Source organism: Scleropages formosus, chromosome 23 (genome assembly GCF_900964775.1).
Source record: "Scleropages formosus chromosome 23, fSclFor1.1, whole genome shotgun sequence".
Classification (NCBI taxonomy): Eukaryota; Metazoa; Chordata; class Actinopteri; order Osteoglossiformes; family Osteoglossidae; genus Scleropages; species Scleropages formosus.
Window position 1 is genome coordinate 234,597 of NC_041828.1, and position 67,714 is coordinate 302,310.

General features: G+C 52.3%; 6 protein-coding genes across 18 annotated transcripts in view; 4 read left to right on the forward strand and 2 right to left on the reverse strand.

The window, feature by feature from the left end:
• The first annotated feature begins 2,053 nt into the window (after positions 1-2,053).
• LOC108931874 (serine/threonine-protein kinase Sgk1-like) lies at positions 2,054-7,794 on the forward strand. Its single transcript, XM_018747933.2, has 13 exons — positions 2,054-2,209; positions 3,213-3,288; positions 4,288-4,363; positions 4,446-4,483; positions 4,563-4,620; positions 4,700-4,783; positions 4,976-5,107; positions 5,206-5,318; positions 5,511-5,634; positions 5,734-5,829; positions 6,071-6,226; positions 6,327-6,416; positions 6,485-7,794. Exons 1-13 carry the CDS (start codon positions 2,140-2,142, stop codon positions 6,650-6,652), a joined length of 1,281 nt encoding a protein of 426 aa, XP_018603449.1. The 5' UTR covers positions 2,054-2,139; the 3' UTR covers positions 6,653-7,794.
• Positions 7,795-8,789: 995 nt separating this feature from the next.
• On the forward strand, positions 8,790-21,099 carry eya3 (EYA transcriptional coactivator and phosphatase 3). 6 transcript variants are annotated; one of them, XM_018747902.2, is made up of 19 exons: positions 8,791-8,911; positions 10,547-10,643; positions 10,899-10,948; positions 11,615-11,703; positions 11,913-11,975; positions 12,984-13,053; positions 13,269-13,393; positions 13,553-13,690; positions 13,885-13,970; positions 14,173-14,350; positions 16,379-16,512; positions 16,662-16,745; positions 16,837-16,926; positions 17,947-18,005; positions 18,129-18,286; positions 18,456-18,570; positions 18,676-18,797; positions 18,900-19,000; positions 19,088-21,099. In XM_018747902.2, the coding sequence occupies exons 2-19, from the start codon at positions 10,611-10,613 to the stop codon at positions 19,166-19,168; spliced, it is 1,776 nt and encodes a 591-aa protein (XP_018603418.1). In that variant the 5' UTR covers positions 8,791-8,911; positions 10,547-10,610; the 3' UTR covers positions 19,169-21,099. The 6 variants fall into 6 exon arrangements, with proteins under 6 accessions (XP_029103949.1, XP_018603418.1, XP_029103947.1 ...); XM_029248116.1 differs by having other exon boundaries at positions 8,790-8,911; positions 18,900-21,099; XM_018747900.2 differs by having other exon boundaries at positions 8,792-8,911; positions 10,547-10,948.
• A 342-nt stretch (positions 21,100-21,441) lies between these two features.
• Positions 21,442-24,769, reverse strand: xkr8.3 (XK related 8, tandem duplicate 3). The gene is made up of 3 exons (XM_029248382.1): positions 23,529-24,769; positions 22,662-22,849; positions 21,442-22,574 (listed from the first exon to the last, which is right to left on the reverse strand). Exons 1-3 carry the CDS (start codon positions 23,909-23,911, stop codon positions 21,805-21,807), a joined length of 1,341 nt encoding a protein of 446 aa, XP_029104215.1. The 5' UTR covers positions 23,912-24,769; the 3' UTR covers positions 21,442-21,804.
• A 2,659-nt stretch (positions 24,770-27,428) lies between these two features.
• On the forward strand, positions 27,429-32,338 carry srsf4 (serine and arginine rich splicing factor 4). Its single transcript, XM_029248325.1, has 6 exons — positions 27,429-27,639; positions 28,852-28,994; positions 30,271-30,374; positions 30,587-30,795; positions 30,890-30,967; positions 31,049-32,338. Exons 1-6 carry the CDS (start codon positions 27,533-27,535, stop codon positions 31,569-31,571), a joined length of 1,164 nt encoding a protein of 387 aa, XP_029104158.1. The 5' UTR covers positions 27,429-27,532; the 3' UTR covers positions 31,572-32,338.
• A 3,913-nt stretch (positions 32,339-36,251) lies between these two features.
• LOC108931788 (uncharacterized) lies at positions 36,252-38,166 on the forward strand. The gene has a single exon (XM_029248479.1). The coding sequence runs from the start codon at positions 36,252-36,254 to the stop codon at positions 37,287-37,289; it is 1,038 nt and encodes a 345-aa protein (XP_029104312.1). The 3' UTR covers positions 37,290-38,166.
• A 4,563-nt stretch (positions 38,167-42,729) lies between these two features.
• Positions 42,730-67,714, reverse strand: part of LOC108931836 (protein 4.1-like) — a 25,447-nt gene continuing 462 nt past the window's right edge. Inside the window, exons 1-24 of one of the 8 annotated variants that reach the window (XM_029248042.1) lie at positions 67,036-67,092; positions 63,939-64,288; positions 63,443-63,664; positions 63,195-63,299; positions 63,028-63,070; positions 62,588-62,660; positions 62,289-62,507; positions 62,064-62,151; positions 61,463-61,615; positions 61,164-61,261; positions 60,885-61,060; positions 59,898-60,005; positions 59,635-59,811; positions 58,940-59,398; positions 58,269-58,504; positions 58,103-58,177; positions 57,972-58,010; positions 55,944-56,006; positions 54,486-54,665; positions 47,765-47,896; positions 47,580-47,681; positions 47,407-47,487; positions 47,002-47,096; positions 42,730-46,292 (exon numbers count right to left, since the gene is read on the reverse strand). In XM_029248042.1, coding sequence (XP_029103875.1) covers positions 46,235-46,292; positions 47,002-47,096; positions 47,407-47,487; positions 47,580-47,681; positions 47,765-47,896; positions 54,486-54,665; positions 55,944-56,006; positions 57,972-58,010; positions 58,103-58,177; positions 58,269-58,504; positions 58,940-59,398; positions 59,635-59,811; positions 59,898-60,005; positions 60,885-61,060; positions 61,164-61,261; positions 61,463-61,615; positions 62,064-62,151; positions 62,289-62,507; positions 62,588-62,660; positions 63,028-63,070; positions 63,195-63,299; positions 63,443-63,664; positions 63,939-64,280 — 3,324 coding nt within the window. In that variant the 5' untranslated portion in view covers positions 64,281-64,288; positions 67,036-67,092 and the 3' untranslated portion in view covers positions 42,730-46,234. Of the gene's footprint in view, positions 47,097-47,406; positions 47,488-47,579; positions 47,682-47,764; positions 47,897-54,485; positions 54,666-55,943; positions 56,007-57,971; positions 58,011-58,102; positions 58,178-58,268; positions 58,505-58,939; positions 59,399-59,634; positions 59,812-59,897; positions 60,006-60,884; positions 61,061-61,163; positions 61,262-61,462; positions 61,616-62,063; positions 62,152-62,288; positions 62,508-62,587; positions 62,661-63,027; positions 63,071-63,194; positions 63,300-63,442; positions 63,665-63,938; positions 64,289-67,035; positions 67,093-67,714 lie in introns of those variants that run through there. The other 7 variants (XM_018747859.2, XM_018747861.2, XM_018747862.2 and 4 more) reach the window with 7 other exon arrangements.

Here is a 67,714-nt window from a genome sequence, read left to right on the forward strand (position 1 = left end):
AAACTTGGCTTTCGCTATCAGCAAGGGTTCCGACTCATCGCTCAACTTTACCGCTAGGCACTACGTTCGTTCCGATGTCCATACCAGCCGAGGTCCTTCGTTCGTCCCTCGAGTCCATTGGCCGCTTCTGCTCCACCTTCCAGTGCCATACGGTGGAGGCAGCTCCTTTTCTTCTGTGGTGGAAGGAGAGCAGCCCGCCGAGGACCAGCTCCTTCACCTTGATTCACCTCCCAACTCAAAGAATGAACACCTGACACTTTGTATTGTACTTGACAGCAATAGTCTCATTTTTGTGCACCACGCTACGTACTGAAAGGATATTGTACGCTATATTTTGACATATATCGAGACATGATGGTGGGACAGGACGTCAGTTCGGTTCCCAGGATGCATTGCGCTGCTGTGTGTGCCATCGAGGTACCAGCGCTGTCCCCCAGCTGCGTATACAGGCGAGGCCAAAAACATGTCAGTATCACTGAGCTCCTCTACGCTGTGGGGCAGGAGTCAGGGGGGTTCGACACGACTGGCAGTCGGTCGTCTGCAGTGACCTTTACATAACGTAGCACACGTCACGTAACTGTCCTTTAGGGCGTCACTTTCGCCTTTCTCTGTGTCGCCACGCGGCGTGGCCCAGTTATGTAAGAGCCACGGCCGAAATGTGGCACGACGACGTCAGCAAACTCTGTGGATTAAACTCCCGGGAGAAAAGGGGGGGGGTGCGGGCGGCCTACCACTGGGGCAAAGCTATGCTGTACTGCTGTGTCACTGCGCTGGAAGTGGGATCCGGACAAACCAGGTACACATGTGAGCCAGGATGAGTAGGTGAATGGCTAAAGACACAGCACAGTGATTGAGTGGTGCCCTAGGACCGGAGGAAGCGCTTATATGTGTGCGATGGCACGTTGGTGCGGCGAGTAGTGCTCACAGAGCCTGAGTGGTGTGAACGACCATGGGTTCGATCCCCGCTTGGTCTGTGCTGAAGTTGCCGTGTTCTCTCCAGGTGCTCTGCTTTCTTTCTACAGTCCAAAAACGTGCAGTTCAGGTGGACCGGTGACTAGAAATGGTCCTTTCTCTGTGTGTGTGTGTGTGTGTGTGAGTGGCTATGCTGCAATGCACTGGTGCCCAGTCCAGCGAGTCCCCCCTCTCAGCATTAGGGGCAGTGATTCTGGGATAGTCTCTGGATCACCGCAAGCCTGCTCAGGACAACGCGGTTATTGAAATTGGATGGATGCAGCAGTGTGTTGAGCCAGAAGTGTGAGAACATCAAAAATTGCAGTGTGTCTTAATGCCGACCATACTGTGTACCGCACGGTACCATGGTAAATACACATCCATGCACAGTGTGGTCGCGTGCTGAACGTGTTCCCATGAACCACATGCTTTCGCAGAGCACGGACTCGAAGCCGAGGCCCGCAGACGGTCCACGTTCAGAAAGCGCACTATGGGAACCACACGTTTGATGCTGCTTCCTCTTCCTCGTTATTTGTTGCCGTGGAACAGACACGGTGAGCGAGCGACAGGTGACAGGTTCAGGAGGACAGATCCACTGTGAGCGCTGCTACTGCCAGTGAGCTCGGACTCGACTCGGTGACCCCCCCCCCCCCCCCCCCCCCCCAGGTTTGAGCACCACAAGGATGGACAGGCAGAGTTCACAGCACCAGGATTCTCCATGACTGAGAGGACTTCCAGCGCCGTGCGTGCATGTGTATATTTCACAGTGTTTGTAGAGAATATGTAAAACAAAGTCTGGCTTCATCATGTGCTCTGCTCTGCACAGGTGTTAAAGAGACCCAAAGAAAAGACCCCAACGACACAGGAGAAAAAGAGTGTAAACTGACTGTGTTCTTTACTGCAAACAGGGTGAAGAGATAATAGTGTTTCATCATCATCGCAGCAGGGCAGTGCACACCCCCTCCCCCGCCCACGTCCCGCGCGCGCTCCTGTGACTTCACCGCGCGGCGGGCGGCTCGACGAGCCCGTTGCCTTGGCAGCGCCTGTGACGTCACGCTCTCGAGGCGAGCGACGTGCGCAGTATAAAAACCGGTAGCGGAGGGGAGGTTCGCACATGTGCGGAGGGTGTTGCGCTCGTGCGGCTCGTCTACGGATTGGTGGATTAAGCGATCGATTGCATTTGTTAGGATGGACATGACTGATGCGAGATGTGATTTTACGTATTCCAGAATGAGGAGTATTATGTCTGTCCTCACCGGTAAGTTATTAATACTAGTGACGCTTTTGTTGTGCGCGTTCTTCCTTTTTGTATGTTGCTCTTCTCGTTTAGAGTTAGACGGCTTCCCTCCGTATCCGATGATCGTACGTTGTATTTGTGTACCCATTGACAAATGTGAAATGTACAGTAATGACTATTGTAAAGGCATCACAGAGAAAGACACGCCGGATAAAACAATGTCGTAGAGCTGTTGAGATCCGCTGGCCGCTCAGCTGTTTGTTTGTTTATTTGTTTGTTGTGCTCGAGCGATGCAGGCTGCAGCAGCAGCTGGTAGCGCAGTGGACAGAGCTGCTTTCTTTGGATCCAAAGCTACTAGAGTGCAGTAGTAGCCTGGGCGAAGTACTAACCCTCAATCGCTGCAGTGAAAGTGCTCAGATGTTTGGATCAGCACAGCGATCCCTGTCGACGTGTGACAGTCTCTTGACAGTCTCGTAACCGTCAGCGCCACACAGCGCTCAGCCTGACCAATGGGAAGTGGCCGCCTACGTGACGTATAGCGTGACGTCACCGCGATGCCCCCCACCCCCCCTCCTTCGTGGAACTCTTTGACGTCGTCTCCGAAAATTTATATAATTAAAGGGCACTTTTGTAAAATGTCGCTTTTATTTGTAAACAGACAGTCAGCAAGATGATTCACCACAGCTGTAATGCCTCACGTGGTCCAGAAGTATTAAAAGTGGGAACTGGCTCATAGTTCAGTCCCCAAAAGTGACATGATGGGATGTATGTGTTAAAATTTAAGCTGACAGGGTGTGCGCGTGTGTGCATGCGTGTGCACAAAAAAAAAAAAACAACAAGAGGAAGAAGAGTGGAGAAACTTTCCAGCTTGCGCTGCCTGTTTGCACCCGTTCCCTTTCAACAGCTTGTGTTGCACTGTATGCAGGTGCTCGGTTTGAATCCCCCAGGCCTCAGAAGGCTAACCCTGCTTACGGTCCAGTGTTGATCACATTGACGTGTCTGCGCATGCGGCTGTTCCTTCCAGCTTTCATCAAGGATCGCAAGATGGGTCTGAATGAGTTGATCCAGCGCCTGGTGTCCTACCCCCAGCTCTACCAGCAGTGAGTATGGTGCCCAGAATCTCTGTCTGTGCGTCCGTGGTTAGAGCTGGTGCCGTCTTTGGACCCAAAGGTTGCAGGTTCAACTCCCACCTCCTCCTGCAGTACCCTTGAGTTAGGCTCTTACTCTACATCGCTCCAGTATTTACTGTGATGTATAAATGGGTAAATTGGTGTAGGTATCTTTGGACAAGAGTCAGATAAGTGTGTGTGGTGTTAAACCACAATAGAAAGGTACATCCTAATCTGAGGGATTAATGGTCAGCAGAGGGTCTGTTATTAGAGCTCTTACTCAGGGATACACACTCATTGATAAAGCCACAGTGACCTCGTGGCTGTGCCCGAGTGTGTTGTCGACACCAGGTTACGCTTCCAATCCCATCAGCGCCGTAATCCCGATTCAATGGGAGGGGCAGGGTCACCACGGTCCACCTGTGGTACCAGCAGGAGCAGCGGGCATCGGCCGGTCAGCGCCCTTGTGACACGGATAACCGCTAATCCCATTAGGGCCACGTCTGTTCTCCGACGTGGACCCAATGTTCTGGTCAAGCTGTCGACAGCTGTCTGATTCCTGGCCACCTTGACCCCGCTGGAGTGGCTCTGAGGCCTCATACACTGGACTCCTAGACACTCACACTCACACTCTGCCTTAGGGTTCATCGTGCAGCCAGGAAAAGCAGTAAGACAACACCAACACAAACAGCGATTTATCACCTGAAACTGTTTCGCTTCAATTTTACCTCTACAGAGCACAGTGCTGAACAATGGATAAAAGCAGGATGGTGACACTGTCAATATAAAAAAGGGTTTGACCACTAATCAGGTGTGGAGGGGTGATGAAAGTGTAACTCGGGGCTTTCTTAGGAATGCTGTACAGGAGCTCCCCACATTTCTGGGGGTAGAAGTGAGAGCTGAGATGTTTAAGTACTGCCACTTAGTGGTGAGTGTCTGCCTGTACCACTGCACCACCATGCCTGAATGAGGTTCTTGCGTTGTCTCCAGGTCAGGTGTCAAACCATTCCTGAAGCTTGATGAGAACCACAATGAAGAACTGGAGGATGGACTCCAGAACAGCTTGGTGAGAATATGTCTTCATCCTGTCTCCTTCACAGTTTGGCCCCTGTGAGCCTGAATGATGTTCCTCTGCCTTCCTCCCACAGCTGTCCCAGTCCAGAAGCTGCCTGTCAGCAGATTCCCAGTGAGTACTCGGCCACCTGTGTGCAGTCTCACTCATTCACGCCCACAGCAGTTAACAGTCCTCTTTCTACGCTCCTCAGAATCAGACCGGCAGACTTTGACTACCTCAAGGTTATTGGCAAAGGCAGCTTTGGCAAGGTGAGCCCCCGGGTATAGCGCCAGTGCTCTTCCCCCAGCCTTGGCTGGTCTCAACAAGGTCTTCCTATTGCTTTCCCAGGTCTTGCTGGCCAGGCACAAGGAAAGTGGCCAGTACTATGCTGTGAAGGTTCTTCAGAAGAAGATGGTCCTGAAGAAAAAGGAGGTCAGTCAGAATGGTGTCAATCTGGCAGTTGCAACACCAACAGCCGCAAACAGGATGCAGTCAGACGATGGAGATCAGAGTTCTGCTGCGAATATGGGCCAGCAGTGATCAGCCGCAGCTGTTGTGGTGTCTCTGGACCAGCGTTTGCCTCGGGGGGGCCTTCGGTGACACCAGTCTCTTCTCTCCATGCAGCAAAGGCACATCATGGCAGAGCGCAGCGTCCTGCTGAAGAATCTGCAGCACCCGTTTCTGGTGGGCCTGCACTACTCCTTCCAGACGACCGACAAGCTCTACTTTGTCCTCGACTATGTCAACGGCGGGGAGGTGAGTATCCTTTCAGCATATCTGAGCTGGGTGGTGATGAGAGCCATGTGTTTGGGTGTGCATGTGTGTTGCTCATGTTTTCCGCTCTCTGTTCCCAGCTCTTTTGCCATCTGCAGCGTGAGCGGGTGTTCTTGGAGCCTCGAGCTCGTTTCTACGCAGCGGAGATAGCCAGTGCACTGGGCTACCTGCATTCCCTGCACATTGTCTACAGGTATGTGGAGGGTAATGATCCCATTGGCTCTGACGTGTGCGTGTGTGTGTCTTCATGGTGATTAAGAGAACTGCTGCTTGCAGGCTGCCAGCTCAAGTCCCTTGGGGGGGGCCCTGCGGTAACCATCAAAGTGTTGGCTGAGCCCGTTGGTTGTACCATGACAATATTATCCTCTGTTCTCGGTTTGTTCAGGGACCTCAAGCCAGAAAACATTCTGCTGGACTCGCAGGGACACATCATGCTCACGGACTTTGGCCTCTGCAAGGAAGGCCTGGAGCCCAATGGCACTACAAGCACCTTCTGTGGAACCCCAGAGGTAAGCGCCACTGCCCCCTCACCATCCTTAACCCCAATTGGCTGGCTTGTGGTGTGCTCCCCACCCTGTCTTTGTGTGATGCTGGGGCTTATTCCTCAGTACCTGGCTCCAGAGGTGCTCCAGAAGCAGGCGTATGACTGTACTGTAGACTGGTGGTGCCTGGGTGCTGTGCTCTACGAGATGCTCTATGGTCTGGTGAGTCTTGTGCACAATGTCCATTTAAATTCATCTGAAAGAACCACAAATGCAGAGAGCTGGACTCCTGTCATTCCATAGTCACAATCTGGAATGCAAGTGTAGCTATTTATTTATTTTATTTTGTGTGTGTGTGTGTGTGTGTGTGTGTGTGTGTGTGTGTGTGTGTGTGTGTGTGTGTGTGTGTGTGTGTGTGTGTGTGTGTGTGTGTGTGTGTGTGTGTGTGTGTGTGTGTGTGTAGCCGCCGTTCTACAGCCGCAACACAGCAGAGATGTACAACAACATCCTACACAAGGTGCTGGTGCTGAAGCCCAATGTGTCAAATGCAGGCCGGGAACTGCTGGAGGGCCTTCTGCAGAAGGATCACACCCAGAGGCTCGGCGCGCAGGGTGACTTTGTGAGTGTGCTATGCACACACACCACTGCACACGTGGATTACTCCAATGTAACAAACAAACTTAGAGGTTAAAGTAAAGAAATTCTGAACTGTTCTACAGATGGAACTAAAGTGCCATGCTTTCTTCTCACCCATCAACTGGGATGACCTGATGGCCAGGAAGGTGCCGCCCCCCTTCATCCCTTCAGTGGTGAGTTGCGTGACTCGTGTGCTCGCGTGCTCTCTGAGGCCGTTTTCTGATTCCTGCTTGTCCCACAGGTTGGCCCTACTGACCTGCGGCACTTTGACCCCGAGTTCACCCACCTGCCAGTTACAGGTTCGCTGTGCAGCCATGACAGCGCCATGGCAACTAACAGCATGCGTGAGGCAGCCGCTGCCTTCCCAGGCTTCTCATATGGGCCCTCTGCAGGCCATGCCTTTGTTTGAGGGACTGCCGTGTGCAGCACCTGCCTCCAGGGGCTCAATCCAGCGCGGTACTGGCAGGCGCACTGTGTACGTGCGTGTAACAGCTGCACAGGACATCTCTGCTGCCATTCCACTAATCAGCTCACTGCATCCTCACTGTTAGTGAGGATATACTTCACTCCACAAGGAACTCATGTCCAAGGAAACTCCCATCATTTGACATATTTCTCAGGTTAAAATGTTTGTAGCTCTGAGAAGAGCTGTACATTTCAATAACTACAGTAAACTTGGTAAATACCATTCAACTTCCTCAATTCCAATTGAAAGTGGCAGTTAAGTGGAAACAGATTTCTTTGAAAATGCTCCCACTGTATTTATGTACATTATGTATCTGTATAACTTGTGTGTATTCATATGGAACAGACTGCTGCTGTCTATCGATAGCTGCATGAATAAATACTGTGACTAAAGTTTGGGCCAAAGCCTGATGTCCTACTGCCTTGCTGCTCGTGGATCTGCTCAAGGGCCTAACTGACAGCAGGCATCAGCCCATGGATCAACTAGCTTCCTTTGAGTTGCTGCTTTTCTGGTCTGTAAATATTCCTGCTCTCACCACCTAGCCTGCTTGCTGTCTTCTGTTCATTCAGTAAACCTGTTTTGTTACTTAATTTATATGTTGCTGCTGGGAAATGTGAAGGGTTTTGCTCAGTGGCCCCTTTACTCTACCTCTGAGGGTACTGTAAACATACTGGCAGACTCTACCGAGAGCAGTTACACTAAGTAAACAGTAAAATGAAAAGTTGAAGCTTACAGAGGAAGCCCTCATCTCTCGCTGCTCATTGTTTTTAAGGGCCCATATTTGACTTTTGCAAAAGTTTGCATTCTGTGAAATGCGGTAACACTGAGATTCATCAAACTGACATTATTGATTTGCATCCAGGAGGTTAACATGTGCAAAAGAAGGCATGATTTGTACACTCTCATGGGGATGTAATGCTGTTGTCCACAAGTGGTTGAGCTATGAGTTCATCTGTGGGAAGGTTTTGGTTGTCAATGTCTGCTCTTGGGAAACCCTGTGTTGTATGTTATTTTTGCACATTAAAACCTGTTTCAGAGGCCTGTGTTAAATGCGTGTAGAAGCAATAAAGCTTGAAAGTGGAGCAGCTCTGAGTTCCCTGATGGTCACTGGTACTTGGTCCAAGGCGGCTCCTAGCGGAGATGCTACCGCGTGGGGTCTGGTCCCGAGGGGCTGTTATGTGATACTTTCCTGCCTGAGGACAGCAGTGGAGGTGAGGAAGATAATCTTCTTAGACTGAGTATTGGGTGTCCAGCTCTGCCCTGCTCATGAAGTTTGAGGAACCTCCACAATGAAGATCTGCTGCTGCGAAGGAGTGCCAATCTCATCCTTGGGTTGCCTTCTTCTCCAGGGCCAAGAGCTGAGTAACATTTATTCATTTCTATTAATGAGTGGGCCTAGGGCAGGGTCATGATGGTCCGGAGCCTTTCCTGGACACGTGGCGTAGGAGGCAGGGCCATCTCTCTGCGCGCCACACGCGCCGGTGACAGGCGCCCTGCGGGACTAGTATTAACTTAGTGACTGAGCCCGATTCGCACTCGGCGTAAATGTACTTTATAAGGGTTTTGGGCACGGTTAAATGTATTTCCGACAAAACGTGAGAAAATGTCCAGTCAGCATACTATATTATGTAGTATATACACAAATGGGATAGAGGCCTTGTCTCGGTTATCGTTACCTCACAGGGACACACGATCATTTCAGTAACTACTCTACTACTGACAGTACTGTACAGTACTGTCCCAGGCTTCATCATTCCGGAAGGATGATCATGATGGGGGCACTTACCGTAATGCCAAAATCTAGAACAAGTTTATTTACTTTGAACGTGTGTATGAATGTCGGGCGCGAGCACATCATAGTAAAAGTAAACTTGTTCTGCGACTGTAACGTTCGCGGTTCTAAGTTCAAGTCCTACCGCTCTTCTCGCGCCTTCTGTTCCGTTGAATAAGCGAGCGCGCGCCGTCAGCTTCGATTCGACCCGAGCGACCAACCTCAGCCCCCCGTACGCATGCGCGATGCGCCCTGATAGCACTTCCTGCCAAATGCTGCTTCCTGACGATAGCCGGGGGCGAGCGGCTCGCGCTGCGACTTGCTGGAGCTTCCTGCCGGATAGTGCTCCCTAGCGACGGATGGGGCGAGCGAAGTGAATCAATACGAGGAAAGTGAGCGCTTTGACCCCAATAAAGCGCCTTGTCCTCACGGTGAGGTTTCCGCGGCGACGCAGACTTTGTCTGGTTATGTGCGGCTCCCGTGCACGTTTCCGCACCGAGTGAAATAGCGACCGCAGAGCGGCGTCGAGGCGGGAAAAAAAGTCGACGCCGGGCTGCTACTAGTAGTAGCGGCTAGCGGGGTTAGCGCGCGCCACCAACTTTGGTGACCAAGTTCAGTGCCGTGTTCCGTTCGCGGTCGTCGCCGGCCTCTCGCCGTGAGACTCTGAGCGCGTGCAGCCCCCCCAACACACACACACACACACACACACAGAGAGAGAGAGAGAGTCGCGGCGCCGGGAAACACGTCGTCGTTTGTCGGTCGGTGCCGTGGCGTGGAAGGAAGCACGCAGGGGTGGTCGCTACGGTCACTTCTTGAAGTTCTTCTCTCACAACATACACTGCGGTCAGACTCTGTCCGTGTGTGTGTGTGTGTGTTACTCTGGGCGGCGATACACTGACTGACTTTTTTCCTCCAACAAGCGACTTCCAGTGAACCTACCTAGTAGTATGTAATGTAGTGTAATCAGCCCACACATCTGATCTTACTTATTCACCTGGCAGGGTAACTTGTTGCACTGCTAGATACACGACTACTTACACACACAGTCATTGGGTCACTCATCCATATGAGTGGAGCGCACTGTCTCGCACACACAGTGACAGTGACAGTGACACACACACTACCCTGAGCAGTGTGTGTCGATGGCACGTTACGGTTACAGGTTGGACGGTGTGTGTCTAACGCTCACTGCGCTTTTTCTGTGCTTTCATCCAGATGCAGGTCTGCCGTCCATCCGCTCACGGCTTCATCGACGGCACCGCTTGCGCTTCGCTCGCCGCCTCGTGTCACGCTTATCGTCGGTAAATTATACTTATAGTAAATAAGGAGCTTCCGGCGAAAGAGCCGGCCGGACCGGACGTGTTTCTCTGAGATCATGAAGGGCTGCTCCTCTTTTCATGGATTTCGCTTTTATTATTCACATGATAATATTGTACGGAGGTGCGGTGTTCGTGTAAACGCTAAAACGGGACGAAGCGAGCATTTCGCCGTGACATTTTTGCCGTAATGCTTTTTGAAGCAGTCTCCTGTCCGTGGTGTGGGTGTGTACGCGGTGCGGCTCTGCGGTACCATCGCGAACCTGACCTATTTTTTTACTCGTCGCCCCGGTGCGGCACTTATATAAATGTTTTTCTACATGGGGAGGTGGTTGTGGACAAAACAAGGTTAGATCTTATCCCCCAGAACCTATTGATACGACAGCTTGTACCTGAGCCCTTAATACGTGTTGTGCAGCCGCGGAAGAATAGCTGGGGGGGTTGTGTTCGCGCAATGTAGGTTAGGTCACATGCCGGGGGGCACGGGGGCTCCGGTCGTCGCGTGGTGCCGTTGCCAGCCTGGGTGACGCGCCCCTCCCACCGCACGTGCGCTTCCTCTCGCGTGCCGTGCGAGCCGGAGGTTACGGCACACGGTGGTGTGCCGGGAGGACGCGTCGCACGTCGCCTGCCATCGATGACCTGTCGATAAGGAGGGAGGGGTGGAGACGGGGGTGGGGCAGGGTCCCAAGAGTGTATTTAATGCCGCCTGCTGAGTGTGTGTGCGTGCGTGCGTGTGTTTGTACGAGACAGATGCGGCGAGAAGGCCCGTAGACCATCGGCTCGCTAGGAACAGGCCCAGGCTTTGCTCCCAAACATGGACAAGTCACAGGAGCCTCCGCAGCTGCCGGTGAGTTGGGAGTGTTGGTGCATCGTGTTTCTCGAGCTTCTCGTTCACTTTTCGCTCATCATCAGGGGCGCTGGAGCGACTCTTTTGCAGGAGGTGGATACGCTCGTGAGTGTCGTGAGCGAGCGAGGCGCCGCCCCCCCCTTGTGCACAAATCCTAGTAGGCTCCTCCTTGCAGCGCTACACCTTGGATTGGCTTCTTATACCGTCGAGCTCTCGCCTCTCGCTCTTTTTCTCTCTCTCTCTCTCTCTCTGCAGGCCAAGAAAGCTCGACATGACTTGGATGTTGACGCAGAGGTGGACGTAAGGTTGGTCGTTCTTGGATCTGTTGTAAATGGGAAGGCTGCTTGCTGTTCCTCGCCCTGTATAAGACACGGCCACGGATGCGAGCTATGCGCCGCTGTGCGTCTTGGCAACGGGCCGGGTTGCCCGGACTCCGCGAGATCTCGAACCCAGATCTTCGAGACACCTAGACACGCCGTTCAGGAGCAGTTCCGAATGGACTATGTCTGCATCGCGCACCTGTTGCTTGAGCAAGCAACTCGAGTACATAATCTCTACTTGGAGCAGCTGTCACTCGTGTCAAAGGAAAAAGGTGCCAAGTGGAAACTCTGATAACATACATGTAAACACTTGTCACGTTTACATGTATGTATATTAATTTAGCAGACGCTTTTCTCCAAAGTGACGTACATCTCGCGACACATCTCGCTTCTTCCCTGTACCTGCTCAAATTGCGTTGAAAAGCTGCTCGAGAAGCTGCCCGTCTTTGGACTGCAACCTCCAGATTTCTGGCCACGTTTCCTCCTGTAACGTGTGTGTGTGTGTGTGTGTGTGTGTGTGTGTGTGTGTGTGTGTGTGTCAGCTCAGTGTGTATCGGTGCGGCTGCCCGCTGTGTGCGCTGCTGCTGCCACTGTGGAGGCGTCACCACAGTCCCCCTGCCTTGCGCTCATCACCTGTTAACTGTGTACCAGGGAATCTGTGGTGACCAGTGAGAGCAGCCCATCGACCGAAGGCGACATCAACTCATACCCGACACCCGCTGGACCTCAGCTCAACACGGGTTAGTGAGACCCCCCCCAAAGTTTCCCTCATAGGCTCTCACATTGACTCTTAATGTGTCTTATCCCACTGCCCGCCTGGGAAGTGCTCCATTTCTCACATTTTTTCATGCAGGTGTGTGTGTGCAGTTCGGAGTGTTCTCCGTCCCTCCCTTACGAGTGTGTGGACTGCTCTTCTGACCACCGCTGCGCTTTTGTGGTCTCTTTATAGGCGACAGGGAGCCGTCAGGGAACCAGGTATCCGAAGAACCTCTGGACTCCTACATCAACACAGGTATATCCTTTGATTTATTTTCTTGTGAAGTTCTGTAAAAATCTCAGCTATAAGTATAATAATTAAACTAAGATTTCAATGTACTTTAATGCTCTTCTTGTAGACTGATACCTTAAAGTTGGAACTGTTTAAAATGGCGAAAACATGTTGTCTGCACCAGCTACTACTCAGTGCTCATTGTGGACTGATTTCCCCTGTGAACAAGGTTAATGTTCCTCGCACTGTTATTGATGAGCGGCGTTCAGGAACACCACACACAAGTTGTACACATTGTGGAAGGAAGTGGAAGTAAGAAAGTGCCACATTGCTGCTCCCTGTAAAGCCTCCTTACTGCCTTCTATCAGTGTGTAGGGTGAACAGTTTCCTGCACTTTTTCCTTCAACAGAAATTAAATTTTTTAAAAAGGTGAAGGAAATGCATTTATGAATCAAGAGGAAAATATCCATTTGTAAATTTTGGAACTTGACTCTAACATGGGGAGACTTTGTACTGTATTTTTCGGTGACAAACTTCCCCTCAAAGTGGTAGTTGGATTTGAGCTTTACTGTTTTATTTTAAAAAATAAAATAAATAAAAGTGAAATCACTGCTACTTGTTTCAAGAGTATTACTGTTCTCAATTTTGAATGAGGCTGCAGTGACATTAACTTGTGTCTTTTTGGGACAGGAGCTCTCATCAGTACTATTGTGAAAGTGAAAATTAGTTTCCTAACATAATACACCAGTTCATGAGTGTATGACATTGTGGAGAACAGCTGCAAAATGACACTGTGATGAACCGGGGTCCATGTGTCCTCCTGAATGTGCTCTGAGTTGCTCCAGTGATTCCATTTTCAGTCCATATGTTGAACTGTCACATATGTCATTATATTAACAAGAATACACACACACACACACACATGCACACACAGGTCAACTTGTGCTAAATCCTGCACATGGCTTCGGCTGTGTAACCCCTCACATCCTCTGTTTGATGTCACTTGTTTCACTTGTCTTTGTCTTGCTGCAGCTGTGTCCAGCAAAGGCCTCCCTCCGGCTGCAGGCGATGTCTTTGCCCCCCAGACGTACCACGGTACCAAGTGAGTACAGGGCGCCGTGCAGAAATGTTTCGGGAAGAGCGTGGCTGCAGCTGAAGCCTCCTAGATGGTGATCGCTGTTAGCGTCAGCGTTGGGTAAAGGTGCGAGTGTCCCTTACGATGATGTGTACAGGTGTTTGTTTCCTTCTCCTCCTGGGCGCTGTGCGCACCTGTGGTTCGGCGCTCTCGGCCCCTAAACGCACTCTTCTGGTTGGCAGGTCCTACCCTCATGTCCCCCCTCAGACTGGCAACCCTGCCATCGCCTCCTTCCCTGCCTTGACGCAATCGCCCACCTACTCCGCCTTCCCCCCAGCTGCTCAGAGCTACGGTCTCCCGCCCTTCGGTTTGTCCCTCCGTGCACCGGCGCACACGCACTGCACGCTGCCAGGCGACGCAATCACAGCGCGGCTTTCTGAGCCACTAACACGGCCTCTCTGCATCTGCATTGTCCCGTTCGCTGGGCGCGCTTCCCGTCACCTTCACGTTCGCGTTCTCTCTGCAGGTGCCATGTGGCCGGGCATCAAGACAGAGACAGGACTGGCTGAGGCGCCTTCTGTGGGTCAGACTGGGTTCCTCAGTTTCAGCGCACCCTATACTTCAGCTCAGCCTGGCCAGCTGCACTACTCTTACCCTGGTCAAGGCAAGCGCTTCCTTAACTACTCTGCCCTCTCTGCCCGTCCCCCAGCTCTCTGTCTTTGCCTTTCTGCAAAAAACCTGCAAGCACAGCACTTCAGCTAGCACAGGCTTCTCATACAGGACGCCGCTTCCTTTGTGCAGTTGCACCGTCCCCTTGATTGAATTTTCACCAACTGTTTCCTGGTCCTCCCCGCCCAGGTGCCAGTTTCACAGCCTCCAGCGTGTACGCCAACAGTCCCGCTGGCACACTCGTCACCACAGCCTCTGTCACGCAGACACATCAGGTGAGGGGGGCGCGGGTGTCCCGTCGAATCTGTGTGTCTGCGGTCATTCAAAGTGAAGAGTGCAGGCGGAGACAGTCCGTTTAGGTCGCCTGGAGTCAAATGTCACCAACGGTCTGTCAGTTGTTTCGGACGTTTGGTTCTACCTCGCACACCTTGCCTTCCCTCTGACACGGCACGTTGTGTAACACCTCTTGGCTTTCAGGAATACTCGAGCTACAGCCCGCTGGCCCACAGCCACTTCCCCCAGTTCTACAGCCCGCCCCCCACCTATACGCCCACTAGTCTCTCGAGCAGCAGCAGCGGCGGTGACAGCGAAGGCGTCAGTGTGGCAGGGTACCCCTCCGGCAAAGCTGAGGGCAATGCGGAGACCAGCATCACAGGTGAGAGAGTAGCCGTAACGACCACGCCGTCGTAAGTGAGCTTCGTCTTTAGTCACAACCCCCTTGTGCTCTATTATGCGAGCAAGGAGAGGATATAGAGTGCCTTGCAAAAGTATTTGAGGCCCTTCAAGGTTTCCAACATTGTTTGCCAACATGACACGTTATACTTGGACATATTTTACCAATCAGTATTTTTCTTGTCAGCTCATATGCTGTAACACTGCATTGTCAGGGCCTAAACAAGTAATTTGTTCACACATGTTTAAAGGAAAAGGCAAACTGAAATATGCTGCTTGCATAAGTATTCAGTCCCCTGAGCTCTGGAAACTTGTGAGTTGATACAGGTGGAAAAACGAGTCCCTCCAAGGTCACAGTTGTCCCTTAATGGGGCAGGATCGGTGTCTCCCCGTAAACCATGAATGTACCAAGCCTGTTTGCTGAAAAGCTGAAGCTTGGGAGAAACTTCGCTTGAAGCAGGACAGTGATCCCAACTACAAGGGCGAACGCTGGAGGGGCTCAAAATATCTGCTGGTGTCCTCAGTGCCGTGGAGAATCTGCGGCACTGCGTGAACGTTGCAGTGCCCACAAGCGTCGTTTAAATATACACGTAAATTAAATTTATCACACACTTTTCTCCACAGCGACTTCCAATGAACTCTATGTAGTATTATCAGCTCACACACCTTATTCACTGCGGCGACTTACACTGCTAGATACACTACTTACAATGGGTCGCTCGTCCATACATCAGTGGAACACGCGCGCACACTCTCTCTGTGACTGAACAGCATCCAGCCAACGAAAACAAACTAAAACTGCCCCAATGGCGAGTAAGCTGGTAAATATTTACCCCAAAAGACACGATTGCAGCAGAATGCATTGATAGAACAGAATGGTGATAACTTTCAAGGGATTTTGAATACTTTTGTAAGGTGCTGTATATGTGTGACTGCTATGTTATAGAATGGGTCTTTGTTGTGTTTTTCACCACTTTTGCATATCATTTATGTTAATTTAAAATGAGTATAAATGCATAGAAGTAGTGATTTATGAAATGCAGTACTCTGCAGGTAATTTTATAGAACTAGTTAATACCGTACTCTTTTCATTAATGAGCAACATTTTATTTTTTCCTTAATTTTTAAGAAACATTTTTAAATTGCTGTGAGATACCTAAACAGTAACAGGTGTATTGTACAGGGTGAGCGGCTGTTGTTCAACGTTACCTCCAAACATCGGCACTCGAATAATATAATCATTGGCTGAGGAGACAGCCGTCGCAAGTTGGACACATCGTAACTGCGGGGCCACCTGTAGACGTGCCACCTGTAGCTGCAGGGGCAGCTGGTAGTGTAGTGGTTCCAGCTGCTGCCTTTGGACCCAAAGGTTGCAGGTTCAAGCTTTCCCTCCAGCTGTAGTATCCTTGAGCAAAGTACCTACGCTGACTTGCTCCAGTAAAAACATAATAAATAAAAAGTTAAGCCGACTGGGTAAATAAGTACCTTACTTATTTTCTTACTACATATGTGTAAATGTTTACTGTGTATTTTACTGGCACTCTGTTTTTGCTTTGTAGTCCTTGCGCACTGTGTGTTGTATAATGTGTATCCGATATTTCATGTGTACACTGAGTGCTACATGTATATTGTGTGTATTATCTGAATGCTGTACGTACTGTACAGGTGTTTTGTCTATATTTGTGGTCTGTATACTTGTAACTTGCTCTGCACAGAACGCACCAAAGACTTGTACCACCTGTACGCTTGTGGTCGTGGTGAAGTGACAATGAAGTGATTTGATTAGGTTTGACCTTAACACCGTAAAGTCGCTTTGGAAAAAAGTGTCAGCGAAATGAACGCATGAGATGTAAAGGTGCACACAGTGTAAACACACCCACACCCCGGGATAGACGTCAGTCAAACTTTTGCACTGTGCTTTTGGAGCTCCTGCAATCTCTGGAGCGTTTCGCATGTCATGAGCTCCTGGGGAGGACTGCACTCATGTGGACGCCCCTGTGTTCTCCACCAGATTCCTCTGTTGCCGTGGCTCCTCCCGCAGGGATGCGCGAGCGTGACGAGGGCGGTTGCCGGAACAGCAGTGGCAAGGCCAAGGCCAAGGCCAGGAAGTCCGAGAGCACGCTGCCAGTTGACAGCAACCTGGAGGTGCACGCACACGTCTACACGCACGTCTAAACGCACGTCTGCACGCTTCCACACAGTTGGGTGACCATTGCGAGTGCCACTAATTTGCTCAATGAGGCACAGCTGCTGCGGGCCTGCTGACTCGACATTGTTCTTCTGTCACGTTGCAGCGCATCTTTCTGTGGGATCTGGATGAAACCATCATCATCTTCCACTCGCTGCTCACTGGCACCTTCGCTCAGAAGTTTGGGAAGGTCAGCAAAGCTTTATGGTGTCAGTGTACCATCTTTATCGAACCCCTGCCCGGTTTTACCTCGCTGCACCCGTGCGTTTCGCCCCATCCAGGACCAAACCACGGTGCTGAACCTCGGCCTGCAGATGGAGGAGCTGATTTTTGAGCTGGCGGACACACACCTGTTCTTTAATGACCTGGAGGTGAGTTTGCCACTGTCACACACCATGAAGCCCTGTTTCTGCACATGAGGTCAAATGACGCTGTACTGTGAGTGTTGACATTAGAGCTCATGTTTCTGAGGACAGAAAGAGGGAGATCCCTCGTCGTCGTCGTCCTCCTCCGGTGTCTCCATGCGTGAAGTCCTGACCCTCCGGTTTCAGTGTGTCACATGTGAACCTCTTTAAACCCTTTAACATCCCAGGAGAGTCTGGATCCACGTCAACATTCGCAGGGGTTTCTTCTCAGACTCCCGAGTGCCTTTCGTTTAATTTATTTCCAATACACACACACACACACACACACACACACACACACACACACACACACACACACACGCATTTTCTGAACCGCTTGTCCCATACGGGGTTGCGGGGAACCGGAGCCTACCCGGCAACACAGGCCGTAAGGCCAGAGGGGGAGGGGACACACCCAGGATGGGACGCCAGTCCGTCGCAGGGCACCCCAAGTGGGACTCGAACCCCAGACCCACTGGAGAGCAGGACTGTGGTCCAACCTACTGCACCCCCATTTTATTTGCAATAATTATTGGAAATTGTTTATTCTTCGTAGAAATGCTTAAAAGAGAATAATAATCACCATTTGGAGTGAAAGCCCATGATACCTGCTTTCTTACGTGTTTGAACCCAATTGTGACTGACTGCAGTTTTGAAGCATTTTCTGGCAGAGGCTCATGTGACTTCTGGGGTTGGCAGAATTAGCAACATATTTTTTCCCCAAAATGGTTGCATCCAAAAATGAGAACTTTTGTACAGATGAAAGCTTGTATCCCTTACACACTGTATGAATACGTGACTGTATGTACACCGTGACTTTGGAGTGTTGTAGAGTGACGGTGACGCTAAGAACAGAGCATCGTGACGTAATAGTCGTGTGTAGCTTCTAACGGTGGTTGTAGAGGTCATGGGGAACTGGAGGGGTTTGAGCAGTTAGTTGCTAGCTGAGGGCCTTGGTCACACACTCGCCCCCGTTTCCCTTGCCAGGAATGTGACCAGGTCCATATAGAAGATGTGGCTTCTGATGACAACGGGCAGGACCTCAGGTGGGTGAGCAGTGCGTTGCTGAAAGCATTACACACCTCTGGCACCTTTGTGTCTCCCTCTGATGTACTGGAACTTAAGCCCCCTGCGTGCAAATCACTCGTGCTGCTCCTGTGTTTCCATAGCAACTACAACTTTGCAGCAGACGGCTTCTCTGCCCACAGCGGCAGCTCAGGACAAGGATCCGGTGGTGTGCAGGGCGGAGTGGAATGGATGCGCAAGCTGGCCTTCCGCTACCGGCGGCTGCGGGAGATCTACAGCAGCTTCAAGAGTAACGTGGGCGGTAAGAGCACCCCCTCCTGGGCAAACATGGCGCAGCACAGGGGCCCCCGCTCAGGACACTGAGAGACAGAAGCAGGGTGCAGGGCAGGGTACGGGGCTCTTATTCTGTGAATGGGAAGTTGAGGTGTACTGCAGGGCACAGCTGTGAACTGAAGCTCCGTGTTCTTCAGGACTGCTGAATCCTGTGAAGAGGGAACAGCTCCTGCGTCTCCAGGCCGACATCGAGAGTGTGACTGACTCCTGGATGAGCACCGCCCTCAAGTCCCTGCTGCTCATCCAGTCCAGGTGTGTGTGGAGCGGGAGGCGTTACACTTTGTTGCTCAAGCAGACAAGGTGCAGCTGCTCGACCTGCTCAGGTGTGTGTGTGTGTGTGTGTCCATCCATCCACAGGGGCCGCTGCGTGAACATCCTGGTCACAACCACACAGCTGGTCCCAGCCCTGGCCAAGGTGCTGCTGTATGGCCTGGGAGATGTGTTCCCCATCGAAAACATCTACAGCGCCACTAAAATAGGTAACCCTTTCCTGCCCCTTCCCTTCCCTCCGGGGAGATGCTTTCGTGCCCTGTGATGGTCCTGCCATTGGCCAATGTGGCTCCCACTGCTCACACACACAGGAAAGGAGAGCTGCTTCGAACGCATAGTGTCGCGCTTCGGGAAGAAGGTCACATATGTGGTCATAGGGGATGGACGCGACGAGGAGCTCGCTGCTAAGCAGGTGAGGTCTCCACACACGCATCAGGCAGAAGAGTGGTCTGGCCCCTGGCTCCTCCTCTTCCACTTACTCCTCTTCCTGTCATTACAGCACAACATGCCTTTCTGGCGCATCTCGACACACGGGGACCTTGTCTCCCTGCACCAAGCCTTGGAGTTGGATTTCCTGTAGGCTGCGACGCTACTGCTGGGCCCCAGCAGGGTCAGGAACACCCCAGTCTTCCTGGGTTGACTGACACTCGAAACCAATAGGCAGCAGATCTGGGACTCAACTGGAATGGGGTGGACATCTCTCTCAACGGCAGCTATCTGCTTTTCAGCCTGACCTGACGTGATCCCCCTTGTGGCCGTAGGTCTGCTGTCACAACGGTTTGTTGGGTTTGATTAGTTTTTCTTCGGGATTGACCAAAAGTTCACACACTGCTCTGGAATATAGCTGTGTGTCTGTGTGTGTGCGTTTAAAGAAAAGGGGGAAAAAAAAAGAAAAAAAGGATTTACTGATGTGACAGCATGCACCTGCAAACAACTTGTGTTGATGGAAGGACGTTGGAAAAAATATCTAATGACAATTTTGTGTGACCTCAGTCCTGTCCAGCTGGTTGGTCTCTGGCAGGGAACATGCCCATTTCCAGGAAGACGCCCCAGTGCCTCAGAGCGGCAGTACCGCGGTACAGGCCAGGAGTCACTGTGTAGAGTGAAGTGTACTTGCGACTGGACCGCTGCAGTCCTGAGAGTGATCAGATGGACAACGAGGTGTTTCCCTGAGTTCGAAACCCCCCTCGGAGCACCTTTTGGGACGTTTCCATGGCAATGGCAATGCCCCTGCCCCTCCCTCACACCAGGCCCCTCCATTTTCCTGTTTTTCACAGAAATGCGTTTCATTTTGAAACGTCTGCTCTCCACAATACGGGCACCTGAATACTGCAACCCTCGCTCTGTACCTTCAGCACCCGTTGTGGTAAATCCATGTAAGAACAGTTTAATCGTGTGATATGTTGGCTGTACACCGCCCGCCCCGAGTAGGCCACAAGTGCCGGGGTGGGGGCTGTCGCAGCCTGAGCCTGAGGATGATCCTTCTCTCCCACGCAAACAGGAACAGCTTGACAATACCCAATGTGTACCATGTTTCTGCGCCTTTACTGCGTGTACTTCATTGCTCTGTGTATTGATGTGTGTTTGTAAATATTTATAGTGCCTTTACCCACCATTATATACACACACCTATATAATCGCCTCTATAAGGGATGTACTGTGTTACGTGTCATGCGGAAGTAGCCCTCAGCTTTTTTTTTTTTTTTTTTTGGAAAAATATATATTGCATCTATTCCTCTGTACCCGTTGCTATGGTGATGCTTTCCTGCAGTGCGATTGCCTTTGGTGTTCCCAGACCGACAGTGTGCTACATTTGCCCGATGGGGGCGTCCCAGCTCAGACTCCCCAGCACTGTTGTGAACTTCTCTTCCTCTCCTCTTGGCGGTTTTGATGGCCGCGCGTCTCACCCCCCGCGGTGCTGAGAGCCACTTCGTTTTGCACAGACAATCGAGGGCAGCAGGTTGGGCCCCTCCCACACAGAGGCTGCGTGCGCCCATGTGTGTGTGTGTAGGGGTCAGTCAGTGTCCTCTGGCACGGAGAGGTGGGAGGGGTCCAGCAACACATCCCTCAAAGATGAACAAGTGTCTTTGTGTAACTGTACATCTGTTCCATTGAACCGTTGGGCATCTTTCCACATCACTTCACGATGTACCAGCAGAAGGTCCCTTCAGCCCAGTGATGGTCAGGGGCCCACGGTGCCCATCTTTGATCTTAAGGTGAGCAGGAGCGCTTCAGGTGGACAGAAAGGTCCTGCGGGAACACTAAGTGTGGACTCAGCCATCCACGTTGGCAGTGTGTGTCCTGCAGCGTTGTCGACATGTCTGTGTTCAGGCTGTCCTTCCTCGTTAAACACGTCAACTCCTGCAGATGGAAGTGTCTCTGCTTGGAGCTGCACGTGACCATAGGGAATCTGTGGACTCTTTGTAGCGCTCTTGTGTTAATTTTCTTTCTTTTTTTGAAAGTTTTTGTACTGGAATGTTCTGCAGGGTTTGTGGAATGAAAGAAATCCATCTCAAGACAATAAATTTTTTTTTTTTGTTTTTTTTTTTGGTCTGATCTCTGTCCTCCCGCTCTTCTGCACCTTTACACCGTAACAGCCAAACATCTCCACCCCCTCCGCAGCCTGTGTGCTGGTCGAGGTCGACAGTCGCTGTGCTCCTAGTGGATGTGGACATGGACGTGTCCTAGGTGCAGAAGTCTGGCAACGAAAGATCAGTGGCTGCAGCCTGTTAGAGCTGTGCTCTATAGAGGATATGTAGGTTGTCACAGGGCTGAGGGGTGACACCGTTCACCAGGCACACTGGTCAACTGTACGGCCGGAGATAGAATGGACACACAACATCCCTAGGGTCCTCGTTTCACACATTTATTGGACAGAAACTTGAAACACATGTATTTAACACTAATTAGTTGCAGCTCCTGGAAATGCGATGTAGCAAAAGTGTTTTCTGTATCAAATACATTTTCTAGTTTTCAGCTGGTACCGTCACATCACTTGGCATTAATGCGGTCATGAAACAGCTTTACGTGTCCGTAAAATTGTGTAGGCAGAGCATAGCAGCACTTCAACAATCTTCCATGAGTGAACACGACACCTTTATGCATCACTAACACAATCCAATCCCTGCGTTCGTTTATTGGTTAACTGCACACTTAGGCATAGTCACTACATCCTACCTCGATCCCAAGAGAGTACCTCTGGGTGAATCCATCTGACTACTGCATCCCTTCTTCCAATTTTGAGAGTTCGTAAGTGCCCCCCCCCCAGCTTACGCTGATATTTCTTTTCTCCGGAGGGGGGTGCTCGGGAACGTAAAAACAGCTGGCATGGTAGGCCATCCTCTTGTTCTGCCTCCGCCACAGATAGGACGCCTGAACCGAGAAGGACCTGAAAGACACCTGGTTGTCGGGTGCATCCTCCCCTGCTGCAGGGGGCAGCGCGAGCGTCGGGTGGAAACTGTGATAGTAGAGCAGTTTGAGCAGAAGACCCAGCAAGTTGGAGACGATCAAGGCGGAGACGAGCCATGGCGCGTAGAGCTGCATCTCCTCGCTCTCGCTGAGGCACCACCACGTGCTCACAACGATGACGCTATCGACAGCCATGAAGGAGTGGTAGATGAGCGCCCTGCACCGTGTGCGGCCCTCCGCCACGTTGAACCAGCTGAAGTACCAGACTAGGCCCACCATAGCCCGGTACAGCCACTCGCCACCGGTGCTGTCCATGAAGGTGGTCCTCTGCAGACGGGCCCAGAGCACGAGGGCCGACCAGAGCAGCAGGAAGTGCAGGGGGAAGCAGTGGGGCAGCGCGCACGCGAACATGGCCAGGCAGCACATCCTCGCACCAATCAGCAGCAGGTTCCACGCAAAGTACACGGCAGATGATCCCAAGCCCTGCGTGGCCTTCTCAGGCAAGAAGGAGCGTAGGGAGCGGTGGTAGTCCACCACCATCCAGGCGATAGAGATCGTGGAGGCCGCCAAACTGAGCCCTGCAGCAGAGGGCAGAGCGAATAAAGCCGGATTCCAAAGTCCGACGCAGACCCAGCGCCTGCGGAGCGCGTGCCCGCGGTACTCACCCTGCAAGAGATCGGCCTGGTTGGTGCGGAGCACGATGTAGAGCACCAGCGTGAGCTGTGGGGCGCTCTCGCAGAACGTCTCGATAAGTCGCAGCATGCTCAGGTCGTGGGTCATGTAGGTAAGGGCCTCGGCGCCCCGTGCTTCTCCACAGCACACGCGGACGCCCTGCCACAGCGCGGAGACGTGCCTGCGAACACAACCACGGGTTTAGTCTCGGCGGCGTCGCCCTGTCCCGTCCTCGATGGCGACTCCACCGGCGACATGCACCCTGAGGTCCTCCTGAGGTTCGCCACTGCGGACAAGCTCCGGAGCTCAGCGTGCATCTACGCCGCGGCCAGAGCCGGGGGCCACGAGCTACCGGAGAGAAAGAGCGGAGAGAGGGTCGCTTCGAGGTCACGGTCGGGCCTTACGCGACGCCACAGCCGTCTTATCGCTTGGGAGCGCCCACGCGCCGGACAAGCCCACCGCGGAGCGCAGCCTGGCGTCGCGGAGGTGTCCGTGCCGGGACTCTCCGGGCTTCTCCTGCCGAGCCACGGCCCGAGCGACGAGGGACGCCCTCCGTCAGGAACTCGCGTGAGCGGGCAGGCCGTCGCGCCACGATTGCGCGCGGAAGCCGACCGATTGGAGAAGCTCCACGTTCCCCTGCGTCACGTGAAGGAACCTCGAGCGACTCCTCCGTTAAACGTTTAATAGCAGCTGGATGCGCAGAGGTTAGTGCTGCTGCCTTTGGAGCCAGAGGTGGCCAGTGCGCGAGTGTGCGTGCGTGCGTGCTTCCCGAAACAACAACAACGACAACAAGCGGCGCACGTGCGTCGCCGGAGTGTCACCGGAACGTCAAGAGTTGCGTGTGGGCGGGGCGTCGGTACCTCAAGAGGAAGCCGAGCTGCAGCGCGTGCAGCACATAGGAGCGCGCGGGCGGCTCTCCCGCGCACAGCAGCGCGCGCGGAGCCTCCCCCCGCCCCCCGAGCTCGCGGTCGTAGCGGAGCCAGAGGCAGCTGAAGGTCTGCAGCAGGACGGACGAGGCGGCCATGGATCCCACCCAGAGGCCGAACCACAGCGCGTCTCCGCGGAGGTAGAAGCGAGTCGCGACCCACGCGTCGGCGCCCACGTCCAGCAGGAAGGTGAAGGTGCCGGCGGCGGTGAAGAGCAGGTCGGAGAGGGAGTAGTAGGGGCGCTGCTGGAGCTGGGGCTGGAGCTGGGGCTGGAGCTGGGGCTGTTCCGCCTCCACGTCCGCCTTCCGCGCGCTCATGATTTACTCACTCACTCACTCATTTACTCGTTTTAAATGTACTTCGTTCCTTACTCGTTTACGTATGTACTCGCACGCGGCTCGCACACCGGCGACGGTTAGCCGAACCGTCGTCGCTGGGCCCCATTTTGTAAGGTGGGAAAAAAAATAGAACTGTTCTGTGTTCAAACTCAAAGTTCTTCTTCTCTGCTGCGTCTTTTCTCCTCAGTCAGTTTCTTTCAAAAGTGAAAAGAGCTTTTTGTTTTGGAGCCACTCACTGACTCGCACTCGGTCACGGGAGTTTTTCCCACCACGTCGCCGGTACAACTGACGGTTTCGGCTTCTGCTTCTGCTTCGGCTCCTCTTTCCCGACTGTTTTTTTTTTTTTTTTTTTTCTTCCCCACACGGCGGCCGCGGGATCGACGAGGAGGCTGAAGAACGAACGTCCTGCCGCTCGTGCCCGCGCTGCTCTCGAGTTTCCCTTCCTGGAGCGAGCTGCTGGAAAGGAGCGCGGTAAACGGGCCACACGAGGTGCGCTGTGACGGAACAAGCGAGGCTAAAGTTGGCATTTTGTGGTCGATGTGGAACTTCCGTTTAATTTCAGCACAGCGACTTCTGTCCCTCCCACCACACATACCTGGCTCAAGGGTTCTACAGCTGGGACTCCAACCTGTGACCTGTGGCTCCACACACCTGGAACGACTACGCTACCAGCTGCTCCATGTGTTATACTATGGAGCACAGGCAGCGATAAAGATTTACTACGTGTTTTACTACGTGTTTTACTGCGCCTACTTCCAAAAATACAATACATCACAAAGAGCTGCTAGTGGACTGGTTAAAGCTGCTGCATTTGGACCCAGCTGTCACAGGTTTGATTCCCACCTCCAGCTGTACTGCCCTTGAGCGCAAGGTACTTACCCTCAACTGGCGCAGTGAAAAATTACCCAGCTATAAAAATGGGTAGATCATTTGGGGTGGCCTTGCGGAGACTCGTCGGCCGAGTGAGCAAACGGAAATATACAGCGGTACCAAAAGGACAAGTGCTCACAAATGCCACCTGTCATACGCAGGTCCTTGCAGTAACGAAAACGCAGTAGAATACCATAGTACAGACACCAGAACACAATGTGATCTTGAGCAGCAGCGAGAGAACAAAACCCAATAAAATTACATGATAAATACAGAGCGGTGATGTCATATATACCTTTATGAGTATCTGCACAAGGTACAATAAATGCATTTAAAAATTCAGCTACTGAAATCAAGTGAAAACATATTGAAATTGCATATCATTCAGTGAAATTTCCTCAAATAAAGCCCCCCCCCAATTCCTGCCATTGCTGCTTTGACACTTCCTCCCCTCTGAAGAGCTGCTCATAGTTCCACAAGTGTGTGCCCCCCCCAGCCTCTAAAAGAACTGCCCGCCCCAGTGATGGGGGCTTCTTGGCTTTCCTGCGCAGTGCCAGTTATACACGTCTCTTCTTCCTCGTCACGTTCGCAGTCTGTCACGCAGACGCAAGGACTATGCTGGTTGGTTGGTCTGCTAAACTGACCCCCCCACCCTGTTGTCTTGCTCTTTCCACCCGATGCCACCTCCGCCCTCTGCACATCACTCTGTCTCCAGACTCCATCTGTGGACCGTCTCTGCACCAGCAGTTTGACGGACTTTAATGACGGCTCTCGCCTCAAGTTTATATATACAGTAGAGTCTTCGTGTCTAAGTAATAACAGGGGTGTTTTACTTCACCAAGGAAGATCTTGAAAGCGGTTGGAGGGGAACATGTCCACTCCATGACGTGTACATGTATTCGTTCAGAAGACACTTCTTCTCCAAAGCGACGTACATCTCAGAAAAACACAGTGCATGATCACATCAGTGGAGGGAGAGACTTCAAGTTTATTGTCATAGATACACGTACCATGTACATGTATCGTGAAAATCTTCCCGAATGCTTCTCCACAGACTATGGGCAAGGACAAGAGGAATACTGCACAAACAAAACAATGACAATGACAGAGACAAAGACTTGGATGCAGATGTGTGATTCCAGACTACAGTTCATTTGTCATCACATGAGTAGCTGCATAAAGCTTTATCCGTTATTCAACAAAAATGATTACACAAACACGTTGATCATGCACTTACGAGATCAGGAGAGAGGTGAGTTTTGAGACCCTTCAGTGTAGAGAGATTCAGCACTTCTGAGTGAAAGGGGCGGGACATTCCACCACATTGGAGGCAGAGCCGAAAACCTTCGTGCTTTTGATTTTGGACCTGTTGCGTGTGGGACCACCAAGCGGACAGAGGTGGAGGAGCGTAGCAAGTGGGGTTGGGATGTAGCGAGGGAACTTTTGAATGGTTTTCAAAGTCTTTCTCATAAACTGTTTAGTGGTATAAATACAAACTTTACCTGTAAGCCCTTTTATAGTATTTTGTTGCAATGCGGGGGGTGCAGTGGGTTAGGCTGCAACCTGCTCTGTGGTGGGTCTGGGTTCGAGTCCCGCTTGGGGTGCCTTGTGACAGACTGGTGTCCCCTTCAGCCTTACGCCCTGGGTTAGGCTCCGGCTCCCCGCGACCCCGTATGGGACAAGCGGTTCAGAAAATGTGTGTGTGTGTGTGTGTGTGTGTGTTGAAATATGCTTTGTCACCAGAAAGATAATCTGTTGGATTTACTTAATGAAGGCAACATTTTGCATTGACTAGACAGGAACAAAAACAGGTTGATTCCCACGAAAACGGTAAATGTAACGTTGGCCTTTCTGCCTTGAGACTTGTTCTCAACTTTGAGAAAACATTGAAACATGTTGGAAAGACCATTTAAAGCAGCACAATGCTAACAACTTGTTCATAAAACAGTAAAAGCAAAGCCCCAATTCCCTCAGTATCCAGACACATGAGTTCTCAGCCCCCCCCCCCCCCCCCCCCAATAATCAGCGTTTCACCAACCTGAACACAAAACACAAGGGAGAAGAAAATCCACCGCACTTGTAAAAATACAGTACTGTACTCCATTACCCTATGAAATACCCTGCTGTTCATGTGTATACAGCAAATCATATACAGCAATACCAATATCACCCCCCACCCCAATTGTATGAACAACTGTAACCCAAACACAGAAAGTACGAGAATAAACGTGTAGCAGAAAAGCACCTGAGAAAGCAGCTACTCGTACAATCATTCAATGATTCATTGTTACTGTTAATGTACGGTATTATACAGTAGTGTCTCACGTTCTTACTCTCCCAATTTTCTACATGAGCTACACGTGTAAAAAATCATGTGTTCTTGGTTTCAACGTTCACTGCAACAAAGTGATTCAAGGAGCGCCACGTGTCTGCATCCGCAGGTCTCCGCGCGCTGCGGAAATGTGCTGTTACCGTGCTGTTACCATGCTTTTCTCCGAGCCGGACGTCACTTCGCACCAAAGCGTCCGCTAAACGAAGCCAGTAAATGCAAATATAAGGGCGAACACGCGATTGAGCCACGCCCACTGCGCTGAGTGACAGGAGCCACGCCCAGTGCTCGTGGAGGGGCGGGCCGATGGGTGGGGCCAGTGACGGACCGCTTGCGTGCTCGTCGCCGCGACGCTGTGTTTTCGGAGCGCCAAGCGGGCCGTTGGACGGCGGGACGGGGACATGTCGAGGGTCTACATCGGCAGACTGAGCTACCGGGCGCGGGAGAAGGACGTGGAGAAGTTCTTTAAGGGCTACGGGAAGATCCTTGAGGTGGACCTCAAAAACGGGTAACGGAGCCGTGCAGCCGTGGTGTTTGTGAAGGCCGCGGAGCTCACCTGGGCAGCTAACAGCTAACACAGAGCTAGCAGTACTAGCTAACAGCGATCGTAGCCTTATCCGTAACCCTAAGCCGCGGGTACGCTGCTGCTGTGTGGTCACCGCGCGCTCATTTACGTGCAGCCGTGGTCCTGGTGGCTGTGCTGGTGTTTTGTTGTTGTTTATCGTCATCGCCTCGACTCGACCTGAAGAAGAGTGGCTGGCTCGCAGCGAGTCGTGAGTCCCTCACATCGTAGCCGTAGGTAGCATTTCCTTCGCGGCTTCGTTTCGGTCAGTGGGACAACGACGACGACGTGTCTTCGTTGACGGGCTGTCGAAGGAAAGCGCTCGATAGACTCTACTAGAGCATCGAGTGTCCACACTGTGTCCAGCCGCGGCGGTCCGGCCTTCTTCTTGGTCAATTTTGTCAGCGCAGCCGAGCCGGCGGCTCGAGCCTGCCACTGACTAATTAGCTTAGAGTCAGAAAATATGTCGCCGCCGGGGAGTCTCGATGATCGAGTGGGGTCGCGCGACTGTACACACTAACTGTAACTCCTGAACGTCCGGCGGTCCGGTTCAGCGGATCCCGCGCCATTCTCAGTCAGGGAATTATAGTAGTAGGAGTGATAGTAATTATGATCATAATAACCCATCGTGATCATTGATAAACGCGAGCCATGAGCCTCCGCTCCCGGCCTTGCTTGTGCAGCCGCCTCCATGTTGCTGCGCAGCGCTGTTGCGCTCTGAGATTGGCTGCTGTTTTTCTGTGTCCTCATGTGATTGGCCGAGGTATGTCCGCTAACCGCTGGCCATTTCGCTGCGCAGCGCTGCTATTCGTTGACGTCGTGCGTGTTGGTATAACATTGCCGCGACACGATTGGCTGCTTCTTGAGTACCATCGTGTAATTGGCAGCTCAGTGGCTGCCCCTCCCCCAGTGCCCTAATTCTACTCAACGTGCAGCTGGTATGTATGTAATGCGTGTACTAATGTATAGATATAATAGACACTAATGTATAGATAGAAACTCCGTTGATCCAAACTGTGACAGCACCCATACATATTAGTGATCTATAGATATTAATATATAGATAAAAACTTAATTGATCCAGGCTGCTCTGATGCCCAGAGGTTGTGTGTGTGAGTGTTTTCCGCTCTCTCTCTCTCTCGCTCACCCGCTCTGAAGGTACGGTTTTGTGGAGTTTGACGACCCTCGTGATGCCGACGATGCCGTTTACGACCTGAATGGCAAAGACCTGTGTGGCGAGAGGGTCATAGTGGAGCACACCAAAGGTCCCCGGAGGGATGGGAGCTATGGCTCGGGAAGAAGTGAGTGCAGTCGCACATGCAAATGCGCGCACACACACACCACACAGACACACACAGAAACACACACACACACACACACACACACACCCTCACACAGGTGTTCGTTGCGCTGAATCCCACTACACTGGCGCCATGTTTCCAGGTGGCTGCAGGGTCGAAGATTTTCTCTCCTCTAGGGTCCAAACATTAGTTATGCTGTACCTGTGACAAACAGCGGGACAGCAGGTGCTCAGTGGTGCTGAATGTGTGTGTGACTCGGGCCATTTTTACCCTTATTATTAATGCACGTTCGCACAGGAAGCAGGAAGTGAGAGAGCAGCAGACCCTGCAGCCACCCCGGCCTGCACACGGCGACCGTAGGGTTGCCGCGTCGGTCTCCCATGGCTCTCCGCGCCCTTCAGGGAAGGCAGCCTCTTCCAGGACGCCGGGGCATCGTGCAGCCATCGCAGCAGGCCTTTCCCCGGTGGTCCTGGAGCAGGCTCGACCGCCCTGCGCAGCGCGCAGCACTTGACCGTGAACGCACTCCACCGCGACTAGTTACTCCGGAGACACACGTCACTCTGCACAGCTGTTCACACAGTCAATGATGTGTAGTGTCATGATGATGAACCGTGAATATATGGCCAGTGTTCATTGCTAATGAGTGATTTTTGTGTAGGTTTTTTCTCCTTTTCTTCTATCTCATCTTTCTGTGCAAATGTGAATGTTATTAACGCTAGACGTTTAACAAAGACCCTCGATGTTTTAATTGAAAGAGTCCTTTGAGGCTGACTGACTGCCTGCCCCTATTGCTGGCCTTGGCTCCCTTTCCAAGCGTGTGGCTCTTTGACCTTTGTGGCCCCTGGCTGACCATTCAGGGGCGCCATTGTGAATGAAGACCGCTTTTCCCATTAGGCCCAGGTGGTGAGGATGCCATGGGGTTAGGGCCAGGTGGGGGTACTGTAACTGGGGCGAGGGCTTAGTGAAGGCCCCCGGCTGCTGCACACATTAATTACATACAGCTTTTCATATGTAGCCAACAGTCATGTGTAACTCATTATGTAGCAGTACAAGTATTTGCTCTTGGATAATTGCAGCTCTAATTGATTTTGACCATGTTCTCTACTCAAGTATAACATGGGTAACTGCAGTGTTTGCATTGTGACTTCTCACCTCCCCACACTGTTAATGCTGACATGCACTGCTGGGTGTGACGTAGGCTGGGGCTGTAGCTCACCTGAATCCCCAGCACAGCCTGCCCTCTCACCTGCTCCTCTCTGTCCCTGTCACCTTGAAGGCTACGCCCGTGGTGGGCGGGACCGTTACGGGCCGCCCGCACGCACCGACTACCGGCTCATCGTGGAGAATCTGTCGAGCCGCTGCAGCTGGCAGGATCTGAAGGTACGGGAGCCGAGGGGCCGTTGCCGTGACGGCTTCCTGTTCGTGGCGGTGTGTGCGGGCGCGGGCTGCTTCCATCGCGGTGGTTTGACCGACGTGACGGTCGAGGTCGGTTGTAGTCGGGGTCAGTGACTTGGCCCAAGAGGTGAGTTGCTCAGAGTCTTACGGGCCTTTCTGGAAAGAGGAAGCCTCTAACCCACCCACTTCCTGCCCAGGACTACATGCGCCAGGCAGGCGAGGTCACGTACGCCGATACGAACAAGGGCCGCAGGAACGAGGGCGTGATCGAGTTCAAGCTGTACTCAGACATGAAGCGCGCTCTCGAGAAGCTCGATGGCACCGAAGTCAACGGCAGGAAGATCCGGCTTATCGAGGACCGGCCCGGGTGCCGACGCCGGCGCTCCTACTCCCGCAGCCGCTCCAGGTGGGAAGCGCAGGCTCCGCTCGCTGGGGATGCCCCGCTGCGCACGGAGCGCCACGTTTACACTGCGGTAAAACGGTGTCCCCTGTGTCCCCAGGTCTCGCTCTAGGAGCAGGCGGTCCCGCAGGAGCCGCAGCCGCAGCGAGAGCAGTAGCCGCAGCCGCTCGCGCTCCAGGTGAGCCCGCTGTTTTGGGGTGGTCGGGGTGCGGGAAGGGTCAGGCCCTCTGCTACTAACCGCCCCCTCCGCTTCCCGAAGGCCGGCCTCTCGTTCCTGCAGCCGCACCCCCAGCAAGAAGAAAAGCAACGGGGCCCACAGGAGCCGCAGCCGCGAGAAGCGGGAGCCCCGAGATGAGGCGCGATCTCGGTCCAGGTCGCGGTCACGCAGCCGCAGCCCCAGGAACAAGCGCAGTAAGAGAGAGGTCAAGAAGGGCCGCAGAGACGACTCCCGTTCACACTCTCGTTCTCGCTCCCGTAAGTCCAGGTCCCGCTCACGGTCCAGGAACAAGGAGCACTCCAGGAAGTCCCATTCCAGGTCTAGGTCTGGTATCAAGGATCGCTGCAAGAAATCCAGGTCCAGGTCCCGGTCCCGGTCCAAGACCCGCGATGTCAGGAGCGATAGAGAGGAGGCGGGAGCCGGTCCAGCTGAAGGCAGCTCGTGCTCCCCGTCTGTGGCCAAACCCCACCCCCTGTCCCCTGCCAAACCACGGTCACGCTCCCCCTCGGCCTCACGTTCGGAGTCCCGCTCCAAGTCTCGATCCCGTTCCCGTTCTCGCTCCTGAGCAGGCGCAGCCCGCCCCACCCCGCTCCATCCCGTCCCGTCCCGTCCCGTCTGTCCCGTTCTTTGTTTTTTGATAAACAGTTGTAGGATGACAGCACTCTTGCTCCGTGTGTCTGTTAAAACACTTTTCCCTTCTTTATGATTATTCTAGAACATTTTTCAGTAGTGTCGTCCATTAAGTGGAGGTGTTTGCAAAATTTGAAATGTGTCAAGACTAGTTTGAGAGGATCTTGCTTGATAGACTTTTATAAGCTAGAAGTCTGAAACTACCAGAATAGGTGTCTTAACCTTTGTAAAGCATCCTTTAGTAGCACACCTTTGGGTGGGTGGGTGGCTGGGTGTTTCCTGTCCTTTTCTTCTGTTTGTGGAGTCCCTTTTACCAGTTATATATAAAAATAAAATTGAAAAAAATGCCTGATAGCTGGACTGAGGCGTTCTGTTTTCTCTCGTCACGCTTCTCTGGCTCCGAGTTCATACGTTTTTTCCAAAAGCACATTTCCTCCACGTGTCCTGTGTTCGCCCTGTGACCCGGTCGGTGGCAGTAAAAAAGCGTCCGAACGGACGAGGAGTGTGGAACCAGCGCCATTCGCCTCACCTCCACAGCGTTTACAGCTCCTGCGCGGTGCCCCGGTGTCGGTGATCGGTACAAAGGTGCACGACGTATCGTTGGACAACGGGCTTTGAGCACAAGTTGGTGTTTTCATTCTCGCACTTTTAAACTAGTCTTCACTAATCTTCTGAGTTATGCAGCTACTCGTGCGATAAACGTTGGTTCATATGGTGGAAAGAAACTACCTACGTCTCTTTCTCCTAATGTACTGAACACATTGTATTTTCTATGAGATGTTCGTCGCTTTGGAGAAAAGTGTCTGATAAATGAATAAATGTAGCTCTAAGCAAACACGTAATGAAGTCTTTTTACTGTTGCTGTGCTGATGTTTTACCACAGTCCGACCAATGAATAGACGTAGGGATGTCTGTATTAAGCCTTTGTTGGTCGAGACTTTGAAGTGACAGCTTGTGCTCCTGACCTCAGCACCTGGTGCACATGTTTAAGGAACAATGACATACATTAATGTGACACTTTTTTTTTTTTTTTTTTTTTAACCTACAGTTGTTTACCCAGCTGTACAAAGATGGGTAGTTTTACTGGGGCAGTTTAGGGTAAGTACCTCAATCAAGGGCTCTGCAGCTAGAGGTGAGATTCAAACGTGTGACCTTTAGGTCCAAAGGCAGCAGCTCGAGCCACCGCACTACCAGCCTTCCCTACGCTGTACACCGTCAATGCGTGCCATGTAGCTTCAAAAGCAAGCTGTGCATGGTTACCATAGAAACGCCCACAGACAAGATACACACACTTCTCCACTGTGACTTCCAACAAACTCTACGTAGTGTTATGAGCCCACACACCTTATTCAGCACGGTGACTTATACTGCTAGATACACTACTTACATTGGCTCACTCATCCACTCTCTCTGTGTCACTCACACACTATGGGGGAACCTGAGCAGCAGGTCTTTGGACTATGGGAGGAAACCAGAGCACCTGGATGAAACATGCAAATTCCACACAGACCGAGTGGGGATCGAACCCATGTTCTCTTGCACCACCCAGGCGCTGTGAGGCAGCAGCGCTACCGATTATTTTGGATTTCTTTATTACCTTATTTATAGATTATTTATTATTGAGAAGTTCACACTGAAATTCAGCTCATTGGTGTTTCTCATGTTTTCCGTTGTGTCCTGGAAACAATGTGTGATAGTTTTGCACTTCCCTATAAATAGCACCCCCACCCACCCACCCACCCACCCGAACTAATTATGCTTCACCTTATCAAGCACAGTAACCCTTTATACACCATGAATCATCAGCAGCGGCAGGAAGTGGGACTCGAACCCGCGTCCTTCGAGTCACTGGTTACACTTGCAACCACTTCTCCACGTGCTCGTCGCGTCGTCTTCGTGTCCTCTGCTTTCAGGTGCCGAGGCGTGGGAGGGGCTTCCAGGAGACGCGACCCCCAGCGGTGCGGTGCGGTGCGGCGCGGCGCGGCGCGGCGCGGCGAGCCTCGTTCGTCGCGCTGCCTCGCGCCACCACTGCAGAGGTGTGTGCGCGTGCGTGCGTGCGTGCGTGTGAGAACGGAGCTTCTGTTCCCCGCCGTTAAATTATATATTCGGAACAAGAGCCGCTCGTGCCCCCGATGGACGAGCGCGTCCTTCAGGTCCGTGACCGCGCTCCACCTCCGCGAGCACGAGCGTCTCCGCTGCACTTCCGTCATGAGTGAATCGCTGGGCATCGCAGAGCGCGCGACGGCTCGAGCACGCGACAAGTGGGTCGTGCGGCGTCTCAGAGGACAGTGTCAGTGTGTCTCGGGTCCGAGAGCATCGCCCTCTCCACCTGTTCGAGTTGCGGGCGCTCGCGCTCGCGTCTGTTGCGTGGCACGCGGCGCCGCTTCTCCGATCGTGACCGCGCGACTGAGGACCGAGGGGCTGCACGCGCCCGTCCCGGCGCGACCTCCCACGTGCGAGCTGCTCTCACGCTGCAACTTGCGACCCCCTGCTGTGCGGAGGTGAGTCCGGTGGAGGGGGCGCGCGCGCGCGCGTGCGTGCGTGTGCGTGTGTGTGAGGTCGCGATCATACGGCAGAAGGACTGAAGGACACAAGGGGGGGGTGAGGACATCCGTACTGCGTACGGTATATTACTGCGTTTTTACTGCATCTGTGTCTCTGTGTGTGTTACTGTGCCGCTTACTGCACTATACTATTACCACATGTTACTCTACCTGTTACTGCATCGCTACTGCACTTTTACTACACCCGCTGTTACATGTCTTGCTGGACCGGTTACCGCATCGTTGCCGCATCGTTATCCCGCGGTGTCACGATGTGTCACATCATCTGCGCTCAGTCCGCGTCTCAGCCGTCCTCGCGCCGCTGCGCGTTCCCGTCACGTGACTCTGCGCACCGGGCTGCGAGCATCGCTTCCACAAACCAAAGTGAAGGACAGGTGAAGGCGCGTCCTTCACCCGAAGTGACTCTTATGCTGAATTTGTAGAAGCGACACGAATATGAGCTAAAAAGTCACGTTTGTAACTTTTCCCGCTTCGGGCTCCGCCTGAAAACAGGCCGAACGCGACTGATGGAAACACTTTGTGTCTCCGGACGATCCAGGAGATTCTGCTCTAATGCGAGAAGAGTGAAATTTCAGGGCATCCGCTGCATCTCTCAATATTTTTCTTACCATCACAAAAAGCTCTCAGAGATTCAAATGTGTAACGTGTCGTTCGTTCATTCGTCCGTGTCGCGGCCTCTTTTCACCAGAGACCGACCGACACTTCGTGGCATCAACGGAAGGAGACTTTTGGATGCAGACACGTGACCCTAGAGTGTGACGTACCACGGTATAAAACAGTGTACGTTACAGAGTATCTGTATAAAGGCTCTTCCATTATTTAACACATTGTTATTGAATGTTAAACATTTGCACGTTTATCATGAACTTGAGAGATCAGGGAGAAGTGAGACTGAAAGGGGTGAGTTTTGAGGCCCCTTTTAAATGTGAACAGAGTGTCAGCAGTTCTGAGTGAGAGGGGGAGGTCGTTCCACCACGACGGAGCCGGAACCGACAACCTCCGTGCTTTACTTTTCGTGCGCGGGCCCACCGAGCGAGCAGAAGTAGACGAGCGAAGGGGTCCGGTTGGGGTGTAGCGGTTGGTTGATCGAGTCCTGTAAATGTCTGGGAGCAGTTCTAGCGATGTCTTTGTAGACGACGACAACAAGGGTCTTGAATTTGATGCGGGCAGCTATAGGAAGCCACTGCAGAGAAATGAGGAGATACGTGGGAGCGCTTCGGCAAGTCGAACACGACTTGTACCGCGCTATTCTGTCTCTGTCAGCTGTAGAGGTTTGACGGCAAAGCCCAGAAGACCAGGTGGTGGAGAGCTGCAGTTTTGTAGGTGGACGCCCCCGTGACCTGGACCACGAGTTGAGCAGAGCTTGTTGTGACATAGGGGTGGATCCTGTGGACGTTATGCTGGACGACTGTTCAGGACCGGGTTGTGGGTTCGATACGATGAGAAGCACAGATTGAGGCCGATCGTCACTCCCAGGCTCTGAGCCAACGAGAGAGGCAGAACGAACCACTTGTCCACGAACCAGCTGGGGGCGAAGGATCCTGATGCGTCACACATCGTTCCCACAGCGTGTCCTTTGGCTCTCGGTTAACTGGGTTATCGGAACGCAGGAGTCACGGCTGCTCCATTTATAGCGGCTCTGGCCCCTAAGCCCCCAGGGAGTGGCTCGATCGCGCGAACACCACTTGCATGGAAGCAGCGAGTTTGCTCTCCGCTCTCGGCTCTTGGCCCGTAGGGCCCTTCACGCGGACGCGCTTGTTTGCCGGTACGGCATCGTGTAAGTGTACCTCGAAGCGCAGAGTTCCACAGAGGGAAACGGCCGACTCAAGCAATGGAACGCGCTGCAACACACTGCAACACACGGCTCTAACCGCGGTGCCACTGCAGCACTCGCTGCGCTCCGTCCACCGGCCATATTGAAATCAACGGTCCATAATGGGCTTCGCTTTCCGAACACACGCCCTCCAACGCTCACCTCTGACCCGTCCTCTCTCCACAGCGCTCCCGAAGGGACCCCTGCGGTTCCTGCGGAAACTGCCAGCGGGGGCCACATGGCGCCCCCTGTCGCTCCAGACAGCCCCCACTGGTTGCCCCACTTTGGATTTTGCTCACGGAGGAAACGGCGGGCGAACGAGGCACGACTGCGCATGCGCTCCCTGCCTGGCGTCTTCCTGCTGCTGGGCGCCGTCGTCGTCCTCGTCGGCACGGCGATGGCCGTGGCCAGCTACTGGCCTCACCGGGCCCACCGGTCGGCTCTGCTCGGTCACGCGGGCCCGGGGAAGAGCCTTAGTGAGCCTCCGGCCGCTCGGTGGGGCCCCGGAGCCAGGAGCGCGTTGACTGCGAGCGGCGTAGGCCACCACGACCGCATGAGGCTGCTGGGGCCAGTTATCATGGGCGTGGGGCTCTTCATCCTGATCTGCGCCAACACGGTGCTCTATGAGAACCGCGATCACGACACGCGCCTGCAGTTCAGAGAGGCGCGGGGCCCCAGACACGGAGTCTCGGCCGCAGAGCCCACTGCGGTCCAGTGCGGTCACTACCACTGGATGACAAAACTGAACGTTGGTGACGTGGACATCCTGCGTGCGGGGCGTCTGTCGGACTCGCCGGCGCCCCCTGCTGCCGCTCCTCTTCTGCTGTCCGCCCAGGAAGCCCCGTGCTGCTCCTCCTCCTCCTGGGTGTCCAGCAGCACCAACTGCCGCGCTTTTCCAGCGCAGTTCCGTCCAGAGCCGCAGTTGAGCTCCAGCACCGACCTCCAGCTGGACCGACGCCTGGAGACCGGGAGCGAGTGGGATGCGGCGGTGCCCCCTAGACGCTCCTACAGCCTGGGCTGCAGGACAGTCCCTGCTTCCTCGGGCCTCGGGGACAAAGACTCCAAGGATGACACGGACAGCGGACACGATGTGGCATCCAGGCCTCTCGGGAGGGAGCCGAGCTCCTCGGTGTGCGTGAACGTGGCAGAGCTGAGCTGCTGGTCACCAGGGGGCGCCGAGGAGTGGAGGTGCAGCAGTTGGCCGCGACTCGACTTTGACGGTGATGTGACGTCCTGGGAGAGCAGGCGGGAATCGATGGACAGGCTGCTGGACTAGATTAGATGGGCTGCACTCGCTGGCAGGTGCGACATCTGGGGAGGACCAGACCGAGGCGGACATGGCAGCGACGGAGCTGGAACTCGGGGGACACGATGGGACGGTCCGTCCACCAGTTGTCTTTTAGACCAAATGTGTTGTGTTTCCAGCACTCGGGCGCGTGCGCATGTGAGGAAGGGAAAGCGCTCCCACAGTCTGGTGCACTAAGGGGCCCGGAATCATGTTTACTCTCTGTCCCTCCCATCGCTTTTCTCTCTTTTCTCAGATATCATCATGCTTTGTGACCCCACTGACCCATCGGCCGCCTTCCTTCACACAAACAGGCTCTGCGGCTGCCGGGTGGAGCTCCCGCTTCATGCTGAAACTACGTTAGATTTCAGTGTTAAATCACGGTACAGCTCATGTAATTCATCTCCGTAAAGCATCGGCAAAATCACACTAATGTTGCAAACCCTTAAACCGTTAACCGTCTTTTGCCACCGCACCGCTGTAGCTGCTGCCTCCGGATGACGTCCAGCGCGGTACTCTTACTCTGTTTTGCTGTGGTCCTGCCCTTGGTCCTGCACTGCTCAGCGTTGCCCCCTACTGGCCACCGCTGAGGTTCCCTCCCGGAAGACCATGAGCGGACGCCAGCTGAACGAGTCCATGGAGGCGGAAAGTCCTCGCATATCTGACGCCGATCTGCTCACGAACGTAACCGCCTTCAAGCCCCATCCTGCCAAATCGCATCATTTGCACATATAACACGACACCTCCTTAGCGTCACACATCCGTCTAGAAGCTCCGCCTCCAAATCCAGAGCTCCGGGGAAGGTAAGAAGGTGCCGGGGCTCACTGGCACCCTCAGCAGTAAAGCCTGGCCACCGACCTCGTCGCCAACCGGCACCTAGAGAACCGTGTTTTCCAGCAGTGGGTCCGGCTGAAACGCGACTGACCAGTCGTGCAGCGGGAGCAGAGGGAAGGGGCGGGGCACAGGGAGTGTTCATCGCTTGTCCTTCACTGAACCTCAGTACAGTACCGCGCCTCTGCGGTAAATGTCGGCTCTTGCTTTCTTCTCTGTTTGCTCTGTTGCATTTTTCGCTGTTTGTATTTTTAATAAAAAGCATCAAAGTAATTTCTATACAGTGAAATCCATTTGAAAAAAGTAACAAATGTGGATTCTGCATGATGGGGGGCCTAAGAAGAAATGAAGACCCCCTCTCCCCCGCACAAACGTTGGAACAAAAGAAAGGGCAGCCGTTGTCCCCAGGCTGCTGTACGTCTTACCCGCCTTTGGACACGTGCGTCTCTTCGCATCACGCGTCACCCCTATTGACGTGTTCTTCAAAATAGAATTTAACACAAAATTACCACAAACGCATTAGTCGTTACTGGACAGCCGCACACCATACGGAAGAATGGCACAGTGACCCCACCGGGTCTGTCCTTGTGTGTCCTGAACGTGAGGTTTCTGTAGTTCACACCCTGGACACGCAAGGCCGGACAAGCTCACGCCCCAACGGTGGCCGTACCTCACCGCACCGGGGTATCGATCCCTCGAGGGACCCTTTCCTGGTAATTTCACTATCGACTCTGCCGTGTGGAGTGTTCGCACCCGGCTCGGGAAACCGGGGCAGAACGCCGCCCTCCTCGGGGTGTTAAACGGGAAACGGCGGTCTACTCGGTCACCAACTCCTTCTCCTGCTCCACACTGACTAACGCGAAGGGGGACCGTTTCGGTCCTTCGCTCAGGCGCTCGCGTTTCCGACCGGCCGCGACTTCCGGACGGCCGAAGGCCCGGGCGCCCCGGAAGTGCGTTCTCGGCGCTCGGCGAGGGCCTCCGGGATGATCTTCGCATCTACGCGCGGCACGGCGAGGGGCCTCCGGGTGTCAAAATGGGCTTTGTGGGTTTCTCCAACAACGGAGCGAGATCCCCAGTCCTCGTGCTCTTCGCAAGCGTGCCTGTACTCGGCACCTCCTCGGCTACCCGCGAAAGGACGACGAACCTCGCTGGTTCCGCAGTGAAGTAAAGTCTTCTTCCCGTTTCAACTCCTTCACCTTGTTAAAGAAGTAGGAGGGACGCTTTTCGTTCCGCTCCTCCAGCGAACAATATCCTGACGCCCCGCAGCGCCGCGTCCGACACCCTATTTAATGCTGAGGCTCTTCGCTTTTTATTGTTATTATTTTATTTTTTATAGAGCTCTTTTCTCACGCAGTGACACAGAGCGCTTTAACACAGACATAAGGCAAGAAAAACAGATAGAAACAAAGAAGACGATCAACTAATGGCTACCATAATGAAGAACTTATCATAGAGCTATAAGTATGCCTACTGGCCACCGGGGAAAGGAACAAAAACTCCCAACTGAAAGTTGAGGGAGAAAAAAACCTGTGGGGGTCCACGGGCCAATGGTAGCCCACCCCTCCTGGGCAGACGCTTCCGCCTGGTACCCCTCCCACGCAGAAGTGCCGAGGGCCAGACGTCCATGGACTCCTGCCGCAGTGAAAAGTTTTCCTTCTCCAGGAGTCCGTCCGCAACACGGGGCGCTCCGCCGCTGGAGGCGGCGGGGAACTTTCTGGAACGTTCTTGGCAACATTTACAGATTCGTGCTCGTTTCCCCACCTCTGCTGGGATCCCAAACACGTTTCGATCGTTTTCTTCAGCCGAGGTTCGAAAGCCACACGGAGGAACGGGCGCGTTGCTCCAGTCCAGCAGAGAGCAACTGAGGAAACGAGCGCCTTGATTTCCACACAAAATCTTTATGTGGGAACTGAGGCTCTGCTGCTTGGCAACAGGAGGAGGCCCCACCCCCTTCACAGGAAGTCTCAGTGTCTCCTCTGAGCTTCAGAGGTGGAATGATGGAATGATGTCCACATTGAAATGGAACCAGGAAGAGAAGGTGTGTCCTTCACCCGGGGGCACGTCCTTCATCTGAGGGGGTGGAGCCACTGCACGCCTCTATAAGAGCAATACGAGTGAAAGATGGTGACGTCCCTCCTTCTCGGAGCAGAACGGGGGCTGTGAGGACGTCTGCGGAAGGTGCCGCAGTCTCCTGTGGGGGGGCACTGGTGGGAGAGCACACCGACACAGGGAATTCTGGGTACACAGCCGCACTGGCTATGAAGTATAATAATGCATTCTGAGTGCGGGGCGCTGCGGGGAGGAGCTGCTGGTGATCCGGAGCAGCAACACGTGGAGACGCGGAGCGTGAGCGAGAGGAGCCGGGAAAGCGTCTCGGACGGGGGCGGCCTGAACACCGTGAGCACAGGAACAAGGACGCGAGTGGGAGGCCGAGGAAGGCGCCCTCTGCAGGAGCCCGAGAGCCAGCGACGCGTCGGCAGGCAGCCGGACCTCGAAGGCCAGGTTCGCGCTTATCAAACGGCCAAAGGCGACCCAACAACCTGCTGGACTCGGAGGCCATCGGACGGGGCGCTTCCGGCGGGGCCCCCGAGGACGTCTGGACCGACCACGGGGAGCAAACCGAGTGCCGCGTGGACAGTCAAACACCCAACGAGGGGCTGAAGATCTCAGAGAGAAAGGAAGTGCCGTGAAAATCTGAGTCATCGGGAGCTCAGCTGCTTATGTAACCGTGCAGATCTGAGCGAGAAACAAGATTGGCGCCGGGCACGGGTCGGGATGCTCGCTGCGTTCTGAACGCCCCCCCAACGTGGACGCACGTGCGCGCGCGCACACACACACGGTGACATCCCTTAGCCTCTGTCTGGGAAGCCGGCTGTCAAACCCTTGTGGAGGACCCTCTACCAGCTGGCTGTCAGGTGAGGAGCGGCGCTCTTGTGTCCGGCGTGCGTCTGATGAGGTTGTCATTTAGGATATCAGAGGGACGGGTCAATCCCAGAGTCCCTCACTGCAAATACCACCCTCACGCAAAGTGACCACGTGTTTTCCAGCACCTCTCCTCCCCTCAGCACAGATGGTGCCCCCTCCCGGTCCGAGACTTGATCAACCGCTACACCCCAACCGGACCCCTTCGCTCGTCTACTTCTGCTCGCTCGGCGGTCCCGCGCACGAAAGGTAAAGTCCGGAGGTTCTCGGTTCTGACTCCGTTGTGGTGAAACGACCTTCCCCTCTCACTCAGAACTGCGGAAACTCTGTCTACGTTCAAGAAGGGTCTGAAAACTCACCTTTTCCAGACCCATTTTGCCAAAGATCTCTCCAGCTCGCGTATGGTGCAAATGTTCATGCGCCGTAACTTCATGATCATCCCCAGAAAGGCCTTTACACAGCTGCTACTCCTGTACTGTATGCCAATGTTTGTGTACCTTAAAAAAAATTGTAGGAACGTGATCAGGATTCATCTATCCTGCGTTTTATACACCTACTCGAGCGATGAACATCGGTGCATCAAGTGGAAAGAAACAAACTAGGTTCACTTAAAAGTCACGTCTGGAACTATGTCTCTCTCTCCTAAATTAACAAATTGTATTTTCTATGAGATGTACGTCACTTTGGAGAAAAGCGTCTGATAAATACACACACACACACACATTTTCAGAACCGCTTGTCCCATACGGGTTCACGGGGAACCGGAGCCTACCCGGCAACACGGGGCGTAAGGCCGGAGGGGGAGGGGACACACCCGGGACGGGACGCCGGTCCGTCGCAAGGCACCCCAAGCAGGACTCGAACCCCGGACCCACCGAAGAGCAAGACCGTGGTCCAACCCACTGCGCCACCGCACCCCCTACGTGTCTGATAAATAAATACATGTAAATGTAATGTAAATGTCAGCAGACACATGTCCCACAGCTGGTGAACAGGACCAGAGAGACTTGCGGAGAGCGTCCTCGAAAGGACACGTGGAGTCCCGAGACAGGCCCGGCACTCAGGTCGTCCACAATACAGGCGAACCAGCCTCAGGACAGAGAGAGCACAGTCGAAAGCTTCCCGTGGCCCCCGGCGTAGGCCTGGGCACTTGTGCGCCCCCCGGTGGACACACGGCGACACGCAGGCTTGCAGGAAAGCAGCTTTCTTTCACACCAACGCGACTCATTCGCGTCGCATCGGGCAAAGATTCAGTCCTTCAAAGAGATGACACCAAGAAAAGGAAAATGAGGAACGCTGTTAGTTTTCATTAAAATTTTATTCCTGTTCCCCAAAAAGAGACAAAGAAGAGGGGCAAATGCAATACTTGGAAATGTTAAAATGACAAGAACGGCAAAGCGATGATCATGGTGAAAGCAGGGTTTCATATTTCAGTTCTCCACTAAATAAAAGAGAAAAGAAGGAGAAAACAAACCCCTGAAATGTTCACTATGCGTTTTAGGTCTCCTAAAAACACAGAGGTAAGAAGTGAGCTTCTCCATGATCAACGCAGAATCACTTGTAAACAAAGACAGAAAGGTGGCAGTGAAGAGAAGAGCTGCTCTTCGATTCTACAGAGTGCAGCTGAAAATGAAATCTTTACAAAATAAATTAGAATTTTTCTCATCTTTGTTCTGGCAGTGAAAAAATATACAAATGGCAACCTCTCCGGGGGTCATGAAAACAACAACAACAACAACAAGAACGACAGCAAGAGTAACAAGAAGAAGAACCAGAACGCTGCGTGTGGAGCGGCAAATCCACTTCACACACTTGTCTGATTAAGAAACCAGTAAAAATGGTGTATAAAAAGTGCAGGACGGCAAGACGGTCGCAGTGGGAACCAAACCGTGAGGCGGCACACGAACAGGACACGGAGGGGACAAACACGCAAGGACAGCGGGTGCTTCTGAAGTGCCCATCACACCGAACTGCAAACAGCGGGATGACAACCAAGTGGGCAAAGTGAATCACTGCAACTTGCAAAGGTGTAAATTCATCGCCGGTCAGTGCTGCTCGCTCAGTCCTCACTCTGCAGTCCAGGACTCATCGCTAGCTGCATCTTCACAATGTCTCTCCTCTATTACGTAGGAGTCCAGGTTTTAAAGGCACTGTCGAACCCGTCCTCCTCACTGGAACTACTCGCTGGTGGCAGCCCGATCGACGCCACGCAGAAAATCAAGAACATAGAAGGGATGTGGGGACGCGTGTGGCGCCTGTAGTAATAAAGTGAGCGTTACAGTGGCCTCCAGAACTATCGGTACCTTGGTAAAGATGCAGGTAACGAAGAAGGAAAACATTTTTATCGCCTTTGTTGCTCATCTTTACCACGGTAACCGTGGAGGATGCCGTTCAGAGACGCTTGTTACGCTGCCGGATCTTTACCGAACAAACGCTTCGAACGATGAAGGTCAGCGATGGAAAAAGGGTGCGGAACCGTATATTTTGTAACGAGCGGAACCTCCTTCGTTGGCAAAACCCTCAACCAAACACTTTGTATCGCTGCAGCGCTTCACAGCGATTTGGGCTCATTCCTCTTGCACTTGACACATTTTTGGGAGATTCCCTGCTTCACGTATCGTCTCGGCATCATGGTGGGACTGAGGTGAGGACTCAGTCTTGGCCATTCTAAAGCACGAATCTCTTCTTTCTGAGACGCTCTTGTCGATTTACACCTCTGTATTTGATCACGTTCACACTGCTCGATCCAACGGAAGGTGAGTTGTAGATCACAGAAAGACACGCCGACATTCTGCTGTACAATTTCCTCATACAACTTAGAATTCAATGGTCCCTCAATGGCTGCAAGCTGTTCACAATAGGAAGCAGCGAAACAGCCCCACAGCATTATACTGCCTCCACCGTGCTTCACAGTTGGAATGAGGTTTTGGTGTTTCAGTGCAGTGTGTTATTCTCTCCAAAGGTAACGCTGTCTACATTTCCCAGAATGTTCCACTATTGTTTCAACTGTCCAAAGAATACTGGTCAGTTATTGCCGTGGAACATTCAGTATGGTATTCAGCAAACTTTTGACAGCCAGCAACATTTTTTGACAGCAGCGGATTCCTCCGTGGTAACCTGCCACGAACACCACTCTTGCTCAGTGTTTTTCTTTGTCCCTTGTGTGAGGATTTTATGGCGTGCCCTTGTGCTGACATTTGTAGGGCACCCAGTCCTAGGGAGAGCCGCAACAGTGCTCCATTCTTCCATCTGTGAACTACCTGCCTGACTGTGAACTGATGGAGACCCAACTCTTTAGACATCCTTTTGTAACCTTTTCCAGTCCTTGGAGGTTCACCAACTCTTCTTCTGAGCTATTCTGAAATTTCTGACCAGTGCTCTTCATCAGAATTCTGTTGTGAAGAGCAGGTCACCTTAAACCTGCGAGGTTTTTCTAAACAGCACAGCAGGTCAATGCCACACATGAACTGATTGGAATGCCTGAATGCAATGAGCGTCTTTTCAACATGTCATTACCCCAGAGGGTCACACACTTTTCCCATCAATAACTTTGACTCTTCAAACTATTTGTTCAATAAGGATATGGCCGTGTAAAAAGTTGTCTTGGCATTTGTTAAATAACACTTTTTATTATTGACTTAGATCAAAATCAGAGCACATTTTAGGAGCAATTCATGCAGAAATCCTCATTATTCCAAAGTGTTCAGGATTTTTCTCATAACTGCTCATTAACTGAGACAGTGTACAGGCCAACCTGTAGTGTGTGCTGCAGAGAAGCAGTACAGGTATGTATCTTCAGAAAAGTTCCCCTTCCACATGGATGCCATGTCCCTGTGGAGCTCATGATGTGTCCACAGAGGGAGGCTGTAACTGGACTTGCAATATTTTTATCAGAAGAGCAAAGACAGCTCAGCATACGGCACTGGGGATCACAACTTGGATTATGCTCCTTAACAAATCATGCACAAGATCCACAGGGCTCTGCCTCCTCACTTTCCACAGAACGTCCTGTGTTCGGAATGTCTACCGGTCTCCTGTCCTACAGACTGAGTGAACAGATCTGCTTTTGGACTGCAGTGCACACCTGTGGGATGTTGTAAAATGCCAGAGAGCAGCATGGTACTGAACACAGCCCAATTATCAAAGACCATCATTGTTTTCCACTTTGAAAATATACCCATGAATATTGGCCATATGTTGCTTTATCTTGTATTATTTTTATATACTGTACACGATTCCCACCTACAAAAACAGGACATCTGATGAGGAACCTTTGAAATCACTGAGGTTCAAGAAGCACCATCGCCTTTCTGGCGACTTTTCCAGCCAAAGGATTATGGTGAAAATGCTACTTCTGTACACAACCCTAGAAAACAATTTCTTTAGTGTGGAGCAAAAATAGACTATATTCCTATATTCCTCACTAACGTTATATATCCTCTGGAAAACACAGAAGCTGCCTGCTGAGGAATGTTCACTGTGCTAAGGAGGGCCTCACTGAGGGTCACACTCCATCACTAGCAGTCAGACACCATCACCACCAATCAACGGTCATATTCCATCACCAATGGTTAGACTCCATCGCCAGCGGTCTGGCACTAAACCCACAGGAAACAGCAGAGAAGTCAAACTCCCTCTGTCAGTCTATGCAAAATATTTGTAAATAGAAAAGATTAAAAACTTCACCAATATGGAAAGCTTGACATTATACCTTCGTGTCATTGTACCCAATGAAAGTTAATAATTAACTATTAACTATCCCAATTACAGTTACTAATAATGTCCTTGGAAAACGTTGAAAAAGTTTCACTGTGACAAGAAAAAAACCCGATCGACGTATTAGAAAATTCCCGGGTAGAAAAGTGGGACGTTTCCTCTCACGAAGGTGCTGGTGGAGGCGAGCGGTCAAAGTCGGGGGTCGGGTCACGAAGAGCGGCAGTACGTCACAGCGGAGGAGAAGCGGGAGCTGCAGGACCGGGGGCGAGAGCGCTCCCCAGCGATGTGGGCTCCTCCTCTCGCCGGTGTTTGCTGGTGTTCAGGCAGGGGCCTCGACATGACCGAGACTCTCTGAGACAGAGGGCAGCAAGAGGCAGAAAGTGCTGGTCCGTGCTGAGGGGCGGGGCGAGGCGGGGCAGGGCGGGGAGGGGAGGGGCAGGGTGTGTACTGGGGACGAGGGGTGAGCATTATGAGGACGGAGCCGGGCCTTTTTGTTTAAGACTTCGGAAATCCCGCACCGCTCCCCTACAGGACAGAGCAGAGATGTAGCGTATGACAAATGTGACTCTTCTGAACAGTGGACAGACAAGAACACCTAAAATCACCAATGTTTCCAAGACAATTACACCGTAAACAAGATGAGGGGAAACAAACTGGGCCCGGAGGGGACACACGAGTGTGGGGCTCGACAGCAGAGGCACATGGGAACATTAAGGGGGGCACGAGCGTAGGGCCACGACACAGAGGAATAGGCTGAAGAGCAGGGGGTCCAAACAGCCTTCGTGCAGCATCCAAGGGGCTGATGGGACACCTCTGTAAACACACCAATGTAGGAAACGGCCTGACAAACAGCGAGCCAACAGGGGGTGCAATGCTCAAAAAGAAAGGACAGAAAAATGGGCCTCTGCTTGTAGGACACACACGTAAGTGGGTAAAATGAACAGGACGCTCCTGACAGTATGGTCACAGTTGTGCGTGCGCGTGCACACAGACACACACACTGGAGATCAGATTCACAGAGCATGATGGGAAAGATGTCCTTTGTGCGAGACAACAGGTAAATGTCCACACACAGGAATGACTGCTGAATGCTTGTGAGACAGAGGGATGCAGCTGCTGTGTTCACAGGAGAGAAATGGGGGGTGTGTCTGTGACTGGGTGTTGCAGGGTGCTAAGGTGGAGCCCCTCACCCTGGTGAATGAGAAGGGGAAAGGGGTGCAGTATTAAGTCTCACTCTGGAGTGATCTCCGTCTCCTGGTGCACGACCACCCTGGTGACGAACATATCAGGGTGTTGCTCCTTTGCTTCCTTTATGGCTTGGGCCAGAGCCTGAGTGCAGGGAGGCAGAGTCAGAGTGCAGGTGGACTTATGGCGCAGTCATGACACAGTCACAACACAGTCAAAGCACAGGGAGAACGCGCACGCAAGCACGCACGCACGCACGCACTGTATAATTTCATGCATGTTTTTGATCATCTTCATCATCGCGCCGCAAAGCGTCGTCCTCCACATTGCAACTCCGCCAGTCCCAGCAAAGAGGTACACACTAAGCTGTGCTTCTCACACTGTTTCCATGTCCTACCAGCTGACACCTGACACAGGCCCATTCGTTGTCCCACACGGGAGGAGCAATACCCACCTTATCATGGTCGATTTCCATGTCACCTGTGATGACAATCCTCTTCTCGATACGCGTCTCTGAAATCCCTCCTTTCACTGTCTGTCGAATGTAAGACAGACACACTGGCTTCACTGACAGCTACGTGGGAAAGGTCACGTGGGGACACGGCTCCGGCCATCTACGTGCACTACCTTGGTGATCTGCGTGGTCGTGGTCGTGCACACGGTGTCAGAGCTGATGGTCTGGGCACTCAGCAGCATGCTGCCATCTTGCTCTAGAGCACTGTTGGCAGCCTGAGGACAGGAGGGCTCTGGGTCAGCACTGACCAAACACAAGACACTGGAGCAACACACTGCAGCTCAAGCACCACGTTCACCTGTGGCGACTCGTAGGTGATGGTCCTCGTCTCTGTGTGTACAACGGGCACCTCCTTGGCGGTGGTGTCGCTACGGAGGGAGTTGGTGATGTCTGAGATGGTGACCGTCTGTGTTTTCTTCACAAGGGGTGACTGCAAAGCAACATGGACATGGACACACACACACACACACACACACACACACACAACATAGACAAAAACATACAAATACTGAGAATTGCTTCCTGACCTCCCCCATAGACCTGCTGGTAATGTCCCATATTAACCAGTCTCCACACTGCCTGGTGTACCCCAGTCCACTGGTCCCTTTGAACTGAGGGCGTCCGACACCTGCTGAACTGAGTGACAGTAATTACTTGATCCTTAAGATCTACTGTTAGAACACTTTTGGTAATAACTACAATTTATGTGGAGGAAAATGTCTCAGGGATGCAGGGTGATCAATAATGAGGAAAAGGTCTCCTCTATAAATGGACATTAGTTATAAATGAGGGACGTGCTTCAGGCTTGGAGGATGGTCAACGATGAAGAGCAAGTCTGGGATGGAGGGCGATCAATGATAAGGAACAAGCATCCAGGACAAAGGGCAGTTGATCCATAATGAGAAGCGAGTCTCAGGAACCGAAGTCGGTCAGTCAACGAGGAATGAATGCCTGTGACTGAGGGCAGTCAATAACAAAGAACGAATGTAGGATATGCAGGATAATCGCTGATGTAGAAGGAATCTTGGGGTTGCAGGGCACTCAGATGATAATGAGGAATGACTCTGAGGGGTAACAGTTAGTCAACAATGAGGAGTAAGAGCCTGAGATGGAGCACAGTCAACAATGAGAAAAAAAGTTTAAGGGCCGAGGACGGCCAGCAATGAGGAATCCCAGAGATGGAGGCCAATCGATGGTGGGAGGAGTTCCGGGGAAGGAGTATCTGCATTTTACCAATGACCACTCAGTACAACAGTGCACAGAAACCTGACTTCACATTCAAGAAATCACATCTTCCCTCGATGTCAGCGTTAGGCAGTCCATTCAAAGCAGCCTTCCTTCTCTTTAACACCCAAAACGATAGACAGTCTAACACTGGACGTAGAGCAGGCCGAAAAGCACCCTATAGCGAAGCACATAAGACTCAAAGACGGTTCATTTCAGAAGGTGAAATCTGCAAAATAAGCACAGCTACTTGGCCTTTTCACAGCACATTGAGACATTCATATCCCACTATAAAAATGACAAAATATATATTTCATCACAACTTTTATTTCTGCGTTGTTTCATTCTAAACATCCCACACCATGAATTTTCAGTTTGAATAAAAAAATAACTCAAACACAGTCGTGAGAAAAAAATCAGAACCTTTTGTGGGTAGTCTGGACTTCTGTTATGAATGGATTCCCAAATGTTCTCTGATCTTCATCTGGGCCACTCACCGATAAAGAGGGTGTTAACAAGTGGATTGCACACACGCAGTAGCACCTTATTATATCTTTATTGAACGTATTGCTTAATTATGCAATGTTGAGGATGGAAAAAGTATGTGATCTTAGATTTAGTAACGTATGGGCGCTCCTTCAGCATCACTAACCTCAGCCAAATGTTTCCTGTAGATCTGTAGATCTGGTGGTGGTGGTTAGGGCATGTTCTCACCCAATATTCTGAGTCTGAGCTTCACGTTACAGAATGTCCTGGTATTCCTGGTATCCGGCAGTTACCTCAATGACTATTGGCTGTTTAGGGTGGCAAAGCAGCCCCACACCATGATGCTTCCTCCACCATCTTTCACAGTTGGAATGAGATTTTAATACTGGTATGTACTGATTGTTTCTTCCAAACTTTTACCAAAAAAGATTCACTCTTGCCTCATCTTTCTACAGAGCATAGCTCCAGTAGAGTTGGGGAATGTCCAGGTGGTCTTATCAAACTTGAGAACAACCAGGAATGTTTCTGAAGAGTAGTGGGTTCCTGCTTGGTAATCTCCCATGAACACCACTTTTGCTCAGGGTTACTCTCACTGTCGCCCTCCGACTGTGTCCCGACCGCGTGCCTGACGACCACAGACTATAAAAGCAGCTGGTGAGATGCACTTGGCCGCAGAACCTCAACCTGAAAAGATGCACTCCTTGCCCACACTCCGAGACCTCCACGATCCTCCGATCTGTGATTGTGAATAAGACTCTTGCGTTACAGAAATAAACGCACCTGCGTTTGAGTCCATCAGCCTGGTTTCCTGTGTTCGCCATGACAGTTTTTCTTTGTGTACACTTGCAGACACACATTGTCAAATACAAGAGATGCCTGTACATCATAAGCTGTTACCCCTAGAGTTCTCTGTCTCCAGTCTTCAGAAATGCTTTTGTTGCCTTTTCCAACTGTATGGGCTTCAAAATTTCTTCTGAGATCCTGTAAAATCTCAGCTCAATCATTCTGTTGCCCAGAAGTTCACATCCTTTCACCATCCTAGATGCTGAATGTTGAAACAATATGATAAAGTTATGGCTCTGAATATGTCAATAATATGTTTGATACAGACATGCTGGTGTACACTGTTTGCGTTAGGTTGGCATAAAGATCGAATCGCATTTTAGAAGCCATTCTTGCAGAAGTACAGATAATTCCAAAGGGTTTGGAAACATTTTCTCATGGCTGTATAAGAAGAGATAAACAGAAACCACCCTGGTGTCAGGATTTCCCTTCCTAAAGAGCAGTAGTTCAGAGCAGCCATGCTAGACGAGTGCAAGGACGGTGGAGATCGAGTGGAGAACCCCACACAGAGTCCACCTTCCTACATCAGTCAGCTTTTAAGTCAAAGTGTACGTAAACATAATTTCTCACAGTTAAGGTCAGGCCGGTCCCAGGGAAGCACAGGGCTCCTCAAGGCCAGGCCAACAAGAGGCATTGCAGGCAAAAAACTAGCCAAAACCGCCAAACACAACTCAACAGCACAGAGCGATGCTCTACGTGGCCTTTACTCTCATAATACGGTACAAGTTCACTTCAAGACATTGGCTTTTTCATACAGTTTCAAAACAGTGCAGTACCAGCACAGCCTAGCTCAGGAATGAGGGTGTAGACCAACACACCCTCCTCCGGAACGAGGCCGCACATCCATACGACACTAGCACACCGTCTCTATTCTGCCACGTCCACAGCTAATCCATTACACAGTGAGCGCTCTCCAATGATTGCTTTAGCTATCAGGCAAACGAGGGGGAAACCAGCCTCCCTGTGCATGTGTATGGGTGTGCAGTACGAATGCATTTGTGACTGCCTGTGTCTTTGGGGGAGACGGTTCATCCAGGGGTCCAGAACCATCATGAGGCCGAGGATCCCCATCACTTAGTCACTTTCCTCCTCCAAAGGGTGTGAGGGCACAGCTGTGTCTGATGGCAGGGGGGCTGCAGAGGACAGTTACGGGCAGGGCTATGTCTGAGTTTGGGCCAGTATGGGGTTGGCTTTGAGCTTCTATGGCACGGCTATATTTCTGACTGAGCCCTGAGTCTGAGGTCTGTGTCATGCATGGGTGGGGCATGGATAGACAGCACCAGGACTCCCTCAGATGAAGACCAGCCACCACAAAGTGATGGCCATCAGCAGAAGGCAGGACAAGAGGAAGGAGATGCGGGGGCGCTGCAGGGTCGCAGGGTACAGTTGGCAGGGCTTTGCTCCTGCACTGGCTGCTTGTTTCCCATCATGCAGGATGGCAATCATGACCTTCGGGGAGGGTGCCTCCGTGCCCTGCTCCTCCTCCTCATCGTTGTTCTCCGGGTCTCCCTCACTCGGAGCTGGTGGGCCACCGGGGGCTGCTGCGCGGCGCTGCTTCCTCCGCTCGGCCCCCCTCTTTAGCTTTGGCTGCCCTGCCGCCTGCAGCCGGCAGCACAGCAACAGACACAAAAACCCATGAGGACAGGAACGGGGATGGGGGCGGGGGCAGGGGCAGCCAGGGTGTGCAAAGATGATCTGACGCCTGAACCTGTTTCAGCCAGTTTCCCTCTTCTCTCCCTCCCAGTTTGCTTTCTGGATGGTCAGCTCCCACAGCCATAGTGACAAGTGGCCGGGTGACCAGCAGTGTTCCGGTGGTCTGGTTGCCGTGCCATGCAGTCAGGCCATGTGAGCTCTGGCCTTCACTGAACCGCTTGAGCATGCAGTGGCACCACCAGGCTAAACCCCCGGGGCAGTGCAAGGGTTTGAGAGTTTTTATGGTCCTGCTCTCCAGTGAAAAACATCCTTCTTTTGTTGACTCAGTCTGCTCTCACGGATGCTGCGGTGGAACCGACGACCACGTTTGCTGTGTCTGACGTCATAAAAACTCCTCCGTTTCAACTGGTGGAGCCACTGGTTGCACATCCTCTGACCTCGAACTGGGGTCTCCTGTGGAACACCTGAGCACCGCTGGGACCGGCCACCCTTGCACCTGGAGCACTGGAGGGAGAGTACTGGACACTTCAGGTGATTTGGTGCTTCAGCAACTCGATGTAATTCTCAGCATCGGGCCAACAGAGCCAACCCACTTCCCCTGACAGGGCGGTGGGGGGTTTCCGGGGGTGGAGCTCTCTTTCAGGACGTCTTTGCACATCCCGAGTGTAGGGGGTAGTAATGAGCAGGGGAGCAAGGAACAGAACTGAGAGAAAAGAAGCAAAGGGGAAGGCACAGGAGTAAAGGAGTAAGTCCTTCCACCAGGGAGAGAAGATTAAGGGACAGATGGGAAGGCAAAGTGGGGGGCGGGTATGTGAAAGGGGCACTTTCTCTGATCTCCGGGTTACTTGCTCGTCCGCGTGTGTCTTCCATCTTCAGCAGCCAGGTGACCATCACAGCCATGCAGATTTGCTGTCAGACTAGAGCAGCCATGCGATTTGCCCCAAGCAGCCTGAGGTGGGGAGGAGGGGGTGTGAGCAGGGTGGGGACATCAGGGCTCGTGGGGGGGTGTATTTAGCCCTTGAAACGATGCAGCCCAGGCCAAACCAGAGCGTCCTGCTGCCGCTTTCTGCTTTCTTTATCATAAAGAAAGGAGCTGCGACTCTCAGTGGAAAACAGACTTTACCTGCACTACACCTGCAGCTACACCTGCAGACGCTGTGCCTGCAGCCAGGAAGGTGGCGCTCTTCACCTGTACACACATACACAAACAGGTGGTCCACACCTGGACATGCATACAGAGACAGGCAGAAACATTCTCTCTCTCTCTCTCTCTCTCTCTCTCTCTCTCTCTCTCTCTCTCTCTCTCACACACACTCATCTTTTGCAGCAAGAAGTCTGTAAACAGCAAAAACGTGGCCAAAGGGAGATGAATGTGCGGCAGCATCCTTTACACAGGAAGAAATGCACTGGCTGCTCATCCTAGCAACACGGCCGCGACTGGAAACCTCAACCGATAAAAGCTTAATTACATATCCCTCAATTTCTTCATGAGGTTCAGTAAAAATCACACATACAACTACAATAAATAAAAAATATTCTCTTTAAGTATTTTATTACCTTCGTCAGCTGCATTGAAATTAAAAAGTACACACACACACACACACACACACACACATTTTCGGAACCGCTTCTCCCATACGGGGTCGCGGGGAACCGGAGCCTACCCGGCAACACGGGGCGTAAGGCCGGAGGGGGAGGGGACACACCCAGGACGGGACGCCGGTCCGTCGCAAGGCACCCCAAGCGGGACTCGAACCCCAGACCCACTGGAGAGCAGGACCCGGTCCAACCCACTGCGCCACCGCGCCCCCCTCAATTAAAAAGTATTTTCAATAAACTCCTAATCAGTATTGATTGCTGACTGATTCATTTGACAATCGTGCAACACTCCTCATCTTCTTATTGATCAACACCAGGCTCAAGGTGTAAACACTGTGATAGTGAGCTGAATTAAGGAGGTCCCACATCCCTATCCTGTTTGGCTCCCATCTATAGGCTTAGGGGGTAATAAAGGCCACATTTGCTCAGCTACAGACAGAAATTTTGCAAAACAAGTAAGAGCATGCACCTTTCCAGTGAAACAAAGCAATAAATGAAGTTAGCATCATGAAAAACTCATAACCTGACGGTAGGTACCACAAGGAGCCAAAGTACTCACTAGTGATGATAACGGTTCATATTTTGTAGTTTTCCTGACCTACAGTGATAGCCAACACTGAAAGTCTGGGCAATAAGGGTTACCGACACTGTCTGCAGGTTTTCAGTAAGTGGCACAAACAACTTCTGATGAGAAACTAATTTCCAATTCACCTGAGTCTGACCATATCAAAATTATCATTAATACGCCACATAAGTCTAAACACATATAGCACTGCCTCTGTTTATGTGACATCTTTACACGGATGTAACAGCTTCCTTTTATATATACTACACTGCATCTGAACACAAACTATAGCATCAGGGAAGTGTATTCAAGTTAGAAAGCCCTTGAGGAACAGCTCAATGGCACCTCCGAGCCATTAGGATCTTTATCCGCAAAGTTTCCTTCACGTCTACAGTTACGCAGGACGGGTTCATTCTGGGTTGTGGGCAGAGTCAGGTGGGAAAACCTAACCGGAATGGCACAGGTAGCCCCTGCACAGGAACCAGACGCCGAAATCATTCATCAGCAGTTTGTTCCTTTGATTCTCCAGTCACCCCGAGCTCTTGGTCGCACCCAGGACACAAGACCCACAGCATCCAGGTACTGCAAAGTGTTCGCTGTGTAAACTGAAGGCCTCTAAGTGTACCTGGCGCGCTCCGGCTGCACTTACCCCATCGCCGCCGGGCTGTAGCTGCCCATTGATGGTGATGGAACGGAAGGGCGAGTGTGTGGACAGACGCTTGTCCCACTCGCTGGCCCGTGGTTCAGGCACCGCTTCCATGAAGCTGCGCTTGAGCTCACTGATGCTTGCGTGATGCCGCAAGAGTTCACCCTGAGTCTTTTCCACATCCTACGGGGGTAAAAAGAGCAAAGTGAAACAAGTGAGCAAGACAGACAGAAGAGAGCTCAAGAGGAAGAGCGAGACAGAAACCAGGTGCTGTGAGACAAAGGCGTGTACACCTGTTACCGTGGCTGGAGCTGCTCCCTCCACTCACCAGCAGGGCAATAACAACCCCCCCACCTACTACACTCACCTTTCACCATCTGGGAACTGTCAGTTATATGCAGATCACTACTGACACCAAAGTATCTACATCCAACATCACCATATGTTCGCAGTGATTATTACACTTCGTACATCAATAGGGATGTAAAAGTCTGCAAAGTCTGACCTGTAATGAATATTCATGCAGCCCAATTTCCAAGTTAATACTAAAATATCACGTGTAATGAAGAGCACTGAGAGCGCTGCCTGCTGGTAAGTGCTGTGTGCACACATCCTTCTCCTTCTCCTCCAACAGCACGCAAGTCCTACGCTGTACACTTCCACAAATTAACAGTCCTACATGATCCCAGTGCTGATCGCTGATGGACTCGCAGGTAAGTCACACAGCCAGGTGACATGCAGACTCAGCGTGCCAGTGCAGTGCCATGGCCAGCGGGAGCAAAGAGACACACAAAAGCTAGTTGCACAAAGAGCGCCAATGCAACACAGAGGACAGAAGAGAACCAATGAGACCAGAGAGACAAAAGCTACCTGGATGGAGAAGAGACAGAGGGAAAGATAGAGCCAATCAAACGGAAATAAAACCAGAAAGAGCCGATGAGACGCTGCGCTTGACTTTGACAGCGACACGAGCCAGTCACACCTAGAGTAGATCAGAAGCAAGAGCCAATCAGAGACAATGGAAGCAGAGTCAAAACTACTCAAACTGAGATGAAAGCAGAGAGCAGCTGATCAGACAGAAACGAGACAGACAAGAGCCAATCAAAGCAAACAGACAAAGAGTTGTGCAAGACACACTTACGTGACAGTAATGTACGAAAACAACAGTGTAATTTCCACTGAACTGTCTGATTCTGAACGTTCAGCCAACCGCTTCTACCACAATGTGCATATGTGTGTGTGCCGTGTGCTCAGCTGGGTGGCTCTTTCTAAACCATGCAGTTAGTTAGACCACCTTGGACAGACTTAGACACTGAGTAGCAGCAGATACACACAGCAAACACACACACAGTGAGTAACAGCGAGGACAGACGTGCTGAATGTGAGGACAGCAGCAGTCGTCTGACACACACAGATCATGCACCTGGACGGCACTCAGGTCCACACACACGGCATACGAACCTCCAACATTAAATTGCTATGGCGGATATATATAGTTTCACCCTCAATTTTCTTTGCTCTTTTCTGTGAAAAGTAAAAACAAAGCAACAGTTGGTTTCAAAAAGTAACATTTCAGTCAACAACTCCAATGACTCCAATACCGTGAGTGTTCAAACACAACAGTTTAGCGGGAGCTTTGACCATTCCACAGGTTCAGGGCCACTGTACAGGTTCTGCAGGAGGTGCAGCCAGTGTCAGACCATGTGCAAGATGAACGAGATACCAGGGAAAAGTCCATCAGGCTCAAGAGTGAATATCAAAGGTTAACACAGCAGCTACACCCCCACCATACTGACCAGGGCAGCAGAGAAGATGAGTCAGAGGAGCTACTGCCTTTGAACCCAAAGGTTGCAGGTTCTATTCCCACCTTCAGCTATAGTACCCCTGAGCAAAGTACTTACATTAGAATAGTTCCAGTAAAATTACCCAGCTGCATAAATGGGTAAATAATTGTAAGCACCATAATGTTGTAAGTCACTTTGGAAAAAAGAGTAAATGTAATTCAAACTTGATTCCACACAAAACATATGGATCTCTGGGATATGGAACTTAGAAAAACTCTGAAATACTGAATGTTTGATAGCAGAAATTCTGAGTTCCAGAAAATTTGCACCCCTTTTTGCATTAACACTGCAGCCACCTTACAGTGCTGTGGGTGACCTACAAAAAGATTTCACAGATAAGTTTTTTTCCATTTCTATGTGTTTACCAAGCATTTGGACAGACACAGGGGCACAGTGGCTACAGCTGTTGTCTTACAGCGCCTGGACCCGTCAGTATTCAAGTTCAATCCCTCCTCAGTACACGTGCGGCTCATGCAGGTATTCTCCTTGTGTTTAGGTGTCTACAATGTATATACTAGTGTCCATAGTCCTCTGTGTGTGTCTAAAGCTTTGTCTGCTGTTACTCACGTTGGCTTACGTGGAGTTGGCTTAGGGTGGCACAGCGAGTAGCGCTGCTGTCTCACAGCGCCTGGGTGGTGCGAGAGGACGTGGGTTTGACCCCACTCATTCTGTGTGGAGTTTCCATGATCTCCCCATGTCTGCGTGGGTTTTCTCCCAAAGACATGCTGTTCAGGTTCACCCATAATATGTGAGTGACACACAGAGTGTGTACCACTGATGTTTGGATGAGTGACCCAGTGTAAGTAATGTATCAAGCAGTGTAAGTCACCTTGGTGAATAAGGTGTGTGGCCTAATGACACTAGAGTCCACTGGAAGTCACTGTGGAGAAAAGCATCTGCTAAATAATGATGATTTGGAGAAAAGTCTCCAATATGTGAACAAATGAAAGTAAAAGTAGTAAAGATAAGGTAAATGGTTTAATGCTTTGCAAGGGAAATCTGTGACACAGTGGCACAATGAGTAGAGCTGCTGTCCCTCAACACCTGGCTGGTGTGAGGATGTGGGTTTGATCCCCACTCAGTCAGTGTGGAGTTTGCATGTTCTCCCCATATCTGTGTGGGTTTCCTCCCAAAGACATGCTATTCAGATGGATTAGCAAGTAGTGTGCATGTGTGTGAGTGACAGAGAGAGAGAGTGTGTATTCCACCGATATATGGATGAGTGACCCATTGTAAGTAGTGTATCTAGCAGTGTAAATCACCACAGTGACTAAGGTGTGTGGGCTGATAACACTACATAGAGTTCACTGGAAGTTGCTTTGGAGAAAAGTGTCTGCTAAATGAATAAATGTAAATGTAAAACAGTGTGAGGTTAAGTAAACTCACTGGGTGTGCATTCCACTCGGGCACTCCAGGGGCTCCACAGACCAACACTGAGAGCTTTACCAGTGAGACTTTCTAAAGGTCGGCCATCTTTCTGCTCTTCATCTATTCTATAACTGTGTGGATTTGCAGGTTGTGCTGAAACACACTACGATCTGGTCAGACCGGCGCACAGACCGAAAACACACTGAGTAACAGCGACAGAGTTCAAGCCGTGACCCCGGAGTCAGGATGAGGCTGACGAACACCAATGTGACCGCACCTTCCTCATCCTCACCGGCTCCGTCTCCGGTTTTGGCAGCTGTTGAGAAGAGGAGAGAGAAGGACAGGTGGAGTTAGTATCTCAACCCGCAGCCATGCCACACCCACCTCTAAGGGCAATGTAACACAAACCTGGGTTTTCTGTTCTTCAGGAAGGGATGCTGCCTTGGTGGCCTCTCTCCTTTCCCTCCTCGATGGTACCCGGACCTGCACGCACACACACACGCACACGTTACACAGTACAGAACTTAGAGCGGAGTCACTGAGCTAACCTGACGTGGAACACTGTGTGCTGTACCTTAGCCTCCAGTGCAGTATCTGCTTTGGGGGTCTGAGACACCACACTCTCCTTTTTGAGCTCTGACCTCCTGTCATCGGCACGTGTGGGGCGTCGGATAGGTGTGGCACCGTCCCAGCGTTCGGAGCGAGGAACCGACGGCGACAGAGCCTTGTCCCCTGGGGACACCGGGGAGGCAGGGGACATAATGGGAGCGCTGACAGGACGGCCAGTCCTATCTGGGGTCACTGCCACTGCTGCAAGACAGGGGTGAGATCACGGATCAGGAGAAAGCCACAGGTCAACGTGACTGGAAAACTGGACCTGGAAAAATATGCAACTCCACAAAGCAGAGTGATAAGAAACACAGAACAGAACAGACTGTTAATGTCCGTTACTCCATTAACCACAAGAGGGGAGCACCATGTAACTGCACCTGCCTTTGGTTGGGGGCCTGGGTAGGTGTCGGGGGAGCGCAGCATTGAAGCAGTGTAAAACTGTAAATGTTAATCAGTTTTTATTCATTTTAAATCAGTGTAAATCAGTGTAAGCACAGACAAAGCACACGCAGAGCACAGACTGGTGTCTGCCCTCTTTCGCTCTCTTCATGCCACGAGGGCAATTTGGTCCTGTGAGGAAGAACCCGTCCAGCTGAGGAGCATGACGAGGAGGCAAGGCGAACACGCTCGTACCTGGGGCTGGGAGGGGCCTCTGAAGAGGCTTGCGGTCAAGTAGCAGAAACCAGTCGTCCCCCTCTGCCTTCCCGTGCAGCGTCTGTACGCGCTCCAGCAAAGAGGTAGCGCAGCCCCGTGCCCGCCGCACATCCGCCCGCATCTCCTGCAGCAGCTGCAGCGCCTCCTGCTTTACCATGGCCAGCTGCTGGTGGCGCAATGCCGCGTTGCCCCTGTGGGCTACAACTCCATCCGGCTGACACAGGGCTCTCCACTGTTGCCCCAGCTCCAGCAAGCTCCTGCGGGCCAGTTCCAGCTCCCCGTTAGCGAGGCAAAGTGCGTCCTCCAGTCCAGCCACCAGGGGGAGCGGTGCCACGTCTTCCAGCACCCAGCCCAGCCGGCGGGCAGGTCGGCGCTCCACCTTCCTCAGTACGACCTGGGGTAGAGGGTCAGCGGCCAGCTGTACTTGGACAGACTGGGCTGATGAAGACAGAGGGTCCAAACATGAGCTGAGCTGAGCTGAGGGTGAACCAGGTGAAGCGACTTTCCAGCGGCACCTATTGGTCCAAGCCGCAATCGCACATTTTTTTGCATTGTCAAGCCGTGGTCATAGCGCAATTCCACACACCAAGCAGCAGAGCGAAGCCGAGTTGTTGTTAGTGTGGCTCTCCTTCCCAGGTGGGAGGGGCCAGCTGACATCTCAGGCAGCACAGTACCTGGAGGAAGCATGGCGGTCTTTGCAGCAGCTTGGTCCAGTAACCTGTAACAATCATCGCCCCCCTTTTTCTGGACTTGCTGCCTTCCCCCTGATCGCAGCTGCGTCCTCTCCCTGACAACACGACCTCTCCTCATGTTGGCACAGGGGAGCACTGGGGTGCTCCAGTCCTGCGAAACTGACGAGACATGGTGAAAGTGAGTGCAGGTGCACCTCAAAAACACCTTTCGGGGCAGGGTGTCCGACTAGCCCTTATGTTGCTACCTGGGGCTAAACAGAGCGCCGTCTTACGCGCGGGGCTCCAGCTGGCCTCAGTCCACTTCTGCTCTCCTCCGTCCTCCTGGGGGGGGCCTTCTACAGCCACAGGTGAAGCTGCAAGGTTGTACGGCTCAGGGGTCAGCTGCACTGTTACCATAGCAACCGTCCAATGTCTAGCACTCAAGGTGAGCACTGAGGAGCCCATGTGCAGACTACTGTCTTAGTACTTGATCAGTTCTAAATTGTTATGAGCGCCGCCCTTCGTCTCCTTATTCTTACTGCAATGTTGCATTAACAGTAAATCGGGTCTTTCAAACACTCCGCCGTACAGGTGTGTAGAAAAGATCCTCTTGGAATCCATCTCTGCTGGAGCAGGAGAGCAACGGTAGAGCACAGTGGGTGGTGGGGGGGTTCAGAGGAGCCCATCAGAAGAGTCAGGCCCCTCAGGAGCTCTCCTGTGAGTACCACACTACTGCAGGCAGGATTTGTGACGCGTGTTTACCGTGTTCGTTCACAATTCACAAAACCAGTGCTTTTACCAGGCACTTTCAGCTGAAGGTCAAAGCACAGTGAGTCAGGGCTCAGAGGTCACTTTGGAAAAGTTATGGTCAGCAGAAATACTGACCCCAAGAGGAATGTCTGTGAGCAGCGCGCTTCCAGAAAGAGCAGCATCTGTGAGCAACACACTTAAAGGAAGCAGTTTGCACTAATTCTCCTCAAGCGTGGATATACATTTAACCCCCCACGAGCCAGACGAAAGCACTGTATGTGAGCAATGCAGGAGCGCCAGGACAGGTGGTAGTGCTGGTGGCCCAGAACTACCTGCATAATTAGCACTGAGCCATAACTGGATCCCTTGCTTGGATTCTGATGATTCATTATCCTCCTGCCTCTCTTCACTTGCTGCAATACTTACCCAGAGGGGAGTAAACAGGAAGACTTCAGAGATAAGGTGTGGCACTCAATCACAGACACACACGCACAGACCCATACCTTCGTCAAGACTTCGCGAGGCCCTCTTGCTTGCCGAACGCTGGAATAAGGGCGCGGGCCGGTCGATCATGGAGCTGGCCTGGCGCGTCTGGGCCTGAGTCCGCCCACTGTAGCGGAACTTGGAGCCCAGGGCCAGGAAGCGGCGGGGGGTCGTGGCCACTTCCGTAGAGGTAAGCCTGCAGAGGGTCAACAGCTCGGCAACGCGGGACAGGAAGGAGCAAATCAAGGAGGAAGAATACTGCGTTTGTGGGTTTTGTGCTGCAGCACATTATCTCTCACCTAAAGAAGGTGTGATGCTCCACACACACCTTCCACAGCTTCTTGGAGGATTTGCAGTTGGGCAGCTTAAAACCGATGGCGCTCTCGTAGTGCTCTTGCTGTTACACACACACACACACACACACACACACACACACACACACACGCACACATATTTTAAAACACTAAAACGTAAATATAAAAACAAATGAGAAATGATGACATAAACTACAGCAATATAAAGAGGGTCAAAGAGCCTATCATGTTTGCAGGACAAGTCCCACAGCAGGAGTGCTTTGTGGGAAGTCAAGACTGTTCACCTCAGAGGGACGGATCTTGATGAAGAAGCTGCTCCTTTTGTAGGAGATCTTGAGGACTTTGGGCCAGGGGAAGCGGTTAATGCGCAGCTTATCCTTGTAGACCATCAGACCACTGGAGCAGACGCCCAACATGATGTCTACACCATCGAGGTCCTGGGGGTGTAGGGCGAGCAGAGCCATGGTGTTACTCCCTGCTTGGCAGCAGCTTTTCTCCTGGCCTGGCACTGAAACTCGAACCCCTGACTGGACCTGCTTGCTCAGCAGCTCGGTGTGATTACAAATGCTCACCACCAGGAGGCAGCCTTGTGTTGTCTCCAAACTGGTCAAACTGTGCCTTTCATCTAAATCCGTATGTCAACACAAACAGATTGACCTGGTTTCTGCTTCTTAGTCTTGTGCCCTTTTCAAACAGGAGCTTTTCTAAATTCAGGATGAGCTCCACATAAGTGCTGACTTGTGGGCCACTGGACCATCGCTCCAGAGGAGCTGCAGATGGACCTTGGGCTCCAGGTCTCTCTTAGCGGTGTCTAAATCCCACATGAAGCCACAAGAGCTGCCTAGAGCGGTGCAAAGAGGAGACGGAGCCCCCAGAGGCCCTCACCTTAGCCTGGTGGAAGTCCACCCCGTACATGGAAAGCTTCTTGGCATTTTCCAAAAACATCATGTCGGCCTGAGCCGGAGTCATAGCCCTACAGTCGGACAGACACACACGACAGGAGCACAGGCGGGGTGCTTGCATGCGTGACTGGGAATAAATAAAGGCAATGCGTGTATTCTCTACTATACACGACTGTGTGTGTATGAGAGAGTGCGTGTGGTGCTTCACCTGTAGGTGCGATGTAGTTCCATCACCTTCTCCTGCAGCTCCCTGCTCTGCTGCAGCACGGGCCACACGTCACGCACATACTCGGCGCCATGGAGCTCCGGGTCGTACTCCCCCAGCTCTGACTGCACCACATAGGAGCCCAGTAGCGCCAGCGTGACGAAGGAGCACGGCAACCGGCCACTCAGGATGTCTTTGCGCAGCTGCAGACACAGGTAGTACCTGAGGAGCAAAGGCACAGGTCAACGGTCACCATCAACCAGGAAGAGCGGTGCTGGACAGTCAGGCGCAAACATGTCTACCTGGTGATGTCTTCTGTGAGCTGGGCAGGGTCCGGAGGGTAAAACTTCACGTTGAAGGTGAAGTCAAAGGTGCCTGAGGGCAGGGATGAGAGCCCACGCAGACTGTGGTTAGCGAGGGGCTGCCCCCTGCAACACTCCACACTGTGCACACTTTACATTATATTACAACTGTTCATTTAGCTGACGCTTTTCTCCAAAGCGACTTACAACGTTAAGGTACTTGTAAGTTATTTACTCATTTATACAGCTGTGTAATGTTAGTGGAGCAATTTTAGGGTAAGTACCTTGCTCAAGGGCACTACAACTGGAGGTGGAAATTGAACTTGCAACCTTTGGGTCCAAAGGCAGGAGCTGTAACCACTACACAAAGAACTGCAGAGACTGAACCTGCGCCTTGTGCTTACGAACAGGATGCCCCACAGCGCAGAAACGGTGCTCACCTTGCGTCTGCCGGCGTATCTCCTTTGTGAGGTCCAGCCATGTCTGTCCAGAAGCAGAAGACATACCCGAGGCTGTCACTACACCAGTGGACACCTGTGTCCTCGCTGAACCTCCTTTACCATGACCAGAGTGCGTATGTACACCAGCAGGACTCGGCGGGCCATACCTTACAAGTGGGCGTCTCCCAGATGGCCAGGCCATAGTAGTCCCTCTCCAGCAAGTTCAGGTGGTCACACACCTTGGAGAAGAGCTCTTGACCGCGGGCATGTTTCTGAGAAGAGGGGGTGAAGTTTTACCATCAAAGCCCAAGTGGAACCCTTAATGACACGCACCATGCTCAAATGGCCAAAAAACGAAGGGGAAGCACCAGACACACACAAAGGTGATGCGCACAGTGAGCGGAACGGTTCCCACCTCCAGGTCACACTCGTATTGAGCGTTGTCTAGTAGGGTGACCTTGCAGTGCATGGTGCGAGTCCGACGGGCCACTCGCGGGGTCTTAGAGCCCCTCTCCGCCTTGTCCTCCTTCTGATTCTCTGTCTCGCCCTCTTCCTCCAACTCGTCCTCTTCCTCCTCCTCCTGCTCTAGGGAATCCTTCTCCGTCTCTGGATCGTCCTTCTGGTCCTCGTGGACTGACTGCAGAAGTGTATACACACACACATACACACACACACACACACACACACACACACACACACACACACGTACACAGGAAGTCAGCAAACGTGGGACATGATCTATAGTTCTACTACATTACGTTTAGCTGACACTTTTCTCCAAAGTAATAAAGTGTTAAGCAATTTACATTTACATTTATTCACTTAACAGACGCATTTCTGCAGTAACTTCAGAGAACTTAATTTCCCAGAGTTGCTGCTGCAAAATAAAATCCCTGGTTCACTTGCATCACCTGTATCTCCGCGCTACTGAGCGAGTGCAGGTCCAGGGTTGGGTCCCCCTCGATCCTGAGCTCAGGTTCGGGGTCAGCGATAGGGGCCTTGGGCCCGTCGTCCCTCGTCTCCTCGGCTGGCTGTAACCCCCCCTCTTCCTCAGACGAGCACTGCGAGCGGCGATTCAGAAAGGACGACAGGAGGCGGGAGAGACCTCGGCTCGCAGACGAGCGAGTGCGCGGTCGCAGCGCCGGCTCCTCTGGAGACACGTCCTGGGGGCCCGAGGGTTCGGGGTCTCGATCTGTCTCCGGGCCCAGCTGCACGCGCGCACCCTGCTGTCTTTCGGCCTCGTCTGTTGTCATGGCGCCAGCTGGGGTCAGGGAGGGTCATGGCAGCAGGTCAGTGAGGGAAGGAGAAAGTGCTGATCTAGCAGGACACCTGTGGACACCCAAGACTTGGCAGTGTCCATCATGGTGACTCGGCTCATGGGAAATCATTTTATTTGAGCTGCATGCACATTTGTTATTGACTCCAGTCAGTGAGGACCGCAGACTCAGCATCCTTGCTTTGGATGGAGCAGAAGTACGGTGGGATGGTAGAGGAATGAGCGATGTCGAATGTACCAAATGATGGCACCCCTGCGACCAACAGCAGGGACAACATGTGAGACTATGAGCTCGGCAAGAAGCCCCACCTACGCACCCCAGGGAACAAACTCATTTAATTTGTGAGATGCGTGCCCTCCTGCATCCAGGGGCCGAACAGGGGCCAACCGGGGGCTGAACGGCAGCTTAGCGAGCCAAGCGGCTTTGCGAATAATCCCAACCGTGGATTAGGGCTTCCTGCATCTGGACACTTTCATCAACTGTCTCCACAGCGACACGTCCAGCGGCCAGCGCTGTGCTCATTATGCTAAAATCGGCTCCTATGTAGGGCAGCAGCCTTGTGGCCAGCGGAACGGACCTAAACAGCGGGGCTGTGCCCAGCAGAGCACTGCTGCTCCTACTGACCGTGCTGCGGTCGGACAGTCACAACCTCTTCTCTGACCGCATGCATATAAAAGGGCTACTTAAGCAGAGAAGCTCAGAATGAAACACCAAAACTCAGTACTTTCACACCACCGGAGTGCATCCAGCTCATATGCCGCCCCCCAAGCCCCTCCCCCTCCCCGCTCCAGGTCCATCTGGGCCTCGAGCGCCACTCGCAGCAGCCGGTGGGCAGTCCATCACTGGGCAGGAGGCGGGAGCTATTTGATGGACAGCCCTCAAGTACCTACCCCGATAGAACATCTGAATGACGGCCAGCTGCAGATACTTAAAGGGTCAGTAGAAGGACTGTAACGGCAGCTGGCCTGAAGAACCGGGGGGGGGGGTACAGGTTCCTGGTGGCAGAGCGTGGTAAGTTTTCATGTGGAAAACACTGCTGTTTTGTGGTGTGTTCCTGTCTGTGTGACAAATGAGTTAATTCATGAGAAGAGAAGCAGACTCAAGCGAGATGAGTGAAGTTGAGGTGGTGCAGGGTGCCTCTGTGGGACCCAGAGCAGCTTGGTGCCACTCAGTCAGTCACACAACCGACAGCGTGAGGACCCAGAACCTGTGGAACCCCACGGTTGCTTGTAGGAATGAGCTCCAATAGCTCCTTGAACATGTCAACTGGAGCAGCCTGCTACTGAAAGTGCTCCTGGTTTTTACTGTGGTGGTGGGGAGAGGGTGCGAGTGACTATGGGTTAGGTTTAAGGTTATGGTCCACTCCCCGGACAGAGCCAGCCTTCCTGATGGACTCTTTTGTACTGATCGATTACACCACGATTCCGATGAATTCCACATGTGGCTGCCCTTCTGGAACTTATTAGAAAGTGCTACATGATCACACCCATGACACATTGTAACTATATTTGCAATCCCTCAGTATGCCGTCTATCTGTATGCTGTAGTGACCCTGCACTCTTCTTCAAAGCGATTTTAAAAAAAAAAAAAAAAAAAAAAAATGCTGCTCCACCAGCAGACTGCACAAAGAGCTGAGCCTCCTCCTGTGAGAACAACCACTCTGTCCTTTCTTACATTTATTCATTTAGCAGACACTTTTCTCCAAAGTGACTCCCACTGAACTCTACGTAGTGTTAGCAGCCCACACACCTTATTCACCGCGGTGACTTGCACTACTTACAACGGGTCACTCATCCATACATCAGTGAAAAACACACTCTCTCTATTACTCACAGACAATGGGGGAACCTGAACAGCATGTCTTTGGAGTGTGGTAGGAAACCAGAGCACCCGGAGGAAACCCAGACCGACAGGGGGAGAACATGCAAACTCCCACTGCGGCATGGAGTCCAGGTGCACCCCCACACACCTGTATGTCCCCCTCCGTGTGTACTTGTACAAAAGCTGTGCCTCTACCCGAGTTCAGCGCAAGGTAGCCACACACACTGCATTAGACCCTTCATGAATGAAATGGTTTTTTTTTTTTAATACCCTACAGACCCAGTGAAAATAGCAACTTGGAAATACATTGACATTCATATGACAGTTTTGTCCAAAGCGACTTTCAAGGTGCTTACAATTATTTACCCATTTTACACATGCGGGTAATTTCACTGGAGCAAATTAGGGTAAGTACCTCGATCAGGGTACAGCTGGAACGTGGGACTTGAACCTGGGACCTTAAGTCCAAAGGCAGCAGCTCCAGCCACTTACTATAAGTTGCGACAAAAGTAACAATTTTTGTTTTACTTCTGCGCTTACTTATAAAGTGGAAAACGAAACATTAATTAAATAGAAATAAGATGAATGCAGAATGGTCCAAGCGGAGGCGCTCGCGAGGGCGCGTCCTGGTTGCCACTACAACTGCGCACGGACAAAAGGCGCCGCGCGCAGATGATGGAAGAAACGCTTCTGCTTTCAAAATTGCCTTCCGTGAAGCCGCGTGAAAGTTTACGGCGCTGCGCCACTCGCCACTCGCCACTCGGACTCATGATTCACGCCGGTGAGCGTGGGACGCATTTAGGCGGTGGAAGGCGCCACAGCCACAGACACAGAGACTGAGGAGCAGAGGAGTCACTTCTTCGCACTGGCGCCGGCGGATCGTGAGGCGCTGACTCACTCACTCACTCACTGAGTCTGAGGCGATCGCTGCGTTCGCTCCGTTCGCTCGTCGGCCGGTGCTCAGTCTTCGCTTCGGGGTGGGTGGGTGGGGGGGGAACAGAAGGGGCCGCGGCGCTGCGGGAGCGAGGACACTTCAGACCTTCGGCCGGGGGGCTGAAACTAGGTGTCGTCGACGGCAGAACTAAGCGCCCTCTCCCTGAGCTGTTCCCTGGCTGTGCGCCGCCGCACGACAACGAACCGCACCGGCGGCGGCGGCGCTGTCTGAGTGGCGCGAGGAGCAACGGCGCGCGTGCGACAACAAGCCGCTTCACCTGCTCGCGCGGCCGTCGCCGCACGAGGGACAGCCCCTCCCCTCCCCTCTGCGCCGCGCGCGCCGGTGCGACACAAAGCCGCGCGCCAGGCACTACGCGCTTTGTTTACACGGACACGTACAGTCATTGCCGTTAATACGGTATTAATGGCGTTCAGACGACGCACGAGCGCGGACGTGCGAAGCAATGGAAGTACAAAGAAAGAGTCACCGGCGTTGTGCCCGAAATTTCTCTCTCTCTCTCACTCACACACACACACACACTTGCGCTAATTATGATATTCAGTCGTGTTTTGTTTACACGTTCCCGTCCGCACCGCCTGTTCCATATAGGTCTTTTCCACGAACACACACGACACGGCACTTAACACTACTACTA

What these genes read in the sequence shown, in the direction of transcription:
- LOC108931874 (XM_018747933.2), top strand. Translation starts at nt 2,140, where the DNA reads ATGGACATGACTGATGCGAGATGTGATTTTACGTATTCCAGAATGAGG. An exon ending in TGCCTGTCAGCAGATTCCCA is followed by an intron (nt 4,484 to 4,562) that starts GTGAGTACTCGG and finishes TACGCTCCTCAG; the next exon opens with AATCAGACCGGCAGACTTTG. An exon ending in TCGGCGCGCAGGGTGACTTT is followed by an intron (nt 6,227 to 6,326) that starts GTGAGTGTGCTA and finishes ACTGTTCTACAG; the next exon opens with ATGGAACTAAAGTGCCATGC.
- eya3 (XM_029248114.1), top strand. Translation starts at nt 10,611, where the DNA reads ATGGACAAGTCACAGGAGCCTCCGCAGCTGCCGGTGAGTTGGGAGTGT. An exon ending in GGACTCCTACATCAACACAG is followed by an intron (nt 11,976 to 12,983) that starts GTATATCCTTTG and finishes GTCTTGCTGCAG; the next exon opens with CTGTGTCCAGCAAAGGCCTC. An exon ending in CTACAGCGCCACTAAAATAG is followed by an intron (nt 18,798 to 18,899) that starts GTAACCCTTTCC and finishes TCACACACACAG; the next exon opens with GAAAGGAGAGCTGCTTCGAA.
- xkr8.3 (XM_029248382.1), bottom strand. Translation starts at nt 23,911, where the DNA reads ATGAGCGCGCGGAAGGCGGACGTGGAGGCGGAACAGCCCCAGCTCCAG. An exon ending in CAGCTCGGCTTCCTCTTGAG is followed by an intron (nt 22,850 to 23,528) that starts GTACCGACGCCC and finishes TTGTGTTCGCAG; the next exon opens with GCACGTCTCCGCGCTGTGGC. An exon ending in CCAGGCCGATCTCTTGCAGG is followed by an intron (nt 22,575 to 22,661) that starts GTGAGTACCGCG and finishes CCTCTGCTGCAG; the next exon opens with GGCTCAGTTTGGCGGCCTCC.
- srsf4 (XM_029248325.1), top strand. Translation starts at nt 27,533, where the DNA reads ATGTCGAGGGTCTACATCGGCAGACTGAGCTACCGGGCGCGGGAGAAG. An exon ending in GAGGTGGACCTCAAAAACGG is followed by an intron (nt 27,640 to 28,851) that starts GTAACGGAGCCG and finishes CCCGCTCTGAAG; the next exon opens with GTACGGTTTTGTGGAGTTTG. An exon ending in CGCAGCCGCTCGCGCTCCAG is followed by an intron (nt 30,968 to 31,048) that starts GTGAGCCCGCTG and finishes CGCTTCCCGAAG; the next exon opens with GCCGGCCTCTCGTTCCTGCA.
- LOC108931788 (XM_029248479.1), top strand. Translation starts at nt 36,252, where the DNA reads ATGGCGCCCCCTGTCGCTCCAGACAGCCCCCACTGGTTGCCCCACTTT.